Source organism: Muscardinus avellanarius (genome assembly GCF_963383645.1).
Source record: "Muscardinus avellanarius genome assembly, chromosome: 14".
In the NCBI taxonomy this organism is placed as follows: Eukaryota; Metazoa; Chordata; class Mammalia; order Rodentia; family Gliridae; genus Muscardinus; species Muscardinus avellanarius.
The window spans coordinates 22,750,256-22,822,344 of record NC_137800.1 but is presented as its reverse complement, the minus strand read 5'-3'; the positions used below and the strand labels follow the sequence as shown (position 1 = coordinate 22,822,344).

General features: G+C 42.6%; 1 protein-coding gene across 1 annotated transcript; it reads left to right on the top strand.

The window, feature by feature from the left end:
- Window positions 1-28,935: 28,935 nt before the first annotated feature.
- On the top strand, window positions 28,936-45,676 carry MFAP3L (microfibril associated protein 3 like; the record flags this gene model as incomplete). Its single annotated transcript, XM_080709691.1, has 2 exons — window positions 28,936-29,323; window positions 44,745-45,676. The coding sequence occupies exons 1-2, from the start codon at window positions 29,023-29,025 to the stop codon at window positions 45,674-45,676; spliced, it is 1,233 nt and encodes a 410-aa protein (XP_080565817.1). The 5' UTR covers window positions 28,936-29,022.
- Window positions 45,677-72,089: the final 26,413 nt, after the last annotated feature.

The window sequence follows — 72,089 nt, the reverse complement described above, 5'->3', positions numbered from 1 at the left end:
TCTGTCAGAGGAAAGATCCCAAGAAAAGAAGCCAGATACCCATATAAAGCAAGGCTGGGGAGCCTACCAGTGTCCCTCACACCCCACCAAATGAAAGCCAGCTCTCTTCATCTGGCACCAAGCCAGCCCCTTCTTCTCCCCACTCATACCTCTGTATGACCCCGAGGGCACTGAAAAAGCTCTGTGTTCCCATAATCTACCTTAACCCCTTCTCTCCCTGCCTCAGCTGCACCCCAGGGATTCTCCACAGCCTCCCCCTCACTGGGTCCACTTCAGGTAGCACACTGTCTAAACAGTAAAGTATAGAATTGTCTTTCCCTCCCTTTTAGTTTTAATAAACAACTACTCAAAAAGAGGAAGGTAAACAATTGCCAGCCAAAAACAAACAAACAAAAAAAAGCAATGCACCCTGCTTGCTTTCTTTTTGGATGTCTCATTGCTCAGCAGCTAAGTCATGGCGATTCTTACTGAGGTTGCCATGAAGCTGCCGGAGCCCGTGGTCTGGATGAGCCCCACTGTTCTGAGCCGCACTCTAACGTGGGTGGCAGGGTCTCCCTGTCACACCTGAGGACAGAGGATTCCCCAGTGGGCCACGCTCCTGGACAACCTGCTGTCTTCTTCCATTACTGGGGTCAACCAACTTCAGCCTCCACTGTCCTATCCAAGGATGCTTAGTCTTCCCTCCTTCCCCAGGAAATTACGAACTAGAAGCACAAACCTCCAGACTATGTACAAGACGTGTCTTTTCCAGAATCCAAGGGCTAAGCATGAAAAGCTAAGTTCTTTCCAAAGGGGTTACTCTAGAGCTCAGCCATCTCCCTCTTGTCAGGGTCTCCAGGGCTCTATCACTAAGAGCTGCCATATTCTAACCAGCTGTACAATATCCACCCAGCTTTCAGGAAACTCCTCCACTATACATAGAAGGTTGTCTTAAATGCATCTATTCTCCTGCCGATAATCTACGTCTCTAAATCAATAAAACTCTGGGTGAGAGGAGCAGGCGTGGCTCTGATGGCCAGTAGCGTCCCAGACTATTAAACTACCTGAGAAGGAAGGGCTTTGGTGTGGTCTTAGAGACAGTCAGGAAGGGGGTGACCTTTCTAGCTCTGTTTTCTGACCCCCGTGGGTGGCGAGCATGCCATTTGATCTCTTGACTTTTACAGCTGGAGAACTGGTTAGACCACACACTCGTACACACACCTCCAGAGGACCCACCTCTGTGCACAGTCTAAACCCATAATGAGGAACGGAATATTTTTCTAACACTGACTCAGCCTTTTCAAGTGGCCTTGCTCTCCCCAGCCAGCAAAGTCACTAACTAGATTGTAGAGAGAAGTGTTTGCTTCCTTCCATTCCTTCCCCAAATAACACCTTCCTCATTGTGCTCCTTTAAAACCCCTGGGAGAAAGTAAAAGCCCAGTGTGGGATTACATCCTTGCATCGCCCTCTTCCTGAAAGGGCAGAAGATCACAACTTCCACTCCCCTATTCATTCTCTGCAGAAGGAGGCAAGTTAGGGAGGCTGTGCTGGAGAGTGGCTCATGGCCTCTATCCATTATGTACAATCCCTGGGTGGCCCGCCAAGTACAAAAACAAGCAGCTACTTCATTAGGTAACTCTTCTCTGTACTCCACATTTTTTTTTTTTTTCTGGTACTGGGGATGGAACCCAGGGGCATTCTACTTCTGAGCTACATCCCCACCCCTATTTTTTATTTTTTATTTTGAAACAGGGTCTTACTGAATTGCAAAGGGCCTCACTAAGTAGCTGAGGCTGATGCAAACCCAGATTCTCCTGTCTCCGCCTCCCACATGCTGGGATTGCGAGCATGTGCCACCACGCCTGGCTTGTCCATATTTTCTATTACAAGCATGGCTATTTGATAAACACAAACACAGCTAACACTTTTGTGTGTGTGTAGAACTGGGGATTGAACCCAGGGGAGTTCTGACTCCTGAGCTACACCCCCAGATTTATTTTATTTTATTTTTTTTAATTTTAAAACTGGGTCTAGTTAAGTTACCACACACTGGCTTTGAACCTGTGATCCTCCTGTCTCGGTCTCCCCAAGTATGAGAATTACAGTGTGCTCCGCTGCACCCAACTGGATAATACTTTTAAAAAACAGATTGATACCCATCTATACTTATTTATCTCTCTACCAAAGAAAACCAAAATAGGGAATACTTGAGGATTTGGACCAATAATTGTTATTTTTCCTTTTATGAATATGACTTAGAACTGTTTCTCAAACACAGTGTACAGACTCATCTGGAAGTCTTAAGGTCACTGTGTCTACACTGCTCTATCCACTAGGTCTGTAATGGGAATGTCATCCCCTCAGTATCTGTGAAGCGAGTGGTTGCAGGCCTGTAGTTAATTCTAAGTGTCAGTTGACAATATGAGCAGATAAACTGTAAAATTTTGTTAATTCCTAAACTGTTAATCTGCCCTCCTGGGATGCCATGCTTTTGAAAGAAAAAAAAATCTATTCTATGGAGCAACCACATAATTTTTAGAAGGTTATAACTACACTGCAGTAGGAAGCCCAGTGATAGAGGACAATGGAATTTGCAGACTAATTAGTAGTACAATGTTGAGCTTCATGCAGCTACAGGCCAATAAAACGAGCACATCCGACTGGCTGACTGGCTTACGAAACACTTCCTGTTTTCTGAAGATGAACAAAATCCATTGGATTTAAGGAGATCTCCCTTACATTACTCAAAGGAGGGTAACCACATAGCAGCTTGCATATGGTGTGATAGGTTCTGGTACTTTTTTCTTTGCAATCTATAGTCCTCAAGAATTGTCGGGTATGGTGGCATGTGCTTGTAAACCCAGCATTCAGGAGGCTGAGACCGGAGGATTGCAGTTTGTAGCCAGCCTCAGCTACTTAGTGAGGTCCTCAACTTTATTTCAAAATAAAGGATAAAAAAATAGGGCAGGTGGTATAGCTCAGAGGTCGAATGCCCCTAGGTTCCACCCAAGACCTGCAAAAAAAAAAAGAATAATCTTAAAAATTAATAAACTTTAAACTGGGCGAGGTGGAGTACGCTTGTAATCCCCACACTTGGGAGGCTGAGACAGGAGGATTGCTCAGGTTCTAAGCAGCCTCAGCTACTTAGTGAGGCTCTCAGTAACTTAGTGAGACCCTGTTTCCAAATAAAATATAAAAAAAAAAATAGGTCTGGGAGTATAGCCCAGAGGTAGAAAGCCTCTGGGTTCCACCCCCCAGTACCACACACACACACACACACACACACACACACACACACACAAATTAACAAACTTTATTATATAGATGCATATGTCTATCATTCATTCATTAAAACAAATTTCATGAGACTGAGAACAAAGACATAAAGATGTTTGTGACATAGCCCCTTTACCATCAAGTTGTCAATAGAGTAGTGGTGACGATAATAAAGTAAATCAAGGTCATATAGTTGTCAAAATGGGAACCCGGTACGTGGTACAAGTGAAATTTTAATCAACAGCAAGTCATGCCAGAGGACAGCCAGTCTGAACTCACACTTGAAGGCAGAACATTACTCAAATGAACCGGAGGAAACAGAGACAAAAGAACTAACAGGGGCCTGGAGGCATGGGTTCCGGTGACAGGTAATTTCATTTGGCTAGGATAGGGGATTGAAGGGGACATTGGCTGGAAACTAACCTGGAGAGGAATGCAAGGGCCAGTGCATGCTTAAAACTTGAACTTTATACTGAAACTCACCTAAGGATTTTTATCAGACCTGTTTTGTAATATAATTTGCTTAAAAAGAAAAGTTGGAGGATGCATGGAGGATGGGCTGGAGGAGATGCAGAGAGAGGATTTTCTTCAGAAGTCCTTGTCCTGTGGTGGATAGAAGATGATGGAGGAGAAGAGGGCATTCGGGAGAAGGGAGACCATCAGAGATGCCTAAGGCAGGGTGGATAGTGCCAGGGGACCAACCTGATAACGGAGGAACGGCAGATGCATGAATCTAGAAATACCCAGTTTTGTGATACACGTAGCTCAGCCAATGGAGGTCCCAGCAACTAAGCAAGGAAATGCAGGCAGAGGAGCAAGTGCAGCTTATGAATTCTGTTTGGGACAGATTGGGTTCATGTTTCTAGAGAGTCATACTAATTAAGCTATGTGGTAGATTCCCTACAAAGGTCAGAACTCAGTGACACGTGGAGGGGGAAAATGATTTGGGGAAAAGATGACATACAAAATATTAGCAACAAGTATAGACAAATAGTAGACACTAAAGAACCAGAACAAGTGCCTTGATTGGCCAGCAAAGGCTCCAAGAAATAAACTGGTATGTTCATATGGGCACACACTAACTAATGCCACCCTGGCACTGACAATCATCAGAGAGATGAGAGACCACAGCGAAGCAGAAGAGAAAAGGCCAGAGAACACCACAGTGCCTTGGTGCAAAGGGAGAGAACATGGAGGAGGAGGAGGAGGATGGGAAGGGACAGTCAGAAACCTTCACGTTCTGGGAAACTCAAAGTTCTGGGAGCAGAAAGATTCTGACCCGTTGGAATGTCAACGCGGACTGCTGAGACTTCACACCCACCTTTCCCAGACCAGACTTGGTGTAGTGTGGGTGTCTGACGGAATCTATGCTAATTCAAGAGCAGTGTTTCTGCAAGAATGAAGTCGCAGAGCTCAGGAAGTGGACAACCCCAGGGGGCAAGTCCCTGCGTAAACAGGCTTCCAGCAGTGCCTCCCAAAGAAAATTCTCCACACCCTTGCAAGATTATGAGAGCATTCCTAAACTTCTCTGAGATTAAAGAATCAAAGGGCGGGGAAGGAGAGAAAACTAAGTCTGAGCAAATGCAGGAATGCCTGGGAAGAAAAAAAAAACATATAACTGGAGAAATATTTGGGGACAGGAACCCTAATTTAATTAAATGCTCTAGGGGAGTTGTAAAGAATGCATATTGGATAACTTGAAGACTGGGTTTCTTAAAGGCTGAAAAGTTCTTTGAGCTAAAAATGCTATTCCAAATGATAGAAAACTAATGTAAAGATATGACTTCTAATTACAATCCTTGAGGGAATGATCAGGTATTGATTCCTTTGGAAGTCAGAGGCCAGCAGCCGCCCGCCCACAGGCCTTGGGTATGTGACCTGTCCACCACGTGTCGCTGCTACTGCAAAACCCTGGAGCTTTGCTTTCTTGGGCCTCTCGAGCTTTTGCTGTCGTGACCAGCGGGCGCAGCCTCATCAACCTTGGGCGACCAGATGCAAGCCGCGTGCGGCAGTTTGGCACTGCCTCGAGCATGCTCAATCCGGACCCGACCCACTTCTGCAGGTCTGAGCTGGGGCGTGAGCGAGGTCAGAGGCACCACTCTTAGTTTGCCAGGGACACAGAAAGAGACTGAGAGTTTGGTTAAAGCCTCCTCTGTTCATGACAGCAGTTCCTGAGTCTGCAGCAGAACCTGCCCAGCCTGGAGGCAGCAGCCACGAGGCGCGTGAGTCTCTAAAATCCACCTCTCCTTGTTTTCCCAGCAGCCTCTAGCGATGAGGGAGGTGCTGGAGTAAAAGGACCGGAGTGGGGCGTGGCCAAGAGGGGCGGGCCGAAAGGAGCCCGGAAGGAGGAGCCTGGCCTGGGCCACAAAATTGTCATTCTGTCTTAAAAAAAAAAAAAGCCACTAACATTGCAGGATCGTACAGACGAAAACTTCTGTAGGTCATTTAAAACCTATTTTTAGAATAGTTCTTCCTATTAAAAAAAACAATTGTTCATTTGACACAACGTAGGAACTACAAAATGTTTTTAATCAAAAAATGAAAAAAATTCCCAGAACCCCACCTTTCCGAAGCCGCCAGTGGATGAGATGCTGTGTCTTTTCCCAGCCTCTTTTATACACGGGCTTTGCTTTAGACGACTGTCAAACTAACAGCGCACCGGGTCGCCCTTGGCAGCTTTTGTCTGCAAGGTGGCTGACAGGCTCGGGGACAGCGCAGGCTTGGGGTGGGTGGCTGGGCTTTCCCTTAGCGTCCGGGAGGGCACTCTTAAGCCTTTTCCGGGGTGTCCTTGGACACAAAGCGAGGCGACGCTCAGAAAAGTTGCGGTGGACGCTCAGCGAGCGCCCCGCCCCTGGCAATTAGCAGTCCCGCCGCCCCAGCTCGGCCGCCTTAGAAATAAGTGTCCTCGGCTCGGGGGAGGACCCGGCGTGCAGGTGCGGAGCCCGGGGGACCAGAGTCCCGCTCGGCGGCGGCGGGCGCGGAGTGGGGGCCGGGCGGGGTCCCCCGCGGGGGGCAGTCGCCGCTCCCCAAAGACTCGCGCCGCGCCCCGCCCCCGCCCGCGGCTGCCGCGAAAACCCGGCGGCTCCGGGCTCCGGGCGCGCCGCACTGGGCATGCTCGGCGCCGGCCGGCTCGGGCTCGGGCTCGGGCTCGGGCTCGGGCTCCGCAGTGGGCAGCTCCGCGCTCCGGCCGCCCGCTGCGCATCCCGCACCGCGGCGGGGCGGAGGCGGCTCCACGCACCGGGGCTGCGGCGCGCCCCCGGCTCGGCATGGCGAGGGGTCCGCGGCGGCCGCCGGAGTGGCGCAGCAGTGTCAGGTTGGTGGGGGCGCCCCGCGAGCCCGGGCGGCGGGGACCCCGGCGGGAGGGAGCCCCCCGCAGGCGCCCAGCGACCGCCGGAGCCGCGGAACTTTCGGGCGACCCTGCAGGGCGGGGGCTGGCCGCTGGGGGACTGTGGCTTCCCCGGCTGTGCCATTAACCTTCATGGTGTGGGAGCGTGGTGTCCACTGCGCGCTGCCCAGCAGCCTCCCAGAGTCTCCAGGGGCGAGAGGACGCCGCGCAGAGGCGGGGGGCCTGCGCTGGGCGCGGGATCGCCGTGCCTCAGTTTACCCCGGGCAGGGAGGGGGGAATGCGGGCGCTGAGCGCGGATCGAGCGTCGGGAGCCCCCGGGGCGCAGCGTTCTGATGCTGCCGGCCGAGCGCGGCAAGCTGAGGGTGCAGAGAGCCGCCGCCTCGCCACTGGAGCTCTGAGTTTGTCGCATTTGACACCACAGCAAGTTGACATGGAATTGCCTCATGGCCTGGAATGGGGAAATGTGCTTCATAGGCTAAAAGATAAAAAATGAAGGCTTAAAAAATTTCATGAAGTTAACATGCATATTAACCTGCCTCCCTCTTCTTGAGCTTGCAGGTTGCAAGGTTTATAAAGCAAAGTAGCAGGAAGGAAGAAAAAAAAAAGAATTTTTGCTAGACCATGAGATGCTCACACTGTAGAAAATAATCTGTTATGGGCATTGTTTCTAAGGACACTCCTTAAAAGTTTGGTTACTGTAGCAGTCTTTATTTGCCTTTTCTTGCCATTATACTAAAAACTTGGAAACCTAGCAATGCAGAAGCGCAATGTTTTTTGAAGTTTTCTCACTTTTGTTTCTAGATGAAAATTTTTTTTTCAGTTGCTACTATGCTGAACATAGTAAAATTGTTCAGGATGAAACGCAAGATGGGAAAATACTTCAAGAGAGACCAAGTAAAAGCAGTGTAGTTCTGACATTTTGCTAATATAGAAAATGTAATTTTGTGGGTCTTACTGTAGTTTCTACCGTTGTCTCTTTTTAAAACCACCACTGTTAGGATTATTGACTCTAAGGGGGCAAGGTAAACAATCCTTGTTCCAGGGAGAACTGGCTCTACTTCTAACTAAAGCTAAATTCTAGAGCCTGTTTCCTTAAGTACTGCTTAGTGGGTTTCCTGAGTACTGATTAGTGAGTTCGGTTGTCTTGTTTATTAAACTTAACACAAACTTCTTGCACACATTTGTTATTGACCTTAATAGACTTTAACGCATTCACATTTCACTGGGCTGTGAATAGTCCTTAAGTTTGGTTCTTGTGGGCTCCAGCTCTGATTCCAGGCCCTGGGGTGATTTCCCCAAGTTGTCTGTATGCTGTGCTTTTCATAACTTAGGCTTAGTAGTTGGAAAGACATGGAACTGTCCAGAAAACAGGAAATGCAACAGCATGATTACCATTTGCACAAAGCAGACCTTCATTTCTCGATTTTAGTCAAATATGTTGGCGACTGATGTTCGTTGCATCTAAATGTATTTCCCAATATATGGGTAGAAAATTTTTCAAGTTTGAAAACATCAACACAAACATTGAATAATTACGCTTCTTTTTCTATGAAAATTCCTTAAGGTTAAAATCTGCCATAAGGTACTGCATGCACACACATACACACACACACACACACACACACACACACACACACACACACACAACTTACCCTGTGCCCCAGGCCTCATGTTCTTAGGTTGCATTTCCAAGCGGACATAGAGTCTCCCCTTAGCCTCAGCATCTTCCTGATCTGTAGAAAGCAGTTGTGCCTCAGTTTACCTTTTATGAATGTGGGGTTTAATACAGATCCATAGGTCCCCTTCTGCATCAAAAGAATCCTAAGTATTTTCTCAGTGCTAGAAAAAATAATATTTAACCAGAAGCTTATCTACAAAGTACCTTTGGCTTCAAAAACTACACGTTCCCCTAACCTAAAACCAACAGCAGTTGGGTTGAAGAGTTTTATTATTGCTAAAGAAGAAAAAAATAACAGTGGACTTTGTGATTAGGTTACAAAATAGACAATAATCTCTTTTGTATGTAACTTTTGGGTTCTTGCTTCTCAGCTATAAGACACAATTTTCGGTTTTATTTCTGTGTGTTTGGATTTCTGTGCTATATAGTCCTATTGGTAACAGTAAACATTCACAGCAAACCATTGTCTTTAAAAAATAGATGTTCCCCCATTCTTGTGACCTTTATTTATTTAACTGCTTTTTTTGGCTTGCACTTTAAATACCTGCAGCTGTTTAAATTTTGCCTAAAGTGGATTTGCAAAAACTTTTTATGCAAGAACTTCCAGATACTGAAATATCAAATAAATACTGTAGCCAGATTGCTTTGAACCTCTGTTCAGCCCAGTTATTTATACAGTGTTTTTATTTTTTATTTTTAATTCAGAAATCATGCACATAATACCACCTCCCTAACTTGGCATTTCATTCATCCTTGGGGAGCAACTTGCCTCCTTGAGCCAACCCCAGCACACTTAAGACTTTGGAGATATTTTGTAATCCATGGCAAATCACATTAAAGTTAGAAACAGCCTTAAGATGCAAGTGGTTAATTTTAAGTTAACTTTAATACGTCCCTGGAATGGTTAAAAGATTGACGGGCTTGAGTGTTTGTATGATAATAAACAGTACAGAGCTGTCAGAAGTAGGTTATAAATAATGCTCTTAATAGAAGTTCTGTGAATTTTTTTGGTCTTGCCATCTGAGGTCTTTATGCATTAAAATATCACATTAATTTCCCCCCTCCACACACACATAAACTTATAGTTGGGCCTCTGAGGCTGCATAAATGAGTAAGATGTGGTGACTCATAACTGGTGGCAGCAAGATGCTTGAGGACAAATAAATTACAGTGCAAATTAAGTGCTTCAGCCCCTGGATGCGAGTGGGCCTAAGGAGATGGAGAGGAGTGAGCTCCTGGGGTTGGAGGAGGGGGCCTTAGGGAAGTGGTGGCATTTCCATAGGATCTCAAAAACTGCCCGAGGAATGCCATTCCCAGTAGGCAGAAAGATCTTCCCCCAAAAGATTTCCACTTTGAGACTCTGATTAAAGACCCCAAGAGCCGGGCGTGGTGGCGCACGCTTGTAATCCCAGCATTCGGGAGGCTGAGACCGGAGGATCGAGGTTTGCAGACAGCCTCAGCTACTTAGTGAGGCCCTCCGCAACTTAGTGAGACCCAGTTTCAAATTAAAGAATAAAAACTAGGGCAGGGGGTATAGCTCGGAGGTCAAATGCTACAGGGTTCCGTCCCCAGACCTGGAAAAAAAAAAAAAAGACCTCAAGACAGGGAGATTATTCTGTGTCATCCAGGTAGCCACAGCCGAATCTCAAGGGTTCTTACAGGCGAAGAAAGGAAGAGTAGGTTGGGCGTGGTGGCGCACGCTTGTAATCCCCGCGCTTGGGAGGCAGAGACAGGAGGATCGCGCAGGTTCGAAGCCAGCTGCGTGCGCTGCCTTAGGAGACCCTGTTTCCAAATAAAAATGTAAAAATAGGTCTGGGAGTGTAGCCCGGAGGTAGAATGGCTTCCAGGAACCACAGTACCACCAAAAAGAAAGAAAGAAAGAAAGAAAGAAAGAAAGAAAGAAAGAAAGAAAGAAAGAAAGAAAGGTAGTCAGTGTCAGAGTGACGCCAGGTGGGAAAGACCTGACTGGTGATTGCTGGCTTTGAAGATGAAAGGGGCCCTAAGAAAAAGAGTGCAGGCAACCCCTGGAAGGTGGCAAGGCAAGAATGTTCTTTCCTTACTACTCCTTGAGTCTAGCCCAGTAAGACCCATGCTGGCTTCCAAGATAATACATTGATGTTGATGTCTGACACTAAATTTGTGGTCATCTGTTACAGAAGCCTTAGAAAGGGAATACAACCATATACAAAGAAAGATTTGCTATGGGGTGCAACGGGCAGGAGCAAACCGAGGGGGATGCAGTGATGCTTGGGTTATGATGAACTCAACCACATGCAAAGGGGTTTGGGTCTTAACCTATTAGAGGCAAATCATGAGGAACCAGCTAAGGATTTTTAAACAGCCATATGAAACAGACTGCTGCCAAAGTGGTTCTCCTAAAAAAGCAAGGTATGGCTCAACTCCAAGTTTCACATGGCAGTTTGGTAAAGGGAGGCTAACCAGAGGGGGGTCACTGGCCAACACCAATGGAACCAGCATGTTACCATTTGGTTCACTGAGCTGATCTGCAATGACAGTATCTGTATAAGGTATGTGTGGAAGGAATAGCTTAAGAAGACGCTTATTCACAATTTGTAGTAGAAGAAAGACATAGAAATTAAAACAGAAGTACCAAGTCTCATTTCAAACACAGACGGTCCCCAATGTAGGATGGTTGGATTTAGGATTTTTTGGCTTGGCTTGTGTTATGTGGCCACAAGCCCATGGTCATGAGGATCTGTGTCCTCCTGTCCAGAGCCACCTGCCCTGCTTGTCCACACCTCAGGCAGAGTGAGCGGGGAGCCACAGAAGCTCGCGTTTTGCGTTAATCACTTTGGGAGTGATGAGATTTCTCCCGGGCTAACGCTGACCAGTTGGTAATGGCTGTGATCTGTGTTGGGCGTGGGTTGAGTGACAGCTATAAATCCTAGGTCATCTTAATTCCAGGTTTAAATATAAGAAATCCAGTCAATCTTAACAGGCGTATGCTGTTTTTTTTCCTGAACAAGGCCTCAAAGTTTGCCCTATCCAAACGTATGGTCTGGTTGAATCGATAATCTCTGTGTTTGGAAAATTCAAACTGAAGAAATCTTCTACCTTGGTGTTATGAGAGCATCTCTGAATTGATACTGTAAGAGGAAAGCAACACTTTCAGATGGACACAGTTAAGGAAGCCCTGGGCTAGCAGTATCTTATACAGGAAACAACAGTATGACTTGATTAAAGTTTATCTTAATAAAAATAAAACTGCTTATTTATTTTGCCCAAATAGTCTTATACACGGTTGTCATAGTTCTTGATTTCTATTGTGGTGTAGTAACTCAGTATAAACCTGTCCATCTTTTAAAGAAAATAACCAATTAGCCGGGCGTGGTGGCGCACGCTTGTAATCCCCGCGCTTGGGAGGCGGAGACAGGAGGATCGCGCAGGTTCGAAGCCAGCCGTGCTGGCGTAAGAGACCCTGTTTCAAAAATATACAATAGGTCTGGGAGTGTAGCCCGGAGGAAGGAGGGCTTCCAGGAACCCCAGTACCACACACAAAAAAAAATAACCAATTAAAGAGAGGTTCTACGGAGAATAATTATTGTGTGTGTGTGTGTGTGTGGGTAGCAGAGTACTGCAGTGGGAATACACACACCATGATTAGCTCTGGGCAGATTCAGAGAGGTTGGGGCAAGAGGAAGGTTTATTCTTGAATATTTTAAAGTGGATACATTATAATGATACATAATAGTGGAATTCATTGTTAACATATTTGTACATGCACATAATATGATTTGGTCAGTTTTATTCCCCAGTACTGCCAGGGGAAGTGTTCTGTTTTTGGTTCTAGGGATTGAACCCAGGGACATTCTACCTCTGAGCTACACCCCCTACCTGTTGTATTTTTTATTTTGAAACGGGGTCTCTAAATTGCGGAGGGCCTCGCTGAGTTGCTGAGGCTGACCTTGAACCTGCCATCCTCCAGTCTCAGCCTCCCAAGTTACTGGAATTACAGGCTTACTCCACCACGCCAGGCTAAGGGGACGTTCTTACAGCCCAAAATGGGGAGGATTGCATCAGTTATCCTGAAAAAATTTTTGGTCACAGTGACTGCTGGCAAGAGTGGCCTCAGTCTAAGGACAGACAGACAGTCGTTAGGCAGGTGTCCTTGTAGAAACACTGTGAATGTGGTTGTGATGGTCTCTGTGTCTGCTTGTGGTTCTTTTGTGGTAGTTACTATCAAGCCATATCAAGAAAGGGAGAGCCCTTTCTTCCTATATTCCTCGCTTTATTTATTCATTTTTGTTGGGGTTGACAAACATTACTCCATTTTGGTTCCGGCACCTTTCACATTTCTTCAAACCATACCCTCATTTTTGAATCTTCTCTGCCTTGGTCTTGGGGATACTGTGTCCTTGGCTTCCCACGTGTTTTTGTTTTTTACCTCTTGCTTTTGCTCTGAGGGTTTGTCCTCCACTTCCCCGCGGTTCTAACCTTGGCCTTCTCGTCTCCTTGTAGCCACTGTGTTCTTTCTGGGTGATTAGTTTCCCTAGGACTGCATCAGTTGACCGTGTACCAGTGTCTCCAAGTCTGATTCAAACCAGCCTCTCTCAAGTACACATTCCGTCCATCCCCTCATTCGTGAATTCATTCAACAAATGTGACAGCCTGAGATCTTATCATCTGGTGGAGGGACAGATGTGCAAAAAGACCCTGACAGCGAAAATAGGTAGTGATGGGTAAAGTCAGTGAGAAGGGAGTGTCTGGGCTGCCAGGCGAGTCCCGGAGGCTTCTAACCAAGACTTCAGAGCTAAGTAGGTCCTTACGTGGTGCTCAAGATAAGGAAGGCCACAGGGAGACGCTGAGGTGCTTATGGGAATGGGTAGCAATCAGCAAAGGGTACAAGGTGGGCTGCCAGTGGAGGGAGCAGGAGAAGCTGGGGTCAGACTATGAAGGACCATGTGTGTTCCACACGACCGACAACATCGACACATGAACCCGGGGGGTACAGGGCACACCTGTAGGCCCACTACGTGGGAGGCTGAGATCCTAGGAGGATCACAGGTTTGAAGCCAGCCTCAGCAACTTAGCAAGACCTTGTTTCCAAATAAAACTAAAATAGGGCTGAGGGCATCACCTGGAGGTAGAAGGCCCTAGGTTTTATACCCAGTACTACTAAAAAATAAAAAAGCAATGGACATATGAAATATGGTTTACATGAGATCTTGTAGAGTCTGCTCACCTAGCAACAGCATGACCTGTGGATTGGAGACAGGCAAGACCAGAGGGAGGTCAAGGAGGAAGGAGTCTTATTATTGGGTGGTGCTAGTTAGAGATGATGAGAACCAGGGGAAAGCCAGGGACATGGCCGCCAGATATTCTGATTTGTACACCTGGGCCGGGAAGGAAGTGAGGCCTGTTAAACAACTCTCCTGTGGTTAATTGGATTATCTGTGCCACGTGACGCAGACACAGGGAAGTACACCTGCTTGAAGCAGCTCTCGGGCTCCCCTACCCAGACTAGACTCCAGAGAGAGTAATTTCTCATAAATGGCCCAGAAGAGATTAAAGCAGGAAGAAGAGAAGAGATTAAAGCAGGGAGGGCTGGGAAGGCCCATCCCTGGAGCTGTGTGCAGGGAAGAAGTTGGAACCTGACCCCATTGCAGGCATAGACTTTGCAAGAGAGACATAAAAAGAAAGAATATGATTCCCTGATAGTCCTCCAGCCTTTAGACAGAAGCATTTGACACTTGCTGATGAGATTTTTTTTTTAATTTTTTTAATTGATGTGGAGTGGATTTCTATAATTCTAGATTGGAGAGCAATTTCGAGGATGGACTGGAAGTGTAATCAGTGGGAAAGAAGACGAACAGATATTTAAATGTAATCCCCGCCCCGTCCTCCTGCTGTGGACTTGAGCTTGCTGATGGTTGAGGAAGAGTGAGCATCAAGGAAGGGTTTGCTCCCTGAGGAAATAAAAGGGTTGGAGTGAAATACCCCTGAATTATCATTGGTGGGGCCCACTCAGTTCAGACAGGGCTGGCAGGCGGGGGGCTGTGGCTAGTTCACATCATCCCCATTGCCTCATTAAAGCAATCCCTCTCCTAGACATGGAAGAATGCATCTTTTCTAGCATTAGTCCCTTTCTGTACCTTTTGGAAACGAGCGAGGGCCCTGTGTTTAGGCAGTAAGGACCACGCCAAAGAGACCGACAAATGCCTTTCTTCCTCAGAAGGCCAGGTTCCCCTGCAAGGGAAAGGGTAGATACACGGAGACTTCTTTAAGGTTTAGACAACCCTCGATTATTTGGTCTCTGAGCCTTGCCCTTGTTCAGCTTCCCAAAGATTACCTAACTTTCTCCTCTCCAAAACACTTTCGACGTGCTTGAATTTTAATTTCCAGAAAACATTTTGAGTATTACCAACCCTTTCTCTTGCTGGGGAAGGGGGGTTCAGCATTTCTCCCTGCATATGTGTAGCCAGAGCCCCTAGTGGACTTTCAGTTCCCTCTTGCCTTATTAGGGCACCTCACCTCTGCCAGGCTGAAGCCACCCCCTTCTCTTTCAAAACGAGAGCGTTAGTTTTTATGGGCCATCTCTCGCCAAGTCCTCTCTATCTTTCTCCTAAGAAGCCCCAGAGGCCTTCTTATTTAACAGCATGCCTGGGGAGTCCCTAATGCCCCAGAGTTCTAGGGGTAGGCACACACAGCAGATGCAGTCCATGAACCTCACAAAAACATACTGTAACCCAGGTTTTTGTTAAGTGTCACGCTATGTTTATTTCTACCCTTATGTGTCTCAACTAAGTTATTCTCCCTTCTGGGAAAACTGTCCTGTCTCCTTTCATTCATCCTTCCATTTTGACCAACTTCAGGGACAATTCTGTGATATTTCCAGCTTGTCCCCCTATGAATTTCTATGTTGTTTAGCTAGTGCTTATTTATTGCTTTGTATATAGGTGTCACTAAGATTCTAATCACCTTTCACCTTTAGAGTAAAGAACTGGACTTTACATTGGTCCTGGTTGTACACAGCTATAATCCTAGTATTTGGGAGGCTGAGACGGGTGGATTGCAGGTTCAAGGCCAGCCTCAGCAACTTAGTGAGACCCTGTTTCAAAATAAAATAGGGCTGGGGGCGCAGGTCAGAGGTAGAATGTCCCTGGGTTCCCTCCAAAATACTGGGGGGAAAAAACGGATTTAATGGTTTCTAATCCCCATAGCAATTAGTACTAAACTCATAGTAGTGGCCTCATTAATACATCAAGTTCAGTTTAATTGAGAAGACGGGTTCCTTCTTGTTTTTATCAATTAGATAAAGCTGACTGCTCAACGGAGAAATTCAAGTCTACCCGCCACGATGCTCAGATTAGCAGGGGCTTTTCGGCCAAAACTCAAGAAAAGCAAAGTTTATCCCTTCACAAACTCTATGTGGAAACAAGTGAATCCCTCTTTTAAACTATAATCTGGTGATTTTGTTTAATTAAAATCATTGTCCCTATTGTCTCGCTGAAAAAAACATATAACTGGCAGAAAACTGGCCTTCGGATATGCACTAAAGTCAGAAGATTCCCCAGAGCCCACCAAATTCTGAAAAGTACTTCTCATATGGAAAGATTTTTAAAGTTACAGTTTCTTGGGCCATTATGATAATTTAAGGCATGATTAGGGCTTAACTTGCTCGGCCTGTGGTGTGTGCTCACTGAGAGCTGTGGACAGGTTGCAGAGCCCTGGACCCTGCAGGGGCCTCCAGGCCTGGCTGGCAGCTTGACCCCACTGTCTTTGAGGTCCTGTGGCAGAATCACAGAGGCCTGGCCCATCTCAGAGTGCGGTGAGCGGATAACCCCTGCGTGCGAGAGTGTTTCGCATGCCGTAAGCACTAGGTGATTGTAAAGGAAGCTATTGTTGTGCTCTTGATATGAGTTAAATCGTGTGGAGTTTGAATTACAGGATCTCTTTCTGATCTATTTTTTTTCTTTCTGCTGAGATCCAGTTCTTAGTGAAAGTCGTTAAAACCACTTCGCATGTGAGACTCGGAGGAATGCTGGTTATGCAATTCCCCTTTGTGATAATGAGCTGGTACATAGGCAGGGAGAAAAGGCTATTAAAATACCCTCTCCAGTTATCGAGTGAATTTTCACAAATAGATGAAATTTTATTCTGATGAAAGAAGCAGCTTTGGTCGACCCAGTTCTGATGCTGTGAGTCTACATGGCTTTAATCAGACAACCAGAGACGTGGGAAAGAGGGACACTTCGATATTTTGAAATAAATATTAGGAATGTCTATGTCAAGCATAGAAAATAGTTTACATCAAGCTGGGTGTACCAGTGCATGCCAGCAATCCCAGTATTTGGGAGGCTGAGACAAGAGGATCCCAGGTTGGAGGTCAGCCTCAGCAACGAAGGGAGACCTTGTTTCAAAATAATAATAAAAGGGCTGGGGTATAGCTCGGAGATAGAATGCCTCTGGGTTCAATCCCCAGTAACACACACACACACACACACACACACACACAAACACACACACACACCAAGTAGTGCTATGGATTATCAGGTGACATAAAAATTGGGGGATAAGAATGAAATTTTGAACCTCCCCATATCCATACTCCAAATGAGTAGAGAGTATTTGTTGTTGTTGTTGTTGTTGTTGTTTTTAAGAGAAGAGCCGGGCGTGGTGGCGCACGCTTGTAATCCCAGCATTCAGGAGGCTGAGACCCGGAGCATCGCGGTTCGCAGACAGCCTCAGCTACTTAGTGAGTCCCTCTGCAACTCAGTGAGACCGGGTTTCAAAATAAAGAATTAAAAAATAGGGCAGGGGGTGTAGCTCGGAGGTCGAATGCCCCTAGGTTCCATCCCCAGACCCGCAAAAAAAAAAAAAAAAAAAAAATTAAAGAGAAGAACCTGGGCTTGGTGGCGCACACTTGTAATCCCAGCATTTGGGAGGCAGAGACCTGAGCATCGTGAATCACGGACTTAGCGAGGTCCTTCGCAACTCAGTGAGACCCTGTTTCAAAATAAATAAATAAAAGCCGGGTGTGGTGGCGCACGCTTGTAATCCCAGCATTCAGGAGGCTGAGACCTGGAGGATCATGGTTCGCAAACAGCCTTAGCTACTTAGTGAGGCCCTCTGCAACTCAGTGAGACCCCGTTTCAAAATAAAGAATAAAAAATAGGGCAGGGGGTGGAGCTTAGAGGTCAAATGCCCCTGGGTTCCATACCCAGACCCGCCTAAATAAATAAATAAATAAATAGGACTAAAAAAATAGGACCACGAGTGTAGCTCGGAGGTAAAATGCCCCTGGGTTCCATCCCCAGTACTGAAAAAAAAGGGGGGGGGGAATACAGGAGGGGGAAAATCCCTATGTAGAAAAAGAAAGCAATTAGAGGTGCTTCTGAACGAGAAATTCTTAAAAATGCTAAAGCAGCTCTTTAACCTACCTTTTTTCCCTTTAATCTTCATTGTAATCTATTTAGGAATGAGATCGGAAGCACAAAGGCACTGTCATTTGAATTTGGTTCCTAGGTTTGGTTTATCCCCTGTGGTCAGGTATTGGTGGAAATGTCTCCCTGATAAGTTAAGAATTTACATAAATGCATTCCAAAACTATTTTATCCCATTTGTTTAATGAAAATTTTTAGAAGTTAAAGATGTGCTAAAACATCAGTAAGCTCTTCTTTTTTTTTTTTTTTTGGTGGTACTGGGGTTCCTGGAAGTCCTTCTACCTCCGGGCTACACTCCCAGACCTATTTTTATATTTTTATTTGGAAACAGGGTCTCCTAAGCCAGCGCGTGCGGCTGGCTTCGAACCTGCACGATCCTCCTGTCTCCGCCTCCCAAGCGCGGGGATTACAAGCGTGCGCCACCACGCCCGGCGTCAGTAAGCTCTTCTAAAAGATATTTGTATGACAAACCAGGCATGGTGGCACACACCTATAATCCCAGCATTTAGGAGGTTGAGGCAGGAGGATTACAGGTACAAGGCCAACCTCAGCAATTTAATGAGGTTCTGTTTCAGAAAAAAATGAGGTGGTGTCTGGGGGATGTAACTCAGAGGTGAAATGCCCCATAGGTGCATTCTCCTACTAAAAAAAAAAAAAAAAAATTTAAGATGTGTGTATGATTAGAATAGCCTTTATCGGCCAGGCTTGGTGACGCAGGCTCGTAATCCCAGCATTGGGGAGGTGGAGACTGGAGGTTCGCTGACAGCCTCAGCTACTTAACAAGGCCCTTCGCAACTCAGTGGGACCCTGTTTCAAAAATAAAAGGACTGAAAAATAGGCCTGGGAGTGTAGCTTAGCTTGGAGGTACAATGCTCCTGGGTTCCATGGCAAAAAAAAAAAAAAAAAATTACCTTCATCGTGTGTCTCAACTACTAGAACAACTTAAACATTGCCTATCTACAACACAGAGATGTTAACAGAGTCCCAGGCCCCACACAGGCATAAGCAGTCCCAGGCGTCTTATTCTGTTTCTTAGCCTCTAAATTAATTAGGTGACTGTAGGCAGCTGTTTTTCTTCTCTGGGCTTCCCTTTCTTATCTTGTATTAAGAAAAACCCTAGCCTGGTTTGGTGACAAAGGTCTGTAATCCCAGTACTTGGAAGGCTGAGACAGGAGGATTTCAGAACAAATACAAACCTTTATGAGATGACAGCCAAGGTTTTCTAGGTCTAATGTTCAAATTCTGTGAACAAATATCTGTGATTCCGCTGTTTTTATTTATTTACTTGGTACTAGAGTTTGAACCCATGGACATTCTACCTCTGAGCCATACCCCCCAGTTCTATTTTATTTTGAAATGGGATCTCGATAAATTGCTGAGGCCGGCCATGAACCCGCAATCCTCCTTTCTCAGCCTCTCAAGTACTGGGATTACAGATGTTTAAGCTCCAGGCCTGGCTCTTCCTTCTTTATAAAGTTTTGAGATTTTCCTTTGCTCTTTAAAACACTGTGGTAATAGACCCCTTGAGCACTTCCCTTGTGGCGATCAAGCTTAGCTGCCGTTTGTATTAGTTGAGTATCAACAGTATTCGCACCTGTGTATTAAAGTGACTTTTTAAATGATTTGATGACCATGGAAAATTTAAACCTCTTCTGAGCTTTACTTTGCATCATTCTGACATTTAATCAGAATAGTATAGCATGTGAGAAATATAAGATGATGAAGATCCAACTTTATGTACCACCAAAAATCAAGTCTTATGGAAAAGGTATCTCCGGACCTTTAGTTCATTTCTATATTTGAAAAACAGTCATTTAAAATAGGTCAGTTTTGTTGAGAAGCCAATGCCTTTTTTGTGTCAAAAAATTAACAAAGCATGACATTCTGTGGAGGCTGTTAACATTAGTATAGGTGGTAGAGTAACAAGACCTTATGGAGTGTCTCCTCTCGGGGTTCAGTGAGTTTCGGCTGGTCACCTGGTCGTCACGCATAGCAGCCCAGCAAAGGAAGGTACGCCTTTGTTGTACCCAGTCAGCCCCTGGAAATTATCTGAAAGTTAAGTGATTGGTGTATCCACAAGTCCACGTGGTCTCTCCTCAGTCTTTTCTTCCTATGGGCCAACTACTCAATGAGACGGGCCTTAATTCTTCTCATGATGTACTTCCTTCTGTCCCTCATTTTGTGGCAATTTGTCTACTGAGTGTCACTACTGCTGCTTGTGACTGGAACACCTTACATAGGGCAGGTGTTTGGAGAGAGGAGACCCATGAAGCAAGGAGGAGATGTGAGGGGACCGGAGCCCTGGACTCCTTGAGGCTGCCGCCAGCAGACAGACCTTCTCCCACGTGTGGTAGCGGGTAGATGGTTCCGCCCAGGAGGGTCGCTCATTGGAATTCATATTTTATGTATTCATTCCGCTGATGGTGCCAGGCATTGGTTTGTGGTACATGAGATGCTCCTGTGACAGTTGTCGGTGTAATCACAGACCCCACTGCTTGGGAGGTCCAGTCCTGCTTTAACCTGTTAGAAAGTAGTCATTAAGTCCTATACATTCTAATTTCTGTCTTTGTATCTGCCCACTACTTTCCTTCCCCTCTACTTTTAGTACAGGAATCTGCACTCTCTTTCCATCCTAGATATTTTAGCATCTCCTAGCTGCCCCTGCACTGTCAGCACACTGTGCTCTAATCAGGGTGACCTTTCTTGTTTTTGTTTTTGATGGTACTGGGGTTTGAACCCAGAGGCATCCTATCTCCAAGCTATACACCCAGCTCTATTGTTTTTTATTGTTTGTTTGTTTGTTTGTTTTAATTTGGACACAGAGCCTTTCTAAATTGCTGAGAGACTTGCTAAGTTGCTGAGACTGGTCTCAAACCTGTGATCCTCCTGTCTCAGCCTCCCAAATACTGGGATTCCAGGCTTGGGCTACCATACCCAGCTGGCCTCTGACTTTAGACTTCCATGGCCCATATTCAGAGGTCACTTAGACTACCTAAAAACTCAGTGTATGTTGATCTTGAAAAATGTTAGGTAGCCAGGTGTGGTGGTACATGCTTGTAATCCCAGTACTTGGGAGGCTGACACAGGAGGATCGCAAGTTAGTTCATGGCCAGCCTCAGTTATTTGGTGAAGCCCTCCACAACTTATGAAATCCTGTTTCAAAGTAAAGGATAAAAAAAATAGGGCTGAGGATGTAGTTCAGAGGTAGAATGCCCCTGGGTTCCATCCCCGGTACCACCAAAAGAGAGAGAGAGAGAGAGAGAGAGAGAGAGAGAGAGAGAGAGAGAGGGAGGGAGGGAGGGAGGGGGGAGGGAGGGAGGGAGGGAGGGAGGGAGGGAGAGAGAGAGAGAGAGGAAGAGAAGAGACAGACACACACAGAGAGAGAGAGAGAGAGAGAGAGAGAGAGAGAGAGAGAGAGAGGAAGAGAAGAGACAGACACACACAGAGAGAGAGAGAGAGGAAGAGAAGAGACAGACACACAGAGAGAGAGAGAGAGGAAGAGAAGAGACAGAGAGAGAGAGAGAGAGAGAAAGAAATTATGTGAGACAGAAAGAGCCAGTGATAATTTTGATGTCATTTTTCTTAAAAATTATTAAATCATTTTTAATTTGTTAAAAAAAGAACTTGTGTGGATGTTTTTAATTGTTTATGATATACAGGAAAGAATGTTGCAGAACTATATCTTTACCTACAAAGGCTTTAGTATTACAGAGTTAGCATCTGTTATTTAATGAGGATTTTGTCGCCCCTCTCCAGTTCGGGCGAAGGTGGGTTCCCCTCCTCTCTTCAGGGGTGGAAACCCATCAAGAATGTGTCTTCAGCCCGGAGGCAGCCTTCCTGCTGGAATAATATTCATGCACAGATGAAAACAGTGGTGACTCTCGGCAGATATTGCGACAAAATCCAGTTGTGTAACTGCGCAAATTGTTCATCGTGGTAGATGGGAAAATGCCAGTGTCGGCGCTGCCAAGAAAAAACAATAATATGTAGTCATTTAGTTCAAAACACTCTGAAACAAGAGGCCTTTTTTCTTCCAACTCCAGAAATGCACGAGCAGTGTCTTTTTGCCTATAGGTAGAAAAGTCAGAAGATTCAACAAGTCGCCTCACTAAACATTGTAAAATAAAATCTAATTTGGTAGAGATAGGAAAAGAGTCAAATTAAAGAACGTCTGATGTTTGCTAAATATTTTCCCTTTTGTCCTATTTATAGAAATATCCTATGAAAGTTTCCCCAAAAGCTGTGAGCAAACCCGTGAAGCTTAACAATTTGTCCATTGTGGCTCTTGTTAAACCCTGGATTTGAAATCTGCAGTCTTTGTTCTTGAATTTTGAAGGACTTCATGTTAAGCTGCTGGATTATGGCAAAGATTTACTCTTTCGTGGCTGAATCATCTTTTACAATGTTAGAGTGTTACTAAGCTTTTCATGATACTGTCTGCTGTAGGAACCTGGTCTGACAGGTTTTTTTAAAAAAGAAAGATCATTTCAAGCCGGGCGTGGTGGCGCACGCTTGTAATCCCTGTGCTTGGGAGGCGGAGACAGGAGGATCACGCAGGTTCGAAGCCAGCCGCACTGGCTTAAGAGATCCTGTTTCGAAATAAAAGTATAAAATAGGTCTGGGAGTGTAGCCCGGAAGTAAAAGGGTTTCCAGGAACCCCAGTACCACCAAAAAAAAAAAAAAAAAATTATTGGTAGAATATTCCTGCAACATCCAAAGTCACATGGTGTCTTATGTTCTTTAGGCAACGCATCGTAAAGTACTCTTAAATAATTGCTGTCATGTCCCACATAAACGTGGCTTCATATAGCAAGTATACTGATGCTCTTATGGGTACCTGTTGTTAAGGAAATCCTACAGAGCTGTAGGTGAGAGTCTACTTGCCAGGGGCCCTCCTTGTAATTGAGAAGATACTTCCTCGATATTAAATAGAAAAATGCAAGATAATTTGAGGGAGGAGTATCAGAAGTTTTGGACATGCTGCAGTAGCCACGGGATGTCAAGACCTGATGGCCTGAAGCAAGGGGAAGGTAGAAGGGGGCAGATAGCAAACATTGAACAAACATCATCTCTAGATATCTCCCCAGCTGTCCAGTACTCCTTTGACTCACCCATCCCCAAATACATAGTTTCCAGAGGACGTGTTGAAATTTTCTGTTTCTCTCTTCCCAGCTAGACTTGTAGTAGACATGACCAGTAACATTCCCCATCTTGTAGGTCCTTGCCAGTGTGCCCAGCATACAACAAATGCTAATAATATTATTATTATTGTTATTATTATTATTATTATTATTGTTATTATTATTATTTGGTGGTACTGGGGTTCCTGGAAACCCTTCTACTCCCAGACACCTATTTTTTATATTTTTATTTGGAAACAGGGTCTCTTAAGTCAGCAAGGCTGGTTTCGAACCTGTGCGATCCTCCTCCTGTCTCCGCCTCCCAAGCGTGAGGATTACAAGTGTGCACCACCACACCCGGCTCAAATGCTATTATTTTTTAAAACTGGAAATGAAAGGGCATGGTCTATGATATAGTGAATTCTTACCAAACAATTCCTTCGTCGGGCGTGGTAGTGCACGCTTGTAATCCTAGTACTTGAGAGGCTGAGACAGGAGGATCAAGACCAGCCATGGCAACTTAATAAGACCCTGTCTCAAAATTTAAAAATAAAACAAAAAGAGCTGGGAATATATAACTCAGTGCTAGAGCACCCTTGTTTTCAATTCCCCTCCAGTGTCATAAAAACAAAACAAGCAAACAAAAAAATCCAACCAGTCATTCATTAGTGTTAATCAATTCAGTGATTTTCAAGAATAAATTTTCAGAGTTTTAGGGTAAAACCTCTGCAAGCAGCCTACAAATTATGCATTAGGCCTTCTACCCCTTAGTAACTTAAAATTGGGACTGGATAGGAGCAAGAATGGGGAGGATGGAGGAAAGCAGTTTGCTAACTAAAATTCACACATTGAAATGTGCATCTCTGTCTGTACAACTTGAGAACACCAAGGAACTAGTTACCACCGTTTCAGAACAGTTGCTATATTTCAAAAGTGCCTACTGACACTATTAAAATATCATAACACAGCAGTACCCCCATCTTTTAATTCTTGCTAGCACAAACAATGTGTTTGAAAATGGAACACCAACAAGGCTAGCCTTGGTTTGAAAATATCTCTTGGGTTGAAAATAGCATTTTAAAATTTGATTTGTTTTTCTTGACTATGAAAAAAAAAAGCATTATATTTATTCCATGTATCTCTTAGGACCTATCTCCCACTTTGTCTTGTCTCTGATTCTCCCCCAAGGTACTGAGTTGAGCATCTTCTGTGGCCTAGGTATCAGGTGTCAAAGATAAGTGAACCTGGCTCTGACCCTCATGTATTCTGACTTGAGTCTGCAAAAGACCCAGTGCTGGAATGACATCTGGTGGTAGGATGGCAGTCAGGAAGGTATCAAATCCGAAACCAGGGTGTCTTTTAAATGACATAACTTAAAAGTAGACTCTAGAAACCCAATTTCAAAAAAGGAGACTTTGTACAGGGTGCCAGTGATTCTTATTTATCAAGCCAAGCAGCATTTAAGTGTTTGATATACATTTAATTGTGAATCCTTATAATTGTCCTGTGCTTGGTAACTATTTATCCAAGACCACTGGCCATAGGGTGGCGCATACTTGTAATCCTGATACCTAGAAGACTGCAGTAGGAAGATTGCAGGTTGATGGCCAACCGCAACAGTTTAGCAAGGCCCTCTGCAACTTAGCAAGACCCTGTTTCAAAATAAAAAATAAGATAGGATTGGGGGTGTAACTCTGAGGTAGAATGACCCTGAATTCTATCTCCACAAACACACACACACACACACACACACACACACACACACACACACACACTACACAGCCAATAAAAGTGGTTAGAACCAGGATCCTGGCCCAGTTTGTCTAAAACCTGATTCCATGCCAGGAATGGTAGCACATGCTTGTTATCCTAGTACTTAGGAGGCTGAGACAGGAGAACTGCAAGTTTGAGTCCAGCCTCAGCAATTTTGCAAGATCCTCTTTCAGTGTTAAAAATAAAATTGAGCTGGGGTCCTAGCTCAGAGGTAGAATGCCTCTTAGTTCAGTCTCCAGCAATGCCCACGCATGTGCATGCACACACACACACACACCAGAGGCTATGCTTCCTGACTGCTCTTCTCTGTTGAATATGTCAGCTCACAACCACCCTGATAAGAGGAAACCACAAGTTGAGCCAAGTAAAGAAAGGCATTTCCAAAGTCACAGCAGTGCCTATCGGGCCGCTGCAGCTTGCGCTGTCTCCCCAGCCATGGGTCCATTGGTGGGAACCTGCTGGCTCCCCTGAGGCAGGAATGCAGAGTGGGGAGGAGAATGGGAAATCTACACGCTAGGAAAACTGTCTTCTTCCCCACTGAAGAAACTCACATGTTCTGAAGCTAACTTATCACCACAAATACCTCTTCGGTTTGATTGTATGTGCAATGAAATAATAATAGCTTCCCATGGTTAGATGATCTCCCTTCATTGAGCAGAGAAATCCATTGAGCATCATGTGCATCGACCACACCAGACACCCCAGATACAAAGACAAGTGGGGCAGAGAGTATGGTCAGTACTCTATGGGTAGACCAGTACTCTATGGGTAGACCAGTACTCTGTGGGTAGACCAGTACTCTATGGGTAGACCAGTACTCTATGGGTAGACCTATGGATCAGAGGAACAAAATAAAGAGCTTAGGGATAGACCCGTCATATGTGATTAATTGCCTTTAAGGAGAAGGCAATATAATCCTTTGGAGAAAGGATAGCCTTTTCTACAGATGGTGCTGAAACAACTGGATAGCCATATGGAGAACAAAGGAAACTTAACCCTTTGGAGTTATACACAGAAATAACTGGGCCAGATCACTGTGAACACTGAAATTGGAGAAAGACTCAAGGGAACTCTTGGAGATGCTAAAAATGTTCTTTATGCTGTTTACTACGGTAGTTACATGAATTTAACATTTGTTAAAGCTCATTAAAATGTATACCAAAAATGGACACGCTTTTTTTACATGTAAATTATACCACAGTAAAGTTATTAAAAAGAAACTATGTCCCATAACTCCCTTGCTTAAAACCCAGTGATCATGAAATAAGATCCAGACTCCTTACTATGGCCTGCAAAGCCCTTGCTGATCTGGGCCAATTTTTCTGCCTCATCTTTCAGCTCCCCCTTGCTTTCTTACCCCGAGGTTCTTGCTTTTGTTGTTTCTTCTTCCAGGAATACTCTTCTCCCAGGTCTTGACATCACGGGCCCTGGCTCAGGGGCCACCCCCTCAGTGAAGCCCTCCTTGACTGCACAACTCAATACTGAGAAATCATGATGTGTCTTTGAGTGGGTGCAGCACTAATTAAAATCCTCATTTATATGTGTACTTATTTATCTATTGGTTTTAGGGGTTGACCCAGAGGCATTCTACCTGCAAGCTATACCCCTAGCCTTTTTAAATTATTTTCTTTTAAAAGAGTTTCATAAAGTTGCTGAGGCTGGCCTTAAGCCTGTGATCTTCCTGTCTCAGCCTCCCAAGTACTGGGATTGCAGTCATGTACCACTGCACCAAACACCTTTGTACTTATTGATTGGGACTCAAGAAATTCGGCATGTCTCAACAATAAGCTGATGAGTTTGGGCTTAGAATGTTAGAAATATGAGTTGTCTGCAGAAGATCCAACTAGGTAAAGATTTCCAATTGAAACTCGAGTCTGAAACTCGGGAATGAGTCAGAACTGAAAATATGGCTTCGGGAGCTGTTAGACTGTGGATTAGAACTAAAGCATGGGATGGAAACTTAGAGCTGTAGGTATAAAGAAAAGGGCCAGTGGTGAAACTTTAGGGGTTCACTAACATTGAAGAAGTAGGAAGAAGAGGAGGAACTAATAAAAAATATCTGAGAGCAGTCAGGAGCGGAATGTAGAAGCTATGGGAAGAATCTCAAGAAAGAATAGTTAGTAGTATCAATGGCCACAGAGATTTGCTTAAAATGAAGACGAAAACCTGGCAACTAGGAGTGACTAGTGCTCTGAGCAAGAGCTGTTTCAGGAAAGAACACAATGAAATACAGAGAGTGGTGGTTTAGGGAGTAAATGGCACTCAATCAAGGTAAATTCCTGAATCAAAGTGAAGAATTCAGCATAAGCTACAGGATGCTTTCTAGAGGTGAGAAGATAGACAGCGAGACTCGTGTCTGCAAGCCTTAGTAGGAGAAAGGGTATCTCTGATGTTTAAAGAAAGTAGGACTATCCCTGGGCTAAGGTATACAGTTTCCAAGCTGAAGATGCCCATAGTCATTTAGGAAAGAGGATACTGAACCAACCGAGCACTGGGAAACAGACTGCCAGGTGTCATGGAGGCCTGGCGGGGGGTGGGGGGGTCATGTCTTCATTTTGGCAATAATTGCATAGTTGGACAGTTCTCTCCAGTTGTACTCCAGCCTCCTGGGTGTAGGAGCCAAAGGACTGGTTTATCAAGGTCATGTTACTGGCAGAGTCAGTGTGTCATGAGGACAAAGGCTGAGATTTAGGGGGTTGTTGGCTACATCTGTAGACAAAAATGAAGCATGTGAGTCAAGGGTGAAGAAGGAGACAGAAAGACCCAAGAGAAATAGAGCTGGAAGACAGCCGGGCACAGGGGCACACACCTATGATCCCTGGTGCTCTGGAGGATGAGTCAAGAGGATCACAACAGCTGGTCATGGTGGCCCGCGCTTATAATTCCAGTACTTGGGAGGCTGAGACAGGAGGATCCCTGGTTTGTGCCCAGCTTCAGCTACTTAATGATGCTCTCTGCAACTTAATGAGACCCTGTTTCAAAATAAAGAATAAAAAATAGGGTTGCAGGTGCAGCTCAGAAGTAGAATGCCTCTGGGTTCAATCCCCAGTAAAACACACACACACACACACACACACACACACCACAATTACACAATTAGAGGTCTGCCTGGGAAATTTAGTGAGACCCTGTCTCAAAATAAAAAGGGCTAGAGATGTAGCTCAGAGGTAGAGCACCCCTTGCTTTGATCCCCAGTACCAAAAAACAAAAAACAAGTGAGAAAGTTTAGTGAAGGGAGCAAGAGATTCAAACGAATGGTCAATTGCAGTTAAAGGTGGTTTATTCATTTATCTTTTGTGGTCCTGGAGATGGAACCCAGGGGCCTTCTACCTCTGAGTTACACCCCCAGTCCTATTTCATTCTTTTATTTTGAAATGGGGTCTCACTAAATGGCAGATAGCCTCACTAGGTCACTGAGGCTGGCTGTGAACCTGAGATCCTCCTATCTCAGCCTCTCAAGGCTTGAGACTACAAGCGTGTGCCCCCATGCTCGGCAAGATGCTTTATTTAGAACACCAGAATTACTTGGAACTTCAGAATTTAGAATTTGGAGATTGGGTGTGGCTGCAGATAGTAGACAAAATGGAGGAGAAAGAAATGGGTGAAGGGTAGTGCTTTGGGCACAGAAGGGCAGCCACCATCATACCACACAAGTCCTGATGGTGTTTTCCAGTCTCTGGGAGACAGGTGATGATCAAAACCAGGAAATTCAGTAGGTGATTAAGAGTCAGTAGATACTAGGAACACAGAGTATACGTAGCGAGAGAGAGACCCTGCAGCTCATAGGCGATCAAGCAGTTGTATGCGGCAGGGGAAGGCATATCCTGGACGCCATAATAGGGACTATGAGAATATCAGACTGACTGTGGAGGAGGTCTTCCAAATGTTGGCACAGCCTGAGTGTTGAAAGACAGTGGAAGTCGTGTTTACTGGAAGAGATTGTGGAACACCTCTGGTGAATATTCAAGTCATCCACAGTGGAGACAGGCAATGGGGTGGAAGGAAACCTTATAATGCTAAATAAAAGCCCAGACCTTCAGTCATTATTTTAACTCCATGAAATAAAGTGACATCAATTGAACATAAAAATATATATTTTCCTACTAAGAGCTACATGTTCTTAATAGAAAAATAACAGGAATACTGTTGGGATTTCTGTGAAAACTCTGAATTCACAAAGGAGCACTTTTTGAAATTTGTACTTTGTTTTAGAGTGATGTGGGTTTATATTTTAGCCAAACTGCTAACCTTTTACAGATAACATTTTAAAGTATAAATTCTAATATTTCTGTGTGTGTGGTTTTTCTTTTTCAGCAGATTCTCAATCAAGTACCAACTCCATGGATCCCCAGCAGGTTCACTCCAGGGCCTGTTCTGAACACTGTGTTGTCTGATAGAAGATTCCTTTGGCAAACCATCCATTGCCTTACAGAGCAAGCAAAGAAGATGGATCTGTTGAAGAGCCATCTGACTGTGTGCTTTCTACCTTCTGTGCCCTTTTTAATCCTAGCATCCACTCTAGCAACTGCTAAGGGTGTGACTAACAGCACTTTAAATGGCACTGACGTGGTCTTGGGCTCAGTGCCCGTAATCATTGCCAGAACTGACCATATTATAGTCAAGGAAGGGAACAGTGCCTTGATTAACTGTAGTGTTTATGGCATCCCGGACCCACAGTTTAAATGGTACAATTCCGTTGGCAAGCTTCTGAAAGAAGAGGATGAAAAGGAGAGAGGAGGAGGAGAAGGTAGGCTTCAACGTCGTCTCAGTGTCATAAAATATAAACATGGGCTGGAGAGCCAGTACCCTTAGTGTTAGCTGTGATAAGTCTTTTAAAAATCCTCTTTTGACTTATTTTCCAAAGGCAAGAGAATATCCTTAAGGATTCAAAGCAGTAGATAATTCATTTTTTCACTCATTGATTCAGAAGACAAAGGGCAAACATTGAGGGCTTTTAAAAGGCTTCTTGGAGTTTTATAATGCATTCAAAACATTATAGGAACAAATATAAAATGGATTTTCCCTAAGTATATGCTCCATTTACAAGGGAGGGTTTTTTTTTCACACAAATGGCTCAAATAAACAACATAGCAGTTGTTTATCATTAAATGTCAGTTTAATCCATTGACTGTGAATTTAAAGATCATGCTTCTTAGAAGTCTGTGAAAATACTTTATCACCAGCCAGGATCACCCTGAGCTCCTGGAGACCTGACTGATGTTTCTAGACTGAGACCAAGAGGGAGGGAGCATACAATAGAAAGGACGGGACAGCAGGAGAATGCTTGTTTTGTTTTGTTGTTTGGTTGGTTGGTTGTTTTTGTTTTTGCAGGTCTGGGGATGGAATCCAGGGGCATTTGACCTCTGAACTACACCCCCTGCCCTATTTTTTATTCTTTATTTTGAAAGAGGGTCTCCCTAAGTTTCAGAGGGCCTCGCTAAGTAGCATAGGTTGTCCACGAACCACCATCCTCTGGTCTCAGCCTCCCGAATGCTGGGATTACCGGCGTGGTGGTATCTTGAATGCTTGGTTTTTAATGAATGAACTCACCAAACAGTGTGAGTCACCTTAGTAAGCACTGGGCTTTCTTCAGGACAGACTCCAGCCAGAGAGAGAACTGAGTCTTGGGGAATCAGTATGCTTCTTGTATTAGATGTGAGAAGTAATTGTCTGAGACCCAGGCCTGATCTGATTGACCTGAAGGAGTTAATCTGCTTTCCTGTGCATTTTACTGCCTAATGAACTAGGGCATGGGAGTGGGGAGTAAAAAGACCATTGTTCTAAAGTAGCAGCGTATTCCTCTCTTCCATTCCTGTGGCCCTCCCCCTCCCTTAACCGTCTTAACCAATGAACAATCCCCCAAAGACTTTCTGCTCCAGGAAAACCTACATTTTTAATCTCGTTCTCTCATTTTATTTTAATTGCTCTGAAAAAGAATAGAAGCTAAATGCCTTCTACCTCCATAGGAGTTAAGCAAATGGAATTTTCTTGCAATTACATACGGCTGTCAAAGTTGTATTCCCAGTGGTTAAGGCTGCCAGAAGCCTAACTGCCTGGGATATGGACTCTCCTAATACTGTCACTGACCTTGCTTTTGATTAGTCACCCAAGGTTGTACGGTGTGATAAAGTTTCTCCCCTTAAGCCAAGATATTATATATTTTGAATCATGTATGCTTAGCCTAAGAGAACAGAAAATCTTTCCCTAGCAAGTAAAAGTACAGGACCATAGAATTTTGAATCTATTTTGTTGTCCCATAGACCCACATGTAGAACACTTATAAAAACTTAAATATATGTATAAGTATATGGCAAATAATTATAATGTAACAATTATAATAATATGTATAAGCTCTGGATTATTATTTCCAACCTATTTTTCCAAATAATTTATTTTATTATTTCATTTTTTTATTGATGGGTTCTAATTATATGCAATAGTGGGTATTTCTAACCTATTTTCATGCAGTTCTGTCAATTTCATTGAACTATTTGCAGAATTAAAAACTTGGGACTTAATGGGCTGTCTTAGAAGGAACTTTACGGACATTATCATTTAAATCAAGTGGTTGTGGCAAGAACCTTCACTACTGATAGCTGAATGATGAGGAAACACCACTCCTTGCCCACACAGGTTTTCATTGCTACAGCCCCTTCCTCCAGGACTACCAGTCAAAAGGATGTGACATTACACTTAGGGAGAGGGAACGGTAGCCATGGCAACAAGCACACTCAGGCCCCTGGACCATATCAGATCCTTCTGCAGTGTTAAGCTGCTGCTAAGACATCAGGGTGGCTTAATTGAGGACAACAAAGATTCCAAACCTGAATCTTACCTTTCACATGGACCCTGAAACAATCCCTAGGTATTAAAGACTTAGGCCCCAGGCACTGAGCTGCTGTGTCCCAAGGAAGAAGAAAGCCTTAGAAACAAATTAGTTCAAGTCACAACATTTCGAGCATTGTCCCAAAGTTGTAATATTCTGCTTGTACTATTTTTCTAAGAACGTGCAAAGTCTTCACTGAAAAGTTCCTTTTAAATTTAGAGTTACTAAGCCGGGCGTGGTAGCACATGCTTGTAATCCCCGCGCTTGGGAGGCTGAGACAGGAGGATTGCACAGATTCGAAGCCAGCCTCAGCTACTGAGTGAGGCTGTCAGCAACTAGTGAGACCCTGTTTCCAAATAAAATATAAAAAATAGGTCTGGGAGTATAGCCCGGAGGTAGAAAGCCCTTGGGTTCCACCCCCAGTACCACCAAAAATAATAATAATAATAATAATAATAATAATAATAATAATAAATTTAGAGTTACTATTGTCAAGAAGACTGTGTGTGTGTGTGTGTGTGTGTGTGTGTGTGTGTGTGTGTGTGTGTGTGTGTGTTACTGGGGGTTGAACCATAGAGGGGCATCCTACCTATGAGCTATACGCCAGCCCTTTTTATTTTTTTTTATTTTGAAACAGGGTCTCACTACTATGCTGAGTGCCGTCTTCCTTTCATTGAGGGGGTTGAACTAGATGGTGGTCACATTTGGTTCATCTTAGTTTATCCGTGGATGCTCAGATTGTCTGTAGTAGTACCTGTCAGCTGACACCAAGCTCCCGGTAGCTATTTGAAAGTCTTGGCACAGAAATCCATCAGAACTCAGCACGCTTGTTGTCCCTAGCAGCCTGGCTGATAAATCTGTTCACTGTTTTACATCTTACAAGGAAAACATACTTTTAATTTTTAAAAAGAACTCATGATATGAGTACTTGATGTTCCAGGTCAGCTTTTGTAATTACAATACATAATAGTAGTAATTTCAGAGGATAAATAACATGGGATAATACACAGCACATTATACCTAACAACCACGCGGTACCTAGAAGACAGCAGGAATGAAAGATTTCTCTTCAAAATACATGTATTTAGTGCTAGAATGGCCTATTAGAGAACTCATCATCTTTTACTTTTCATTTCTGATAGAGAAGATATTCATTTTATAACACAGACATAAATCTTGGTTTTCCAACTAATAGACTAGAAGTTTAAATGAAGCAGTATTCCGTTTTTAACTCAACAAAAATGTGAATATAAAATGAAAAATGATGCTAATATAATATACTAATATGCATAATATGTTTATATACTAATATACTAATATTATACTAATATATTAGTATACTAATATGGTAATATACGAATAATATAATATGCTAATAACATAATATTAATATACTACTTACATGGTATGCTAATATACATAATATACTAGGACTACCTTTAAAACCAAACTAAAATAATATAATTTTCGTTAAGCCGGGGATGGTATGTCTATAACAGTCCTTGGAAGGCTGGGACAGGAGGATTGCAGGTTTGAGGCTAGCCTCAGTAACTTAGCTAGAGCCTGTTTCAAAGTAAAAAGAACTGGGTGTGTATCTTGGAGGTCGAATGCCCCAGTACCAAAAAATTATATATAATTCAACAATTACTGTCACTAACCCAAGTTACATGTATTATTTCTTTTTCTTTCTTGCTTATTTTTATTTTAACTTGGAATTGATGAACCCGGAGGCATTTTACCTTTGAGCTATATCCCCACCCCTTTGTATTCCTTTGTTTTTGAAACAGGGTCTTGCTAAGTTGCTGACATTGGTCTTAAACCTCCGATTCTCCTGTCTCAGCCTCCCAAGTACTGGGATTACAGACACACACCATCACACCTGGCTCTCCGGGTGAATGGGAAGCATCTTATACAACCAGAGCGTGGCCAGCTGGTGTTGAGTTTTCCCCTGTGCCCGACCAGCATCTGCCTATCCTTAAGGTCTCAGTAGTGAGAAGTGTTGAAAAGGCCCTGAACAAGTGTGGGAGGAATTCCTGGATGGAGCAGCATCATCGACATGACCACCACCATGAAAGTTAGAGTTGGGATTTTTTTTGTTTGTGTGTGTGGTACTGGGGATGGAACCCAGAGACATTCTACCTTTGAGCCACACCCCCAGCCCTATTTTTTTATTCTTTATTTTTGAGGCAAAATAAAGAATAAGTTGCAGAGCGCCTTACAAAGTAGCTGAGGCTGCCCATGAACCCAAGATCCTTCTGTCCCAGCCTCCCAAGTACTGGGATTACAAGCGTGTGCCACCATGCTCAACCAGAGTTAGGATTTGTGCAGCCTTGTGTTGTGTGTGTATTTGGCAGGCACACACATGGGGATGCATCCAGAATCTTCTGGTGAGATGCTCGTGGAGCACAGTACTGATCAGCCCAGACAGAAACAACTTTATTTCTTTTTTGTGCAGAAAAAGTGAGATGGCTGTTACCCTTGCCAGCCCCATGGCTCCTGGAGAGAATGGGCAATATCCTGATGTTGGCAGGAACAGCAGCTGGTCCGCTGGGCTTCCCTCCTGCTTCTCATTTAGTTCCATGGGACAAGGAGAGGCTGATGTGTAATCTGTAACTGGAGGAAGATTCTTTTCAGTGGTTCACCAAAGAAACAGTTTAGGGTGGTCCACCACCCATATTACAGCAATAGCTCAGAACTCAAATATAAATAATGACACATGGCCACAGGAGGTGCTGTTTTCAGTTGGCCTTTTGCTAGAGGTGAGAAACGTTCAGTTGCTGAGAAGTTAAGAAAAAGTCCAAATTGCATCAGATGCTAATTACCCAGTGTGTTTTTGCCATGGCTTCTTACTATGACTTTAACCATTTAAGTCCACCTTACTCTGTCTGTGTGCGCGCGCGCGCGCGTATGTGTGTGTGTGTGTGTGTGTGCGTGTGTGTGTGTGTGTGCGCGCGTGTGTGCGTGTGCATGTGTGTGTGTGTGTGTGTGTGTGTGTGTGTGTGTTATAGGGGATTGAACCCAGGGGTGTTTTACTTTAAGCTACACCCCCAGCCCTGTTTTCTTTTTTATTTTGAAACAGGGTCTCAGTAAGTTGCAAAGGTTTCCCTAAGTTGCTGAAGTTAGTCAAGAACCTGCAATCTTCCTGTCTCAGCCTCCCAAGTACTAGGATTACAGGTATGCCCCACCACACTCAGCTTACCTTTCTATCTTTATCAGATGATAAACAACTTTCCAAGAAAATCTCCTGATACAGGCCCTGTATACACATTTGGCATGTTGGAGTTTGACATTCTTCCTTTAAGTTAGGTTTTGACTTTTCTGTGAATTTGCTTTTCATACTCTGTAGCATCCTGCCCTCAGAACAATTGGAAATTCAGAAAAGTCACACTAGAGTTTTAGTATGAGCAAGCGCTTCAATTTTTCTAAGTCACAGTTTTATCATCTATAAAATAGTGATAATTATTTTTTTTTACTACAAGGTGGTAAAATACAGTAAATACTCAAACCAAGTGAAAGTTTGAGTCTTGAATAAATGATTGCCAGTAAATATTCAGCATAGTTCCTAGAACATATCAAACTCTCAGTAAATCTCAGCTGTTATTGTTGTTAATATTGTACTATGTCCTCACAGTAATAGAATTCAAATGCCAAAATCCCTATTTCTCAATATTGCATGTTTTTAAAAAATTGGTGTTCTGGATAATCTTCAATTCTCTATCTCAATTTCTCTATCTTTTAAGAATCTTTTACTGTACATAGTAGTACTATAATCCCTATAATCCCAGTACCTGGGAGGCTGAGACAGGAGGATGGTAGGTTCAAGGACAGCCTTAGCCATGTAGGAAGACTCTCAGTAACCCAGGGAGTCTGTGTTTCAAGACTAAATAAATAAAATAAGGCTGTGATTGCAGCTCACAAGTAGCATGCACCTGGGTTCGATCCTTAGTACCACAAAAAAAATAAAAAAACCTTTCAGTAAATACAAAAACATATTATCTTTTAAATGTTATTTGCAATTTGAAAATAATGTGGCTGCCATGATAGCAAATTTGGAAATTTCTCCTTCAGAGCCTCTCCCTGTGTATCACTTTTATATACAAAGGACCTTTTGATATCCAGTATGCTTCTACCCCTGCAAAGCAGGTAATGGAAATTACAAAGCATGGCACGCACAGGGCAATCTTTACATTGGTCTACTCCAGTGGTTCTCAACTGGAACCTAGCTTGTGGCCAACTCTGGGGACACTTTGGGTTGTCATGATGGATCTAGATACAGAGGAGGCTTGTGCTATTAGTAGAAGATAGGGATGCTGCTCAGAAGCCTACAATGCACAGGACCGATCACTCCAGCAAAGAATCACCCGGCCCAAAGTGTGCCAGGGCCCCAATTGAGAAGCCCTGGTCCAACTTCAAGGAACACCCCTGACTAACTAAAAAGAAAACTTCCAAAGCAGATCTTCATGCCAGATATTTGAGCCCATAATGTGTTTTCCCATAAAAAGGGTTAATTTATGGTACTCAGGTTTGTTTCCAAAATTGAACCATATAACTGGCTAACCTGGTTCTCACTGTTAGTTTGTTTCTTTAGTGAGTTGTGCTCCATTTAGGATATGAATCCATATAGCTTCAGTCTTGTGAATGAAAAAACCTTTCCAGATAAGAAGAGCTGAGATCCCCCAAGTGGAAGTTATTTGTGTGGACCAAATGTAGGGTGCTCTTTTTCAGAAGACCATTTGTAACTATCAGAAAGGACTATTGCTAGCCCACATGGAATTACATGTTTGGCACCTTTGAAAATTAAGATTGCCAGATCAAGTTAGCTAGGGAATCAGATGTTTCCTTTTCCATGATGTAAAAAGGCAGTCCATTTTTCCAGATATTAATAACTTTAAGCACAGCAGAACTGTGCATTCTGCATAGCAAAATTTTCCCACCTCTACCTTGCTGAGATGAAGCCTGTTATCCCAGGCCATCTCTGCTCCATGTGATGTAGGGAAAACCTTGTTAGAGCTGCCCTCGTCCTCTCCGAAGAGGTCTCTTAGGAGAATTGATGGGTGCTGGTGGAGGAACAAGAACCCTTGCAGCTTGTGTGTTTATAACGTAACAGCAGTGGCTTTAAAGAGCTGTCATCTACAGCTGTAGAATCCTGTAGCAGGTGTTGCCAAGCAGTGTTAGATTTGTTTTCAATTATATCTTGCAAGAAGGCATGGATTCTTTCTCTTAGTAGCCTGTATTTCAGAGTGGAAAAATGTGTGCCACATTTATAGGCACAAACATCACATTTTGTGCTGATTCGAAGAGTGTCAATTCAATGTGACACTCCAATGGATGTTTTATTTATGTCTGCATAAGCACGGATTGGAATTCTCACTACCTGAATATTTGTATTTAAGTGGATTTCAAGAAAATAAGATACTTGCTTTGGCAGATTGAACTCTCCTCCTTGGAAAGCAGGAGTGTGTGAAGCTTAAGAATCCAAGTATCTAAAAGAGACTGTGAACAGAGTTTTAATCTGTGTACATCATTCATTGGGAATATAAATGAACCATGCATTTGTTTGGTTTGTTTACATAAATACATGCACAGAATTTTATCACTGATTAAAAAAAAAAACTTTCTTCAAATAAGTAAGGGGAGTTTCTAAGAGCTTAGAGTTTGGATGTAGTGTTTAATTTTTAATGCTTAATGATCCTTGGGAAAAGCTGGGAAGATAGAGGATTTCAGTAGACATGACGATTGGAGGCTGTAATCGTAGGGTTTCTTTGGTTTCTACTCTCATCTTCCCTGTGGTCTTTTTTTTTGTGTGTGTGGTACTGGGGTTTCTGAAAGCCCTTCTACCTCTGGGCTACACTCCCAGACCTATTTTATACTTTTTATTTGGAAACAGAGTCTCTTAAGCCAGCACAGCTGGCTTCGAACCTGCGCCATCCTCCTGTCTCCGCCTCCCAAGCGCGGGGATTACAAGTGTGCGCCACCACGCCCGGCTTCCCTGTAGTCTTGCGGTCCCTAAATGTGTAGATACTGCAGTTATCGTTTCTATATAGCAGTCATTTGGTCAGAAGTTGTTTCCATGAGCAGTAGATAATTTGGATGGTGCTGCATATTGGCTCCATCTTGAATCACAGTACTCTTACACCATATAATTTCTTGCTACTTATAGGTTTAAGTATAGCCATGTGGTACTGTTAATCTCATTGCTAGGGTTTAACTAGCACAGTCTTGTTGGTAAGACACTGTTTTGTAACATGCACAGGTCATTTGCTGAGCACAATCATCCCAAATTAGTTACCTTTCTTGTAGGGGACTAAGCTGTGGCTTCTCCCAGAGAGAGTTGGCAGGAGAGGAAAGCTCTAGAATGGTATCATTAGCCAAACATTACCTTGTTTTTATTTATTTTTTTTATTTATTTATTTTTTTTTTTTTTTGCGGGTCTGGGGATGGAACCCAGAGTCATTATACTTCCGAGCTACACCTCCAGCCCTATATTTTATTCTTTATTTTGAAACAGGGTCTCACTAAGTTGCAAAGGGCCTCACTAAGTAGCTGAGGCTGTCCACGAACCGCGATCCTCCTGTCTCTACCTCCCAAATGCTGGAATTACAAGCGGGCGCCATCATGCCTGGCTCAAACATTATTTTTAAAAGAAGATTTTTTTGCCGGGCATGGTGGCGCACACTTGTAATCCCAGCATTCGGGAGGCTGAGACAGGAGGATCGCGGTTCGCGGACAGCCTCAGCTACTTAGTGAGGCCCTTTGCAACTCAGTGAGACCCTGTTTCCAAAAAAAAAAAAAAAAATTGGGCAGGGGTTGTAGCTCGGAGGTCAAATGCCTATGGGTTCCAGCCCCAGACCCGCAAAAAAAGAAAAGAAAAGAAGATTTTTTTTCCATTACCTTGATTTTCTTGCATGTATTAATGTTTTCTCAGTCTAGGATTGCCTGGTTATATGCATTTCAAGAAATCTAAGTGTGCGTTATATTCATTTTAAATTTAAAATTTTGATGGACGCCAGCCTTCCAAAGGTTAACCAGCCTTGACTCCTATCTGCAGTGTATAGGAGTATCTTTTTCCCCACATCCTCAACAACTTGAGTTGTAATCAGTGACATCATCCTTTTATTTTGGCAATCTGAGAGGTAAAAGTTATATTTTAAAACATTATCTTGATCCCTTTAAGTTTAATCACAATTTAATCAATAATGCTTTCGTGCACTTTGACACTATTTGCCATTCATGAATTACCTTTTCATATTCTTTTTTCATTTTTTTCTTTGGGGTTTTTATCTTGACTTACTTGATTCATAGGACTTTTTTATATTTTATAGTCATTAGCAGTTATCTGTTTTTCCCCAGTCATTTGCTTATAACTTCTATAATATATTTTACAGTGCAGAAAATTTTAATTTAGGGGGAAATTTGATCCATCACCAGTCTCTTTACAGCTTCTGAGTGTCTTAAAATGCTTAAGAAGTCTTTTCTTTTCTGAGGTTATAAAACATTTTATATCCTTTATAAATTTTAGCCTTTTCACATTTATACCTTCAGAGTACTCAGAATTTGCCATATGTTGCATAAAACAGGGATTTGCCTTTATTTTTTTCAAGTCACCAAATTTTTCTTTTCAAGTGATCAAACCATTATACCCAGTAGTCCTTGCCTACTGATTTGAAATGCTGCGGTCCTCACGTTCAGCATTCCCACACTTAGCTCCTTTGCTTCTGGACTTTCAGGCTTCCTTCACTGATTGGGTCAGGGGGCACAGATGGCTTTCTCAGGAAATGGGGTGGGATGTGACAGTGGGGTCTGGTCTAGGCTAAGAATGAATCAAGTGAGATTCTGGGAGAAAGTGGGCAGTAAGGTCTCATGCTCTAGTATATAAGGCAGGTTCATCTGCAAAAGTCATGTAAAATGAGGTGCCGACATAGAAGGGACACCCATTCTCCTGCAGGATAAACACAGAGCTCTTCTTGCACACGCGAGGCCCTCCTCCTGTAGCCTGACCCTGTTTTCTCCTTTCTCAATGTATCTCCATCCAGGCCCTGCCTGGTTCATGCATGGCCTGTCAGCTCCAGCAGCCAGCAGCTCTCCTGAGTTCCGGTTTTGCATGGGCTTAAGAATCCTTCCTCTGTCCTCCTGTTCCTCTTCCTACCTGCATCCCCACCTTAGCACTTCCTCCTCTAGAAAGCCCTCCCCATCTCTCCTACCTGCCATTCCTCTTGTCACAGTGTCTGGACCTGTGTTTTGGAGTCTGTTTTCTGGTTAAGAGGATGATTTTTGCAGTCAGGACTTATCCCTTACTCGTCTTTGTATTCTCATCATCTAGCCTGGAGAACGGTACACAGACAGTTTGTTCAGTGATATCCGTTGACTGAATGAGTGAACAAGATAAAAAGATCCCTGCCCTTCTACAAATGTCAGCTATGTTGTACAGCATAGCACACACGCTGCGCCACAGCTCAGAGACCACATCTGCAATCTTATCTGTTTGCCAAGGAGAGATTGTCACCACCACACTTGTTTTCACATGTGGAAGGTTTTCACATGCAACTCACGTACCTAGAGTTTGTGGGGAAGGATCGTGACAGATTCCTGGGCCATCACTAGTCATACAATAATGATAATGCATGTGTCAGTATCTTAACCTAAAGCCTCAGGTATATATCACCTTATAAGATACAAGAGGGAAGAAAAGGGATGAAGGAAGGAAATTCCAAGGTGGGTAGGCTACCATGGAGCAAGGGACAGGAAGTTAATAAGAGAATTAGTATAAAGAGTGCAAGGGAAATACTTTGCACATGATCTTTTCATATTCAAAAAGTGTTGATTAAACATCTGCCTCTTTTATTGACTCCAAGACCACCACATGTAGAACTGACTTGGCATCAGCTGTTGGTACTCCAGCTTTTTATTTGTACTAAAGTGATGCAGCTTCATGAAAACTAAATATTGAGCTTTGACATTTGCACTGTTACACTTTAAAGTACTCAGGGACAGCACTGTGAACACCTGCTTCACGTGCATAGCTAGCACCAGAGATCCTGTGACAGTCATCGTAGGTCTTTGTTGGTTTGTTTGTTTGTTTATCTTTCACTTTCTGGTAGCCAAAGTTGGGACCCTTCCAGAATGAGTCTCAGGGCAAAGTACTTACAGACTGAGATCAGTGTGAAGATGTCCCAGTTGGGCAGGACATCTTCAGCCTGGCCCAACCTGATGGGAAAAGACCCCAAGACAGAATTTGTGCCATTTTTTTTCTAGTTTTCAGAGCTCAGTATGGTAGTAGAATATGCATAAATATATTTTTCATGAATCAAAAAAGAAGCTGAGGCTGAGAAGGAAGTGTTTGGAGGCTTAGTCCCTAGAAAGGCATGAACATATTAGCCTGGAGAAAGAGAAACAGACGTATAATCTTTGAAGTCAGAAGTTCAGAACCCTAGTTTATAATCCTTAGAAGAGTGTAGGTAGCCAGATATGGTGGTGCACACTTAAAATCCCAGTACTTGGGAGGCTGAGACAGAAGAATCACAAGTCTGTGGCCAGCCTCAGCAACTTAGTGAGACCCTGATTTAAAATTTAAAATAGGGCTGAAGGTGTAGCTCAGAGGTAGAATTTCCCTGGTTCAATCCCCAGTACCTCATATACATACACATACACCAAAAAAAGTGTGTGTGTGTGTGTGTGTGTGTGTGTGTGTGTGTGTGTTGCCTTCCAAAGATTTGGGCTTGTTTTGTGGTCTCCTAAGAGAATGTTTAATCGAGGCCATGTATTCACTTTATTTGAGCAGAATCCTATGTGGCATTCATATTACCTTAATCCGTATGGCAAATGTGTTTGTTTTTTTCTAAGAGGAATCCAGTAAAGACTGAAAAATAAAGAGATCTTTTGATGCCCTTTATATTGGAAGAAGAAAACTACTGGCAAAGAGCTGTGATTTTAGTCATTTAACTAGGGCGTTAGTAATAACCCAACTGTTTTAGGTTCATGATAAATGTACTCATATTTGTCATGGTTTATGGTTAAGTTAAAATACTAACTTCACAGATACCTGGCTGGTCTTCAGACTTTAAGAACAATGGAAACTACATGTTGGGCAAAGTTATCTAAGAGATTTAGTCTAAGGACCCACAGTCCTGATCTAAGAATCAAAATATGCTATGATAATTTAACTGCTAAACATCTCAAAGTTTTCCCCAGAATAAACTATAGGTATCATTAGGTTTTGTGTGGTTCTAAATCATGCCTTTGTAAACAATGTAACAAGAAACTTTTGAATATGTAGGCCAATAGACAAAAGTATGCTTGAAAACTGGGCATGGTGATACATACCTATAATCCCAGTATTTGGGAGGCTGAGACAGGAGGATCACAGGTTCAAAGCCAGCCACAGCAAATTAGCAAGACTCCATTTCAAAATAAAAAAATAAAAAGGGCTGGAAGTGTAGCTCAGAGGTAGAATGCCTCTGAGTTCAATCTCTAGTACAAAAAAAAAAAAAGTTTGAAAGGAACTATAAAAATCAATTTCAAGCTGGGTATGGTGGCTCATGCTTGTAATCCCAGTATTTGGGAGGCTGAGATAAAAAGATCACAGTTTGCGGTCAGCCTCAGCTGACCGCCTCTGCAACTTAGTGAGACCCTGTTTCAAAATAATAAAGGATAAAAAATAGGGCTGAGGGTGGAGCTCAGGAGTAGAATGCCCCCTGGGTTCAATCCTCAGAAAAAAAAAATTCAGAAATATTTTTAAATATTCAGCAAAGGAGAGAATCAATACCTTGTAATGACTATTACATGTTTTTTGCATTCTCTTTTTATCTAACAATTAAATAAAATTACCATTAAACTCATTGTGCCTGTAATCCCAATACTTGGGAAGTCGAGAGAGGAGGATTCAAAACCAGCCTCTGCAACTTACAAAGACCCTCAGCAACTTAGTGAGAAAACTGTTTATATTTTATCATTTGCCTATCTCCGTAGTTAAGTGTTCTTGTTTTCTTCTGTGTGCAAGTGCAGAGTTCTACCCTTGTGTTAACAGGATTTCAGAAGGGGTCTGGGTGGGAAGGAGGTAAACAAATTGATATAATCAATCTCCACACAAGTCCTCTCTCCTCACCAACCTCCACCCTATTTCCTGCTATATATTCCAACAAAAGAAGGAAGGTAAATATGAGAAACTCCAGCAAATCTAGCCTATAAATCTCTGGAATCCGCTGCCTCCCATAAGGTATTGGAAGTGTTCCATCAACTAGGGCAACCGCCCCCCCATGGCTGCCATAGTCTTTGAAACATGCAGATTTTAAGAAAAATTAATAGCACGGTTTCACTGGCCCTGGGTCAATGCACATTCAGATAAATCTGCAGAATTCATGTAGTAGGTGTGGAAGGCTTGTCCAAGCCCCATCTGAATGAGAGAGACTTCTAGACCTGGTGCTGGCGTTGTCTGTTTATACACATTTAAAAGTCAGTCGACTTCTCAGACCCATGTTCTCTACTCATGGGGGAAGTACACTGGCTGACTTGTGAGAAAAGGGTTACTCAGGGACACCAGGAACCACTCTTCACAGATGTTCTTTCAGTAGCAAAATAATGTCACAGCATCTACAGAGACGCCTCCTGCCAGACTCACCGCAGCTGGGGAGAGAGGAACTGCGGGCCCTGGGAAGTTACCTCACCACCCCGTCTACCCTCTAAAATGTTCCTTGGTGAAGAGAACAGTGGAATAAAGTAGGCCTGCTTGCCCTTTCCACAGTCCATCAAGAGCCTGGTCACTTATGTGCTTGCAAGTTTTGTTTTGTTTTGTTTATTTTGTTTTAAGCATGCAACTCAGGGAAGCATGAGGCTGTTGATTAGAAGTAAAATTCACTGCCATAAGGGGGAAAAGCAAGTAAAGTATGATGCAATAATACTTTACAGAAAACTGTTAAATTGCCCCAGCTCTCAGGAGAGGTTTCTCTGGCTGGCTCAGGGAACTAGAGTACCTTTATTAAGAAGTATCTGCCTGCTCCTTAGAACTCACGAGAGAGCTGGCCTGGAGCCTCCTTGCTATAGAGAAGGGTCAAGAAAAGTGGTAGGATTTCACTTATGGCTCAGAGCCAAGCCTGGAAGCAAACCTGGTATCATGTTTCCCAGAGTCTTCTGAACTGCAAGCAAACAGGCCAAGAATTAGCCTAGAGTTTCACTGAATCCAGAATCTCATTCCTAGGACAACACAAGATTCTTTCCAGGGAGAGGGGGATAGAAGAACTGCCATTTTCAAAGTGCCTTCTCCTTCATGTCGGGCTTATTTTCTTCTCGGTGGGCCTAATTTGCTTTCAAGACTAAAAGCAAACTGAGATTAATTTAGCTAATATTAATCCCGTCTCTGAGTCTTCACATTATCAGTTTGTAACTTGAAGCAGTATAGACAGTTCATTGTAGATCTCAACATGAATGACCAATTCTGTTTTAATTAACTGAGATCACAGGAGGATAATGTCAGTATCAAATAGGAGAAACCCAGATAAACAATTATCATGTAATTGATCTTCTTTATATCATATGTTAACTTTAAAACACTTTCTATTCCAAGGGACAGCAAACTCCCAGTGAAAATCTATTCTGTAAGCACACACAGTCTAGAAAACCAGTCAGTGTGTTCTTTCATAAGAACAGTGGTTTCCAGATTATTGCTCTCATTTTCCACTACAATGTGAAGTCGCACAACACCGTGTGGTGGTTAGAACACCCTTGTAACCAGGGATATAGTTCAGTGGTAGAGCCATGGCCTAGCATGAGTAAGGAGCTGAATTCAATCCTTAGCAATACAAAAAGTAATGAAACAGAGCCAGGCGTGGTGGTGCACACCTATAATCCCAGTACTTGGGAGGCTGAGACAGGAGGATCCCAGGTTCAAAGTCAGCCTTAGCAACTTAGTGAGGCTCTCAGCTACAAAGCAAAACCCTGTTTCCAAATTAAATAAATAAAATAAAAATAGGGCTGGGAAGGTACCTTGGAGGTAGAAGGCCTCTAGGTTCTTCTACCTTGGAGGTAGAAGACCACCAGCACCACATATCCACAAAAAAAAAAGAATAAAACCTCTTGAGCACAATTTCATCTTTCAGTTTTACAACTTCCAAATTGGTGACCTTGGGAAGAATATGTAACCATGCCTCAGTTTCCCCATACTATTAAACAGGGCCAGAATCAACATCACCTCTCAGAGCTGTTGCAGAAATTAAGTTTATAAATTCACATAATTGCCACCCAGTTAGAAGCTCACTGTTCTTGTCAGCAGAACTAGATGCTCTTAGAAACACATGAGTTTGTAGTAGTGTGGACCATATGCCCTTGGTTGAATTCTCTTCTCTCCTGACAGGAAAATGGCAGATGCTTACCGGTGGCCTCCTGAACATCACCAAGGTGTCTTTCTCAGACCGAGGTAAATACACGTGTGCGGCCTCTAACGCCTTCGGCACCGTGAACAACACGGTGACCCTGCGTGTTGTCTTCACCTCGGGAGACATGGGCGTCTACTACATGGTGGTCTGCCTCGTGGCCTTCACCATTGTCATGATCCTCAACATCACCCGCCTGTGTATGATGAGCAGCCACCTGAAGAAGACCGAGAAAGCCATCAACGAGTTCTTCAGGACAGAAGGCGCAGAGAAGCTGCAGAAGGCTTTTGAGATCGCCAAGCGGATCCCCATTATCACCTCAGCCAAAACCCTGGAGCTTGCCAAAGTCACCCAGTTCAAGACCATGGAATTTGCCCGTTACATTGAAGAGCTGGCCAGGAGTGTGCCTCTGCCCCCTCTCATTATGAACTGCAGGACGATTATGGAAGAAATCATGGAAGTGGTTGGGCTGGAGGAGCAGGGGCATAATTTCGTCAGGCATACCCCTGAAGGCCAGGAGGCCGCAGACAGTGACGAGGTGTACACCATCCCAAACTCTCTGAAGCGCAGCGACTCTCCCACCGCGGGCTCCGATGCTTCCTCGCTGCACGAACAGCCTCAGCAGATCGCCATCAAGGTGTCTGTTCACCCCCAGTCCAAGAAAGATCACGCGGACGATCAAGAGGGCGGACACCTGGAGGCCAAAGATGAAGAGGAGACAGAACCATCAGCCGAACCTTCCCCAGAAACTGCAGAACCTTCCACGGATGTCACATCCACAGAGCTGACATCTGAAGAGCCAACGCCTGTGGAAATAGCTGATCGAGAACTGCCTCCAGCTCACCCGGAGACAGCCCAGCCAGCAGAGACACATGACACAAACACCTGCATTATTTATGAAAGCCATGTCTAATATCAACTCTGAAAAGCTATGCATATCAAGAAAATCAGGGGCTGCTCCTTGTAATATAGATGTAGTACGCACTTGCCGCTAAGCCTTACCAGGAGACTCTCATCCCTTAGGTAGTAGTGACACCATTGGAAAAGGGGAAACACCTGCATGCAGTTTACGTGACTGGATTCTCCTCCCCCGTAGAAAGGAAGTGAGAAACATCAGGGTGCAGACACGACTGTGGCGGACAGAAGGTATCTGTCCATGCGGTATGGATTGTAGAGGTCGTTCTCTGCCAAACCCTTGAGTTGGTGATGCTGCTCTTTTGGCAAAGATTACACAACTTGTAAGATACTCTCAGTTCAGGAGCCCTGTCCAATGCCTACTGCATTGCTTTTCCTTTTGAAAATTATAGGTCTGCTAACCATAGCGAATGCACGTACATGGGTTCATTGCACTTTCTTCTCAGTTTTCATTACTTTCACTCTTCCTTTATGATGGAGTAGTTGCTATTATATTAATACTAATTGCTCTTTCTGGTTTTTCCCTCTTTACCACTTTTGTCCTTGTTCCCCGCCCCACCCCCACCCCAGAACATTTACCTCAGAGGCTTTGACGTCAGTCACCAGTTCCAGGATCGATACCTGCCAGTCATTTGTTCATTCCCCACATCTGTTTCTATATATTGCGCGTTCTCGCTCTCTCTCGCTCTTTCCCCCTCTTCTCCTTTCTCCCTTTCTCTCTTTCTCCCTTCCTTCCTTCCCTCCCTCCCTTCCCAGTGAAGCTGCTGTTGTGAAACTGAGAAAAACTTTGCCCCCAGAATAGCACTTTAATAGTCAAATAAAAATATGTTTCTCTCTCCAACTCTGAGAGCCTTTTGGTGAGCTCCACCAAGGTGTGGATGGAGATTTAAAAGGTTAAATAGACACACTACTCATGAAAACTGCCGTTTACATTTAAGTAACATACTCCCAAAAAAGACTTTTTTTTTTTTAACCTGGAGAATTTATTGCTTCCAAAGACAGAGGCATTTGACAAGTTTCTTCTGTTGGTTGTGGAATCTTGGCTTCCCAGAGGGCCTGCAGGGACCACCTGCAGTCAGTCAACGGACATCACCTGATGTAAGCCAACAAATAGAAGGATCTGTGGAGTGCAACCAGGTCTGCTTTTGCAAACCTCTTTGCTGACTTGTTAGATCTTGAAAGGGAGAGGGAAGGCCAGGCATGGTGGTGCATGCTCGTAATCCCAGCATATGGGAGGCTGAGACAGGAGGAACGCTGTTCGCAGACAGCCTCAGCTACTTAGGCCCTTTGCAACTCAGTGAGACCCTGTTTCAAAAAATAAAGAATAAAAAATAGAGCTAGGGGTGTAGCTTGGAGGTAGAATATCCCTGGGTTTCATCCCTAGTACCGCGCCAAAAAAAAAAAGGGAGAGGGAAAGGTTATCATGATAGCAAAGGGAACCATGCCATCGAGTTTTATGCCAAAATTATTGAACTATTAGTCCCTCAAGAAAGCATTATGTGCAAGGTAGCATGATATAGAAAAAAAGACAAAACTAGTCATCCAGAGGTTTTGTAGGTACCTGATTGCTTATAGCCAGCTGGCTGGATTTGGGCACGTCTGGGACCCATTTTCCCTATCTATGAGAGGAGAAAAACTAGATGAGCTCTCAGTGCTGTTTAAAATGGTCTCAGTCACAGAACTGGACCAGCATTGATTTGTTCTTTTTCACACAATTAACTTTAAAGATTTGGCTTTCATCTCTGGGTTCCCTGAACATTTTTATGCTACACTGCTCAGATAAAGAGGGTCAGTTTCGAAAAATCATAGCATTTTTTTTTAAATGTGGAATTTCTACCATCACCACCACCACGAAAACAAAATCAGTAGGACCACTTCTCCAGTCAATTCTTGGTGAGATTGAATGGTGTTATTTCATTTTTCCTTACAAACAAGAGAGTCAGTAACCTTAAAGTAGTCACAAGGGTCATAGCTACATCAAGGGTCCCAAGCACAGTGTGGTTATGTCATCAGAAGTTACAGGGGCCATGTTGGTAAGGAGGGAGCAGACTCAGCTCTTTTCTCTGTGTCACCATCCAGGGAAATGATCTTGAAAGTTCTCTTCCTCCTGGGGTGTTTCATTTTCATCTGTAGACAGGTAGCAAGCAGTAGTCCATAAGATCCCTCCAAGATCAAATATGTAAAGATTTATGGAAAGTTTGGAATCCATGATGACCATTACACAAGACAAAATCAACTGGGAGCAAAAGTTTTGTGATCCAAACTTTACCTCAAATGTTTCTGGTTCTGTAATCGAGAACCATGGCCTTGGCTTTAGAAGGGGTGCTGATGGGTTTATTTGTTGTTAACTAATATGGAAATAATCGGTTTATTTATTGTTTACTGATATGGAAGAATTTGACAGGATATGGAGTTTGATCAAATATCCCTAAAAAGGAATTAACTGTTGGCATCTAATTCAAAGTGTCTTGGAAGTTCACCTAAAAAAAGTCATTAGTGTAACTGGGCATGATGACACATGCCTGTAATCCCAGTACCTGGGAGGCTGAGACAGAAGGATCACAGGTTCAAGGACAGCAACTCAGTGAGACCATAATAATTCAAATAAAATAATAAAAGGGCTGGAGTGTGTTTTGGAGGTAGAATGCCCCTGAATTCAATCCCCAGTACCAAAAAGAAAAAAAAAATGAAGAAAGAGAAGAAAAGAAAAGAAAGAGAGAAAGAGGAAGGGCCAAAAGAAATTAGTACTGACTAATCAAAAGAAACAATGACTCCTGTCTTGGCTTTGGGGATTTGGGCTTTATATATGTAAGTTGCAAAAAAGTTTTATCTCCAGCTCTTAGAATATAAAAATCTTCAATTGTTGTGGAGGTTAACAAATTTCCTTCAATGTGTATTCCCAAAGCAACCACAGGGACTAAGGATGCTCATTTTGTGATAATGTATAAACTTTTCCTCCATTCTGTTTCGTTCTCATTCCACCCAATATGTATGTGGGTTTCCACAAACAAATACAGAAAAAGGCATCCATTCCAAGTAGGTATTGATTAGGGATTTTAAAAAAAAACGAAAATTGGGTAGCTTTTTTATGAAGCTAGAGCTGAAACATGTGACCAAAGAATGTTTCTAGATTAGTTGCTGTTGAGGCAAAGAGCATATATATTTTTCAAAACTCTCCCTCTTTATGGCATCAAAATGCTCCTGATGTGATAGCCAACCTAAAAGGAGCTTAGTTTATAATGGGAATTTCTCTCTCCCGAAATTCTGTACTTTTCCACTCCGTCCTATAGCTTGTTTGTGAAATGACAGGGACCCTCATGCTAGAATGTGAAATGTAGACCTCATGACTTTCAACTGATTTTTAAAAAATAAAGAGAACTGTTTGGTTTAGAAATCCATCGAAGTGTAGCTGAATATACTCTCACACTTGCACACATTGGACTCATTGGGGCAGTTTTAAAAGTTTAACACTAAATCCCAAGCCAGGCCCTTTGGGTCTTATGTAGCTATTCTTAAAATCCAACAATGTCTGGTTTCTGAGTCATCCTGCTCATATCTCTAGCAATGTTTTTCTTGAAATTCTGAAAATGATTCACATCTGTGTGCATACTTCATTCACTTAGATAATCTATAAACTTGGGTGGTATTTATTCTAAATGAATAAAAATACAGTTTTATATGGAAAAATCTATGTAATTTATAATGGTTTTGTTTTATATATTATATTTTCATATCGCTAGGGCACATCTACTGCTATTCTCATCTTTTTGTACATCGTACTTGGCAAAAAGAAATACTAATACTTGACTAAAATCCCTAGGAACCAAATGTGATATATGTGATATGTAATATATTGGAATCGCTCTTGGAACAGCTGAATGTTCTCAGCCATCCCACGCGTCATTGTGCCATGTCATGACGGCCAGAATGTCTTGGAAGCTTATGAGTATTCTTTTTCACATCTAAGGTTATAAAGCTCAATATCCCACACAATGGATTCTGGGATCTCCTTCCCTTCTTTCTCTTTTAAATTCTTTCATTTTTAATTGCACAAGTCTATGTTCTTTAAACTTCCTCTTGAAGGGTGAGTGTGTGGTTAACAAATGGATTTGATGGGGAAATGGAAAGAATTTAACTATGGCTATGTAAGTTGTTTTACTAGACTGATGGTAACATGTTATCTAATAACTGGGTTGTTATTCACTGGTGATCTGGTGATCTAAGATTTGCTCTGTTCTGTAACACATGAAGAAAATGTAAGGCACAAAAAATATCTGCATGATTTGAACAGGTACACACTACGTGTAATGCAGCCAACACAAACCTGCTTGACTATAGAAATACCAGTCCCAGCCACTGGAAGAAATGTTTTAGAAAGACAAGTCACTTACCTGTGTTACGCTGTTTGAAATACAGTGTCCTATCAGCACTACAACTCTTAAATGGCAGTCCTTAAGGTTTCGGTTAACCAGGGATTTCCTTCCAGTGTTTTCATTTGGTAAGCAATGGAGCATTAACTTATATTTCAGATATTCTATTTTTCTCTGCACAATTCAACTACTCTTATTTTCCTTCAACTACTATCCTTTTTCTGTCTTCACATATCATGTTGGCAGTCCCTTAAGTAATTCCTCTTTCTGTTGCTTTTTAAGCTAACTTACTGGTACTCTTTAAATATCTACAAAACCTCATTGTATATTCACACACATATGTTGAGAACCTGATATCTTCAAGATGTTGGTCAGTCTTGCATTCAGGTATTCATTTAAAGAACCCTGCAAGTAGATAATAAAGTTCATTTTCCTAATGATGTTTTATGGTTTCTTCAGTGATTAACAGGTTTGGATTAAACAAATCAATTGTGGGAAAAATATATAGAACAGAATTGCTTATTATATTTCCCAAAGAACTGAATGCTTATCTATTATATAAGAAAATATCATGTAAGAATGATGACGTTACTTAAATGAGTATTTCTTAGAGATGGCTTTTATGAGCTAAAACTAAGAATACTGCAATCACAACTAAAGCTATTAAGGAGAATATAAAAATAAAACTAGCTCTAAGAACATTCTGGCATAAATAAATTTTACTTAGACAGTAATTTAAGCCTCCAAATGTATCTTTCTGACACCTTAGAACCACTAGCAATGAGTTAGGATCATAGAAGATGATTGCACCTATATTCAGTTTGCTGTAATTCAGTATTTCTAGATGTCCTTTGTTAAATTGGAAAATAAGATGAAAAATGTATCTGGGCAGAAATGTCAATCTGCTGATTTTGAAAACTAAAAAATGTTCACTTTTTAAAATAATTATGTAAACAAATGACTAATATATGCTAATACTATCATAGCAAAAAAAACCCCCCACGTGATCCATCTTGTATTTTGATTGTTGCTTTAATAAAGGGTTTGTGCAGGTGTGTGGAATGTGTGTCATGTTCCCCCTGAAGAGCATGTAATTGTGACCTGATTTACTCTCTCCAGTGACAGGGAATCGGTAGTCAATTCCCATCCCTTTTTGCATCTGCAACAGTTCTTGGGAAAAGAGAGAAATGAAATAATTTTTATATAACACTACAAAATTTTATCCTAATTCCATGACAACTTTATACTGACAAACTTAGAGGAAATTAGTTTTATCTTATCAAAAAATATTTCTTTTTGCGGTACTGGCAATGGGAACCCAGTGGCATTTTACCTCTGTGCTACACCCCCAAGTCCTGCTTTTTAGTATTTTTATTTTTTGAAACAGGATCTCACTGAGTTGCAAAGGGCCTCGCTAAGTAGCTGAGGCTGTCCACGAACTGCAATCCCCCAGTCTTCATTTCCCAAATGCTGGGATTACAAGCCTGTGCCACCATGCCCGGCCCCCCAAAAATATTTTTAACATGTAGCATTAACTTGCTGTATTATATCCAAAAATACCAGGAAACTCCCTTACCTAGAATGTTCCTCATGGAGAAGGTGTCAGTAGCATAATTGCCACAAAACACACAGAGGAGACCCAACCCAAGAATATACTAATTGGGTTCTATGAAGTAAGGTACAAAAGCTTGATTCCTTTGAGATGAGATGAGATAGTGGGGTGGGCGGGGGGGGGTTGAGAAAGAAGACTAAAAAATGGGAAAGTGACAAGCAAAAGAACAAGAAGTGTGTTACTGTAGTGTAGACCAAACCAAATAACGTGATTTAACTAATAGACCATGCATATAGGATCCTTTTATAGCTCCTACTTGAACGTCTTCCAGTCTTAAAATAGTTTAAGCAAATTGTGCTGGCATTCATTCACAGACACATGTACAGTTGTGTCATCACAAAAGACAAAATAAAATTAAGTTTTGTCCTAACTGGTAAATTTGGGCTGATCCATATTTTCACAACCTAAAGCAAACAGCTGTTAAATTTTTTGTTTTTGCATTCTATCTTCTGCATGGGCCTTAATCAGAAGGAGAAGAGTATTCCTAAGCAGTTTTTCAAAGATGTGTATAATAGTAGAGTTGGAAAGTAAGCATCAATTTTAGTGATGGCATTCCTAACAAGTAATAGCCTATCTCTGTTTAAAAAATTGTAAATGGGACCTGATTTTAAGGATTCTTGTGATTAGAGCAGAGCCACCAGGATTACCCAGGCTCATCTATTTATGTTACAATCCCCAACTTTAATTATATCTGAAAATACATTTTGTCCTATGATTCAGTAATGGGGGAAGCTACACCTCATGTAGTAAAATTTTCTGTGGATAGATTTTTTTTTTTCAGGCCTGTGAATGGAACCCAGGGACATTCGACCTCTGAGATACACCCCCTGCCCTATTTTTATTCTTTATTTTGAAACAGGCTCTCACTAAGTTGCAGACGGCCTCACTAAGTAGCTGAGGCTGTCCGCGAACCGCAATCCTCCTGTCTCAGCCTCCCGAATTCTGGGATTACAAGCGTGCACCACCACACCTGGCTTGTGGATAGATTTTTAATAGTCAAAACATCTTAAACATTAGTCCTCGTTGAGATAGAAGCATGAGTCAATCTTGCCACATTAAAATTGTCTTCTGTATAGTCAACAAATCATTAATATGCTCATATAAACGAAAGTAATGGCCAGGCATGGTAGCGGACGCTTATAACCCCAATATTTGGGAGGCTGAGACAGGAGGTTCGCAGGTTCACAGCCAACTTCAGTTACTTGGGCCCTCCGCAACTTAGTGAGATCCTGTTTCAAAATAAAGAAAACAATAGAGCTGGGGGCGTGGCTCAGAGGTAGAATGCCCCTGAGTTCAACCCCCAGTTCTGAAAAGAATAGTGCAAGAAAATATTGAGTACTCCTGACACTAACTCTGTGCCATGTGACAGACCTGAGGGAATCTGGTTTCTGCCAGCAGGAAAGCTATAGTAGTCTGTTTTTCATGACTTTGACGGGATACTTGTGTTAGGCTAACTTTATAAGGAAAAGAGGTGTATTTAGCTCACAGTTCTTTGGGACTTTGTTGTTGCTATTTTGGGATTGCGAGGGGGGGTGGTTGTACTGGAGATTGAACCTAGGGGCATTCTACCTCTGAGCTATACCCCCCAGCCCTATTTTATTTTTATTTTGAAGTAGTCTTGCTAGGTTGATGAGAGTCTCACTATTTTCTCCCAAATTATGGGATTGCAAGCGTGGGTCACCATGCCTGGCTTTCTCACAATTTAAGACACTGAATTCAAACAGCGTGGCAAGGGCTCTGGCCAGGGCCCTCTTTGGCCGGGTCACCTCATAGTGAATGGAGCGCAGAGGGAGGGAAAGATCACATCTCAAAACAAAAAGCCAGGATAACTAAGGCCCCACAGTTCTTAGGTCTGGTGACCTAAGAATCTCCCACTGGCCCCACCTCTTAAAGGTAACACCACAATACTGGGGACCAAACACTGAGCACAAGAAACTTTGGGGGATAAACCATAGCAAGTGTTAAAGAATCAGAGTTGCCTCCCACCCTCCTGACAGGCCCTCTGCCTACAACTTGTCAAATAAAAGATGGAGGGAAAAGTGAACCCACAGATTCATTGCCTCTGTAGACAAATATGTTTTTGAAGGACCACTAAAATTGACCTGAAAGTATTAAGTGGCATATTAAGGTCTTTTTAAATAGCAATCGAGTTAGGGCCAACACCAATTGCATTTATACTTTTAGATGTCACCAAGGGTAAAATAATTTTTCTGATATATTAGCAGATATTAAATAAGCTTTAAAAATAAATGGTTAACATAGAAATATGATTTTTTTGTGTGGTGCTGAAGATTGAACCCAGGGACATTCTATCTCCAAACTACACCACCAACCTGATTTTTTGTTCTTTATTTTGAAACAGGGTTTCACTGAGTTGCAGAGGGCCTCACTAAGTAGCAGAGGCTGGCCACGAACCTGGATCCTTCTGTCTCAGCCTCCCAAGTACTGGGATTACAAGTATGCGATACCACACCCAAGTAGAAATAGGAATATTTTGAAAACCTAAATTCCTCATTACTTACATATTTTCTACCTCTGGCACAAAGTTTATTGAATAGGTGAGTAATCTTAGTGAATACTTGCAGCTAACTAAAGGAATTTTCTTAGTATTTTTTCATGTCTTTATTATGTTCATTATGAAATAAGAATCCCAGTGAACCATACAAAAAATGATCTGAGGATGGAACTATAACAAAATTAGGAGACTTTCTATTGTTCATTTTAAGTGCTGAGAAGCACCTGACTCCTAAAACTTTTTTTTTCCCCCCTTTGGTGGTACTGGGGGTGGAACCCAGAAGCTTTCTACCTCTGGACTATACTTCCAGACCTGTTTTATATTTTATTTGGAAACAGGGTCTCACTAAGTTGCTGAGAGCCTCACTAAGTAGCTGAGGCTGGCTTCGAACCCGTGCCATCCTCCTGTCTCAGCCTCCCAAGCGCGGGGATTACAAGCGTGCGCCAACCACGCCCGGCTCCTAGAACTTTTTGTGGTTGAGACGAAGCTGATGTGATGGGCTAAAGTAATCAATGCCTCTGTTTTAAATCTGTTTGGTTACCTTGTCTGCCGGTGCTGCAGACCCCATTCATGTAGTCATTTGGTGAAGCAATTAACTCAACGTCCCAAGCTTTGAGAGGATTCCAGAATGCTAGCCAGTAAAATTTCTTACATGAAATGGAAAACAAAAAAGGTTTTCTGAAGAAGATGAAATTTTACTCTCATTGTTAACTGGTACTTTCTCGTTCCTGCCTGCACTACCCCAGCTGTTCAGCCAGCAGACCAAGTTATTATACATGCTGTAAAATGCGTGACATAGAATAGGCTCCATGAGAAAATTTACCTGTCATGTAATAGACACCTTATTTCTTTAACATAAAATTTAATATTGTTTATATCCAAAATTATTTAAAACAAACATTATAAGGATTATGACCTGGGCCAGGAATGGCAGTGCATGCCTATAATCCCAGGATTTGGAAAGCTGAGACAGGAGGATCGCAGGTTCATAGCCAACCTCAACAACTTAGCAAGGCCCTTTGTGACTTAATGAGACCCTGTTTCAAAATAAAAAATAAAATAGGGCTGTGGGTGTGGCTCAGAGGCAGAATGTCCCTGGGTTCAATCCCCAGTAACACACACACACACACACACACACACACACACACACACACAAATTATTATAACATGGTATTCTGTTTGTGTAGGTATTTTCACTTAATGACGTATCCAGACTTCAGAAATTTTAATTGTTTGTAGGGAAAAAAAAAAGGAGGGAATGGCAGCTGATTTTAAAGGACCTGAAGAATGTGATCCTTAGATCTTGTAACATGCAAAATATAATTTTCCAGCCATGCATGGTGGCGCACACTTGTAATCCCTGCGTTTGGGAGGCAGAGACAGGAAGATCGCGCAGGTGCGAAGCCAGCCTCGCTGGCTTAAGAGACCCTGTTTCCAAATAAAAAAATAAAAAATAGGTGTCTGGGAGTGTAACCCGGAGGTAGAAGGGTTTCCAGGAACCCCAGTACCACCAAATATATATACAAACACACGTGTGTGTGTGTGTGTGTGTGTGTGTGTGTATAATCTTTCCATATAATCAACCCATCCTAAATTATTTTCTTCACAGTAATAATTGAGATATAATAATGAACCCCTTCGGATCCTGAACAACTTCACAAATTATTACAAAGATGCATGTATGCGTATATCATGTTGACTTGTTTGTGTTACCTACTCATTCCCTACTGAATTTGAGGTGATTGAATTGAGTATATTTTCTGTCTTTGAATTCTTTGAAATTGAAAATTGCCATTTTGCATTCAAACACACAAATTCTCAATAACCACACTATATTAATTAAACATTCCACACCCAATCATTCTGAATCACTGAGAGATTTGAAATGTGATTATACCAGCAGAATAGCTGGATGATCAGGAAATGTTTATCAAAAGCTAAAAAGAGGAAGGCTTTCTACTACAACACAAGAATAACACATCTTTACTAAAAAGAGTGTTATTGTGGGAAACAGAATTAGAAAACACATAAAATATTCAATGTGTTTCCTTCAAGTCCTTGCATATTAGATTTGCCTTCTTAAACTCTTTCTTTGAGACTTGTTAAGCACTTCAATAGAAAACCCAGTATATACACAGGAATATATACCTTCAGAGTCTTTTTCTTTGTCAAACAGTACATTTACCAGCATGCTTTTTCTGTTTTTGTGAAATCTAAATAGCGTGGCTATGCTTTATGACCCCTGATCTAGATTCAGTCATTACCCAATTATAAAATTGTCTTGCTCCAATTGGTAGCAAAAATGTGCACATTCTTTGCAGTAGTCTGAACCCTGGCTTCTGTTTTTGAACATGTGTGTTTATTTCTATGTTGCATGGATGAATTTTATCTTTCTGAATACTCAAACCCTGGAACATTGAACACATACTTTTAATTAGATTTTTTATTTTTGAGATAATTATAGATTCACCTGTGACTTTAAGAAATAATACAGACCAAGGCATGGTGGTGCCTGCCTGTAATCCCAGTATTTGGGAGGCTGTGGTAGGATGATCACAGGTTCAAAGACAGCCTCAACAACATAAAGAGATTCTGTTTCAAATTTTAAAAAAGGTGACTGGGGTTTAGCTCGGAACTTGACTCAGTTTTCCCCAATGATAATATTTGCAAAATCATACTGCAATATCACTCACTATCAGGATATTGACTTTGGTACAATTCCATAATCTTACTTAGATTTCCAGTACTCTGTGTGTGTGTGTGTGTGTGTGTGTGTGTGTGTGTGTGTGTGTGTGTTCTCTATACTATTTTATCATGTATAGATTTGTGTATCCTTCATAATCAAGGTATACAACAGTACCATCACAAGGGTTCCTCATGTTGTTCTGTATAACACACCTACCTCTCAGCCCCAGAACATGCTTTTTAAGTCAGTAAATAGCTTAGACAACTGGAGTTTATCTGAAACCAATTGTAATAAGTGATTTTTCTCTCATAAAATATGTACCAATATATTTGTTTCTTGGTGTCTGATTCCCATCGCTATAGAATGACTTGTAACATGAATACAGATGGTTTGTGAAAGAAAAACACTGGAAACCCTAGAAGAAGCTGAGCCGTGGTGGCACATGCCTGTAATCCTAGTATTTGGGAGGCTGAGACAAGAGGATCACAGATTCAAGGACAGCCTCAGCAAAGTAGTGAGACTGTCAGCCTAGCAAGACCCTGTTTCAAAACAAACAAACAAACAAAACAAAAATGGTAAAGGGCTGAGGGTGCAGCATGGAGGTATAATGCCCTGTGTTCAATTCCCAGTACCACGAAAATAAGTAAGTAAATAAATAAAATCCTGGTAAACTCTTGAGAAATATGGATTCTGAGGAAGCATTAGGCCCCAGCAGAGAAACTACTAAATAGCTAGTTCATATCCTAAACTGTCCTCACAGCCAAGAGATATAGACCATGGAAGGAAGGCATGGTTCTATTTGTTTTTCAAGTCCCAAGGAAAGTGTTTCCTCTAGGCTCCAAAGTTCTGGTGCTCACCGCTGCCCCAGCATCTCCAGACTAAGGGCAAAGATTAGAAGGCAAGAACGTCACAGGTACAGGCTCAGACAACCTCTAATTCCAGGGTCCCTCTTTCTTCACCTCAAATAAAGCATAAGATTAAGTGTCCAGCACCCTGGCTATCACCAGGTATCCATGAGTTCTGCTGTTAAGAAAACACTGAGGGCCTTGTAAGGACCTAATGCCAATTCCATGCCGCCATCTCAAGTCTTGAAATGAAGACAATGGGTCATGATATTGAGAGAAAGAGGCTCAGCCCAAACTCAAGTGAAGGTCCAGGAGGTCAGTTCATGAAGAGGATCACTTGATGAGTCTAGAAAGGTCCTTATTCATTTTAATTTTATTAATTTTTGGTTTTGTGCACTGAGAATTGAACCCAGGGACATTTTATCTCTGAACTACTACAGCCCAGCCCTAAGATTACACACACACACACACACACACACACACACACACACACACACACACGTATCTTTTTTGCGGTGCTGGGGATGGGACCCAGGAACATTCTACCTCTGAACTATACCCCAGCCCTATTTTTTATTCTTTATTTTGAAACAAGGTCTCACTAAGTTGCAGAGGGCCCCTAAGCAGCTGAGGCTGGCTGTGCACCTGTGATCCTCCTCTCTCAGTCTCCCAAGTACTGGGATTACAGGCATGCATTACCATGCCCTGCTCCTATTTTATTTTTTTACTTTGAATCAAATCTCACTAAATTGCTGATCAGCTTGCTAACCTGTAATACTTGTGTCTCAGACTCCCAAGTACTGGGATTATAGGCATGGGCCACCACACCCATTTTAAGAGGCCATAACATTCTTGAAAGCTGTGTGAGAAAAAGTGACCTTTTACCTAGCTCTCCCAGTTCTCATGTCACTTCAGGTAGGCTTGTTATCTACTGCTGGTTGTTGCTTTTTAAGAGGAATCTACAGACTTTACAGGACAAAGGACGATCATGCAGACCTGTGAGAGCCTGCACATGGCTGTTGAGAATCGCTGACCCATCCCAGAATAAGACTTTTGAAGACAATTCCTGTGCTGCCTGGGGAAGCCCCTGTATGACTCCTGCCTGCCACCTGAATACTCTTTGCCCCCAGAGACCAGCTCATGCAGGAAGAGGCTGGTGAGAGCCCTAAGCAAGAAGTGTTGATCAGTAGGGGTGTAGACCAGCTCTTATACACACAGATAATGTTTCAGGCATGCTCAAGGTAGCAAATTCTTTGGGTAAAGAAATTTTGTTGGGGACTTCTGGGAAGATGGCGACCGAGAAAAGCGGGGCTTAAGAGCCCCGCTAACAACCAATCTCCATTACCACAAAATCAGCGCCTTTCATAGCCAGAAAACACCATCACCAGAGAAACAAAAAAATCCCCAGGCTCCAGAGAGAAAGCAGACTGAGAACAGAGCTCAGAACCACAGAGGAGATACACCGGCCTCACGCCCGAGGATGTGGCAGCAGCGCCATACTGCTGGCAGCAGCAGCGAATTCACCGGACGGCTACAGCAAGCCGAGGTGAGCAGCTGTGGAACAGCCAGACAGGATCTTTCGGCGCAAGGAGCACCTAAAGCTCCCAGTGGCTGAGCTCAGCACACGCTGCAAGGACTCAGAGTGGAACTCAAAACCAAGAAGAAATACACCAGCCTCACGGCCGAGGGCGTAGCAGCGGCGCCATATTGCCACTGGCGGCAGCAGCAGCGAATTCACCAAGTCCAGTACAGCTACATCTGCAAACTCAAGAACAGTGAGTCAAATTGTGAGTCAAAACCAGCGCTAGAGAAAATACTCAAAGAGATTAACTACAAAGAAGAAATAGGTAACACACACCAGAACCAGAGAAACAAGATTTTCCATCCAACAGACAACTAAGATTGGTTATCTGTGGAGATTTATTATTTATGTTAGTCTTTTACCAATCTCTAAATTGTATTGTTTGCTTTTATTGTTGCTAATTTTTAGGATTTCTAGTTGGAATATTAATATACCTTCAGATATAGCATTTGGAAATATTTTATCCCATTCTATCAGTAACTTTTAACTCTGTTTACATTGTCTTTGGATATACAATATTTTTTTTATTTTTTAGGGAGTTTATTTACCCTTTTGTTGCCTGTGCCATTGAAATCATATCCAAGAAAACACTGCCAATTTCAATGTTGTGAGGTTTTATGACCCAGATTTTCTTCTAAAAGTTTATAGTCTTAAGATTTATATTTAGGTCTTTTATCTATTTTGAGTTAATATTTGTATATGGGATTAGGTAAGGGTCCAATTTTATTCTTTTCCATGTAATTATTATTTTTCAACAATATTTAGATAAAAGATTATTATTTCCACCACCAAATGTTCGTGGAATCCTTGTCAAAAATAACTTGACAATATAGGGAAGAATTTAGCTCTAGGCTTTTATTTAACTCCAATGGTTTATATATCTGCCTTTAGAATAGTACTACACTGTTTCAATTATTGTAGCTTTATATGGTTTGAAATCAGAAAATATATATCTTCTAGCTTTGTTCTTTTTCAAGATCGTTTTGGGTATCTAGAGACCATATTCCATATTAGGATAGATTTTTTTCTGAAAAATAAATATATAAATATATGATAGTTTCACCTAAAAAAATAGAAAAAAAATATTCTCTGGTAAAAAAGAAAGCAAAAAGAAATATTGAAATGTTATCTTTAAGTCATCAAAAGCTTGGTATCAGACAAATGAAACTGTTATGTGAGATTATCATTTTTTTAATTTTGGATAAATTGCTATAATACTAGATGTCAACCACTAAGCCAAGCATGGGAAGGAGGGATGGGGAGAGAATGGGGTGGGGATCGGGTGGGGGCTGACTGGGCGATGTGTGCATGTATGTCTACAAAAGTTTGTATCCCAATATGATGTATGAATACAGTGCACCCATAAAAAAAAAAAAAAAGAAATTTTGTTGGAAAAGTCCTCATTCAAAGCCACTGAAATGCCACCATGAAAGTTTCATTCCTTCAAAACTGGTCTTAGTAGCGCACACTTGTAATCCCAGTACAAGGAAGGCTGAGACAGGAAGATGGGAAGTCTGAGGCCAGCCTCAGCAATTTAGCAAGACCTTCAGCAACTTAGAGAGACCGTGTTTCAAAATAAAAAATCAAGCCAAGTACTTGGGAATCCTAGTACTTGGGAAGCTGAGACAGGAGAATCACAGGTTCAAGACCAGCCTTAGCAACTTAGCAGATTGTTCCACAATTTAGTGAGATCCTGTTTCAAAATAAAAAATAAAATAAAATAGAGCTGGGGTGCAGAGGCAGAATGCCCCTGGGTTTACTCTCCAGTACTGAAAAATGAATAAATGTAAATAAATAGGCAGGCCTGGGGGTGTACCTGGGAGGTAGAATGCCCCTAGATTCAATCCTCCATATATTTATGTATGCATATATGTATATGTGTATATATATATATATATATATGTATACATGTATATATGTGTATATATGTAACTTTTATTCCTTAAAATAATATTTTTATGGAAATGTCCTTAGGCCTATAATCAGCAGTAGCCATGGTCAAGAATCATTAGATCACCATATGAACTACTCTTTTTTTTTTTTCTTCACGGTACTGGGGATGGAAACCAGGGAATTCTACCTCTGAGCTACACCCCCAGCCCTATTTTTTTATTTTGAAACAGGGTCTCACTGAGTTGCAAAGGGGCTCACTAAGTGTAACAGTGGGGAAACTGTTGGGCTCCCGAAACTGTTACAGTGAGATGTAGAGGCGGGTTCTTGTTCTGAGCTATGTATAGAAAACACTAGCCCAAACTCTTGGTGGAAGCTTAAATGAGTTTATTATTACAAACATGGAAAGTAGGATAGAGTTAATAAAGCCCTATACCAGAGGGCAAGACAACAGAGGTAGTCCCAGGGCCTTTTTCATTGTAAAGATAAGGTTTCCCAAGGAAGTGGAAGGACGCCCTAAACTTTCAGGAGATCCCAGACTTCGATAATCATGGGAGGATGCCATAAGCCTTCAAGAGACACCAGAATCCGATGATCAAATAACACATTTTGGGGTATAACAAGAGGCTTGGGTTCTGTACCAGAAACAGGACAGACCAACAGGAAGGAATCCCCCACTTCAAAAGGGCTGGCCCCAGATGGGGAGGATCTGGTTGGGTCCGAAGACTGGTTATAAGAATACTCTGTGTCCAGGAATCTTCAGTGACTTCATTTCAGGTCACCCCCCTTTATTATTCTGTAATCATATAGGCCTGTAACTGTCTTCTTTATTTCTATCTTTGTAATAAACTCATTTAAATCTTCAGCAAGATCCCAGACTAGTGCATATCTATCCTAAGTCCAGGACAAGGTCCCACAGGAATGGTTTCCGGGAGCCTAACAGAGGTCCCCGGGAACAGTTCCCCCCCAAATAATAACAGTTGAAACTGTAACACAGATGTATTTATAAAAATGAAATATTATATATGCATCCAAATATGTAAATTAATTCGAAATTATTACTTAATTTCTAGTCAAGAAATTTCTTTTGGCCTTACTTGTGGTTGTCTCCTCCACTAACAGAACCTGGCTGCTTAAAACATTTTGCTCTAAGTTAATTGGTGTCCTATTTTAAAAACCGGATTGTTGAATCATTTTCAAGAGAGGATTTCCCCTGAGAGTGAAGGCAGGCAGACTTTCATGGAGCAGCAACATTAAAGCATCTTTCAAATGTCCATTTAGTTTAAGTTTGTTGAATTAATAAGGATATTGTCTTTTCATCAGGCTCAGAAGTGTTCTTTATAACTGCTGCATCTATAACATTGCTATTCTATATTTTTCACCCAAATCTCAGGATTAGGTACAAAAATCCATACACTGTTCTTCAACCATAAGGTTTAATTTTATTCTGTTCTTATTCTAAGTTTTACCCTGTTTTCTTTGCACGTAATGTATTTCACAGCCTCACAAAATTGTTTATACAAATTTATCAATAGCAGGATGTAACATTTCCTGTCCTTTTTTGTATGGAAGACTATTTAGATAAAGTTGGGTAAGCCCTTAAGTCTTTTCTATGCTTTATCTCCATAACAATACTCACCCTTCTCCTTTCCTGTCTTATAGACAGTCAGCTAAAAAACAAAACTAGATGTAATTTCCCTAAGACCATAACCCATTAGTACTGATTCTCTAGCTGCTAGACTGTGAACTCTGTAAAGGCCAGAATCACATCCACAGCTCCATAATGAGTCCCAGGAAATCCTAAAGACGACTGGCCTTTACTAAATGTTAATGACATGAGAACAACATGCCTTCCAGATGAAATACGTGGGCCCAATAAAGGATTAAAAAGTGCTTTGTTTTTTGTTTTGCAGTGCTGGGAGTAGAATCCGGGCCCTCATGTATGCATGCTACCCCTAAGCTATATGTCCAGACCCAAAAGTGCATTTGAAGAATCTCTTTAAACCTAAAACCACACTTGTACAGACCCCACCCAACTCCCAAGATGTTGACAATACTCTGGATATTTCTATTTCCCTAAAATGCACATGTTGAAGCCTGATCCCCAGTGCAGTGGGATTTGGAGATAGGACTTCCAGGAGATGATTTGGTTATGAAGACAGAGCCTTCTCGAATGGGATTACTTACTGCCTTTATGAAAGAGACACCAGCAGTGCTCATTTGTTCCTTGGGAACAAAGCAAGAAGGTGCCATCTATGGAAAACTTAGCAAGACTCTTTAAAAAAAAAATAACAACAGAAAAGGAGTCAGGTCTGGTGGCACACACCTCTAACTATAACACTTGGGAGACTGAGACAGGAGGATCAACAGATTTGAGGCCAGCCTCAGTAACTTAGTAAGGCCCTCAGCAACTTAGTGAGACTGTTTCAAAATATAAAATAAAGTAGGGCTGGGGGTGTAGCTTGGAGGTAGAATGCCCCTGGATTCAATCCTCAGTCTCAAAGAAGAAAGAAAAAAGAATAAAACTATATATCTCTCTATATATATTTTTTTCTAATCTTCTTTTTCTGTCGTTTTAACCCAGTGTTTGAAAAGGCCGTTGGAAAGGCTTTTGTCTATTCTAGTTCTATCATGGTGAGATGATTTTCTACAATAAGAAATCTGTGGTGAATTCAAGAGCAATAAATTGTGACGCTGAAATTACTTCTGTGTCATTGTGTGTCATGTTCTCTGCAAGCGATTTACAGTCCCCGGAGGTCTGAGCAGAGCAAATCCACCTACTTTCCATAGTGCAGATACCAGCAGGGACAGTAAGTGCATCCGGAGACAGGTTAACACACTCGCTGCGCTGAGTACCCTGTCTTAATTCCAGGTTTATTGTCCTTCAAAAAGAGCAAAACGAAATGCTAGTGAGAGTGGAGAATCCAATCCCTGAGCTTTCTCTCGTTTCCTTCTCTAAAGCCCTCGCCAAAGTGGGCTTATTATTCCAGTGAAAAACTAAACCGAGCTGGGCATGGTAGTGCACACCTGTAATCCCAGTACTTGGGCGACTGAGACAGGAGGACCACAAGCTGGAGGACAGCCTCAGCAAGTAGTGAGACTCTCGTCAATCTAGTATGACCCTGTTTCAAAATAAAAAGTGTATATAATAAAATAGGGCTTTGGGCATAGCTCAGAGGTAGAGCGCCCCTGGATTTAATCCCCAGTACCACCACCCCCAACACACACACAGTCAAAAGCAGTGAGGTGCTTAAGTGTCCCTTGCCTAAATGAGAAGGTGTGTTTGTCTTCCCTGCTTTGCTTTTAGTCCACAAACAGGCCAGTGCTGCAGAAGCAGGAAAGTGACTCATGGAGTGAGCGGGTTGTTTCAAGACTGAGACGGGAGAGAATGTGAATGTAGCCGGCATGCAATACGAGTTCAAATACGCAGCGGCCCCAAAGCACGTTCCCGTGTTGTACACGTACACTTGCCTTTACCCTGCCCATGCCTGGGCTTTGGAAGAGTGGCCTCCCACACCAGTCGTGGAGAGGGGAAGGACTCTGCAGCTCACTGCCTCTTCGTTTTTTCCAGTAAGTCACCATTTTCCCTCCTTCCCCAGAGAAGCTCAGTTTCCCCTTGTCTTTCTGTGCCCCTCCATCTTGGTCTGGTTTGGGGACAGGCTGGACCAGTTATCAGGCTTCTGGGTAATGAATGCCTTCTTTTCCTTCTGTTTAAAAGTTGGTCAGTTGCCAGCCAGGCGTGGTGGCGCACGCTTGTAATCCCAGCATTTGGGAGGCTGAGACAGGAGGGTCGGGGATCAGGGACAGCCTCAGCCACTTAGTGTGGCCCCTTTGTAACTCAGTGAGACCCTACTTCAAAATAAAGAATAAAAAAATAGAACTGGGCCGGGCGTGGTGGCGTACGCTTGTAATCCCCGCGCTTGGGAGGCAGAGACAGGAGGATCGCGCAGGTTCGAAGCCAGCCGTGCGCGCTGGCTTAGGAGAACCTGTTTCCAAATAAAAATGTAAAAATGGGTCTGGGAGTGTAGCCCGGAGGTAGAAGGGCTTCCAGGAACCCCAGTACCACCAAAAAAAAAAAAAAAAAAAAAAAAAAAATAGAACTGGGCGTGCCGCTCGGAGGTAGAATGCAAGGTAAAGCAAGTCACCAAATGTGGTGGCATGTGCCTGTAATTCCAATACTGGTTGCACTAATTTGCAATCCCACCAACAGTGTTTTACAGTTCCCACTTCTCCACATCCTCGCCAGCATCTGTTGTTGTTTGTGTTTTGAATGATTGCCATTCTAGTTGGAGTTAGGTGAAATATCAGTGTAGTTTTGATTGCATCTCTCTGGTTGCCAATGATGTTGAGCATTTCTTCATGCATTTATTGGCCATTTGAATTTCTTCCTTTGTGGAGTGTCTATTTAGTTCGCTTGCTCATTTTGTTTTTGGATGATTTTTTTTTTTTAGTGTTGAGTTTCTTGAGTTCTCTGTATATTCTAGATATTAGTCCTTTATCGGAGATGTAGGTGGCAAAAATCTTCTCCCATTCTGTTGGCTCTCGGTTGAGGTTCTTGACAGTTTCCTTTGCTGAACAGAAGCTCTTCAGCTTCATGCAATCCCATGTATTGATTTGCCTTTTAATTTGTTGTGCCTTCGGGGTCTTGTTGAGAAAGTGTTTATCTGTGCCCCAGACCTATTTTATATTTTATTTGGAAACAGGGTCTCACTAAGTTGCTGAGGCTGTCTTCGAACCTGTGCAATCCTCCTGTCTCAGCCTCCCAAGTGCAGGGATTACAAGTGTGCGCCACCATGCCTGGCCCTGTATATCTTCTTAATTTCACTTCTTTTCAAATTTCAAAATGGTCAGGTCTAATTTGTTTTCTCTAACCTGACTCCTTCTTGCTCTCCGAATTCCTGAACTCTACAAACTCATTTCCATTTCCTCTGCCTAAGGCCACCCCCCACTCATCCTGTAACCCTGTCCCTGGCAAGACCATCAATTCCTTGCTTTTCATTTTGCAGGACTGGAGATTAAACCCAGAGGCATTCTACCCCTGAGCTACACCCCCAGCCCTTTTAAATTTTTTATTTTTATTTTTATTATGGTATTGGGGATGGAACCCAGGGGAATTCTACCTCCAAGAGACACCTCCAGCCCTATTTTTTATTCTTTATTTTGAAACAGGGTCTCATTGAGTCGCAAAGGGCCTCAGTAAGTAGCTGAGGCTGTCCACGAACTGTGATCCTCTTGTCTCAGTGTCTCACAAAGTTGCCAAAGCAGGCTTCAAACCTGCTTAATCTTCCTGTCTCAGTCTTCCAAGTACTGGAGTTACTTAGTACTACTGCCTGGCTAAGTGTTGATCTTGTAATGACCGATGCCCACCCCCACGTGACACCCTGGACCTTGCTATGGCAAAAATGATTCCTGCAGCCATGGAATTCCATGGGTCTCCTCTCACATCCTTCTCAATACCATGCAGACAGTGAAAGGGGGCAGATGGGCTTTGCTTTTTGTCTTGTACTAACACTACCCTTCATCCTCAAGTTAATAACATTCTATAGGCAGCAGCAAAGATGGAATTCAGAGCCAAATTTCGAGCTTATTTCTGCTGGAGTTCATTGCCTCTGCCACACTCCTCTGAACGAGGGAGCTCTGCAAGCCTGGGAAAGGTCCTGGATCCCAGAGGGGGGAAAAGATTTTATTTGCACGGTAGTTTTATAAAATTTAACAAACAACCAAGCAACAGGGCCACATACTGCCTATATCTAAATCTAATAGATGATAAATCTTGTGGTGATAAACAGGCTGAGAGTTGTCCAGAAAAACACAGCAAATAAGTAAGGAGGCTCAAAGGGATTTCTGCTATGTAGTTAAACAGTACCTGGGGCCCAGCGTCTCAGGATTCTGCAAATACTGGAAAAGAGGATTGTGGTGAGGTCAGGCAGGGCCGGCATTACATAACAAGGCAGTGGCTGAGCCACCTGCCAGGTTCCGGGTCAGTGCCGAGCTCTGGGAATCTAGGACCCCTGGTTGTATCTCAGTGACAGAGTGCCCCAGGGATCAATTCTCAGTACCGCGTACGCATGTGCACGCGTGTGCGCACGCACACACACACACACACACACACACACACACACAGAAATGGTAAATGGTGTTATTCAGTAAAGCAAAACAATCACTTTTTGTAAATTCAAATAATAATAATCTTATGATGAAAGTCCAGAAAGCCCTTAAAGTACTTATAAATTTAGAGAATAAGCCTGAAGCATTTGTTGGTTTTCAAACTCTTTTCCATATTAGAAGTATTTCTGGAGTAGAAAACTAAGGAATCTATTCTAGTTTGCTGTTGATATGATTCTGAAATCATCACACCTTAAATCATTCTCCCTCACATGGTCTCTGGATGATCTAATGAAACAAATGATGTCCTTTTTTTTCTAAAATTTTATTACACTTCATTTAATGAGATGATGGTAAGGCTTGAACATACAGAAGAAGATTTAACGGAAGCCAGTATGTCTTCGGTAATTCAACTCTACGTGTGGGCATTTGCAATGGTCAATAAAATAATAAGCTCCAAGGAGAAAACTGGTGGCTGTCTTCAAGGACACCACTGTACCGTGCACAGGATTATAATCGCATAACTGATAACTGTCATCGATAGCAAAAAGCAGGAAATGCCTTCATGGATAGAGAGAGAAAATCCTAGCGACATCAACAGAGAAATAGAATACTTTTTTCTTTCTTTTGTGGCACTAGGGATTGAACCCAGGAGTATTCTATCTCCAAGTCACACCCCAGCCTTTTATTATTATCATTATTATTATTATTGTGTGTGTGTGTGTGTGTGTGTGTGTGTGTGTGTGTGTGTGTGTTACTGGGAATGGAACCCAGGAGCCTTCTACCTCCAGGATATACTCCCAGACCTATTTGATATTTTTATTTGGAAACAAGGTCTCACTAAGGTGCTGAGAGTCTAAGTAGCTAAGGCTGGCTTCAAGCCCACACAATCCTTTTGTCTCAGCCTTCCAAGTACTTATTACAAGCATGTGCCACCAGGCTGGGCTTATTTTGTTTTGAAACAGGCTCTTTCTGGGTTGCTGAGAGTCATGAGCCAGGGCAGAGACTGTCCTCAAACCTATAATCCTCCTTCCTCAGTCTCTCAAATATTGGGATTACAAGCATGTTCCACCAAGCCAGAAACAGCATAGTTCTGGCTGAGAGGAACTCAGAGAACTGTGAGAAGGAAAAACTCATTTTAGATCGTCTGTGAAGAGTCATTAAAATATGAACAGCTCAGAGGAAGGAGAAAGACTTTCTGAGAATGTGACTCCTTGTAAGATAAGGATTCAGGCCAGAAAGGGTAAAGGCCATGTCTGGGCTAGACCATGGAATGAGACAGGTGGTGCAGGCCTGGGGCAGGAATGGCGGTGGAGACCAGCCGTGGGACCTCGAGTGCCCCTGCGCTGAGCTCTGCCTGGATGCCCGGGAGCAAGGCCTCACCAGGAGAGAATGGACAGTCCCAGTCCCCTTGGACTGAGAGAGCGCAGGCGCAGAGAGCAGGGCGGGGCACTATTCATTTATTTACTTTTTCCTTGTCTTGACTAAAAGAGTGAGCGTTATTGGTGAGGGCCTGAATTTGGTTGGTGGCAGTTAGGCAGAGCAAGAGGAAGAGACGTTACAGATATTTCTAAGATGCCATCATCATAGGCTTGGCAACAGATGGTTTCCGGAGCAAACGAGGGGAAGGAGCCAAAAATAAATTGGAGACTTTAAGCATGGATGACTAAGAGAATGATAGTGTCATCGGCAGGAACAGAGAGGAGAATATAGAGGAAAGAGAACAGGTGAAAAAACTCTAAGTTACTAATAGAATTGTGTGTGTGTGTGTGTGTGTGTGTGTGTGTGTGTGTGTGTGTGTGTGGTACTGAGGTTCCTGGAAACCCTTCTACCTCCGGGCTACACTCCCAGACATTATATCTATATCTATATCTATCTATATCTATATCTATCTACATATATATATATATGTATATATATATATATATATATATATATATATGTATATATATATATATATATATATATTTTTTTTTTTTTTTTTAAACAGGGTCTCTTAAACCAGCGCGGCTGGCTTCGAACCTGCGCGATCCTCCTGTCTCCGCCTCCCAAGCGCGGGGATGACAAGCGTGCGCCACCACGCCGGGCGACTAATATAATTTTGACAACCCAGGCAGGCGTGGTGGTGCATGCCTGTAATCCCAGTATTTGGGAGGATGAGACAGGAGGTTCCCAGGTTGGAGGACAGCCTCAAAGATGTAGTGATATCCTCAGCAACTTACTGAAAACTTGTTTCAAAATAATACGTCGATTCGCCGGGCGTGGTGGCGCACGCTTGTCATCCCCGCGCTCGGGAGGCGGAGACAGGAGGATCGCGCAGGTTCGAAGCCAGCCGCGGGCGCTGGCTTAGGAGACCCTGTTTCCAAATAAAAATGTAAAAATAGGTCTGGGAGTGTAGCCCGGAGGTAGAAGGGCTTCCAGGAACCCCAGTACCACAAAATAATAATAATAATAATAATAATAATAATAATAATAATAATAATAATGTCGATTGTGGCGGAGCACGCTTGTAATCCCCACGCTTGGGAGGCGGAGACAGGAGGATCGCACAGGTTCAAAGCCAGCCACACTGGTTTAAAAGACCCTGTTTCCAAATAAAAACGTATAAAAATAGGTCTGAGAGTATATCCCGGAGGTAGAAGGGTTTCCAGGAACCCAGTACCACCCCCCCAAAAAATTAATAAATAAATAATAAATAAAAGGGCTGGGAGTGTAGCTGGGAGGCGGAATGCTCCTGCATCCAATATATAAAATATATGTATATGTGTGTGTGTGCATATGAAATTTGTAGAAATTAATTTTAGCTATATAAGCTTAACCTACATGTCATATATGTATATATAAACATGTTATTTGGCAGAAATGTTTTCTCTTTCTCAATAAATTAGGGATTGTGAGATACCTTCTCCCTGGATTCCCTCACATGGTAGGATTTTGACAGCCCGCTGAAGCCAGGTGTGATGGCACATGCCTAAAATCCCAGTGCTTGCGAAGATAAAACAGGAGAATCACAGGTTTGAGGTCAGCCTCAGCACTTGGGGAGACTGTGAGCAACTTAGTGAGAATCTGTTTCAAAATTTTTAAAAATAATAAAAGGGGTGAGAGATGTAGCTTTGAGGTAAAATGCTCTGGGGTTCAATCCCAAATACAGGGGGGGGGGGGAGAGTCTGCTGAAAGAGATAATGAAGATCCAAAATAGAATTTTTATGTTGAAAATAAAGCCCCAAAACACTGAATTTTCTGGCACCTAAGAATAGAATCCACAAGCCAGGCATGGTGCTGCATGCTTGTAATTCCAGCATTTGGGAGGCTGAGACAGAAGGATGGCAGTTTGAGGACAGCCTTAGCTACTTAGTGAGGCTCTTTGCAACTCTGTGAGACCCAGTTTCAAAATAAAGAATGAAAAATTGGGCTAGGGGTGTAGCTTGGAGGTAGAATGTCCCTGGGTTCCATCCCCAGTAGTGCAAAAAAAAAAAAAAAAAAAGTAGAATTAAAAAATGAGTTTTCTGTTAGAGACTTGGCATCTCTGATATCATGACACTGCCACTTCTAGGTAATCTCATTGGTGTTCAGAAGTCCTCAAACCAAGAGAGGGGAATGACAAAGACTTGTTGAACAAACAAACAGAAAGGAAATGGCCAAGTTAAGATGCTCTCAGCTGTTGTAGGAGAAAACCCAACGCAGTGACTTAAACACATCTGAATTGATTTTAATCTTGCATAAGAACTCTGGAGGTGGAGATATTCCAAGACTGGCCAAATCATCAGCGTAATTAAGTACCAGGGAGGGTTTCTCCCATCTTCAACCTTCTAGTCTGCTCCCCGGTCCTTTTACCAGCTTGTTCAGAATCTCAGATGTCAAAAGGCATCCCAAGCCATTTGTTTCCCAAGCCATTTGGAAACATAACATCTGAAAGGGCTCATTCTTATTCTTGTTTATCTTCTTGGGGTTCTGATTGTGGATTAAGTCCAGGAGTTTTCTACCACTGTGCTACACACCAGTCGTATTTTATTTTTCTTATTTTGAAAGAGGGTCTTACTAAGTTGTAAAAAGCCTAAGTAGCTAGCCGGGCGTGGTGGCGCACGCTTGTAATCCCCGCGCTTGGGAGGCGGAGACAGGAGGATCGCGCTGGTTCGGAGCCAGCCTCGCTGGTTTAAGAGACCCTGTTTCCAAATAAAAATATAAAAACAGGTCTGGGAGTGTAGCCCGGAGGTAGAAGGGCTTCCAGGAACCCCAGTGCCACCAAAAAAAAAAAAAAAAGCCTAAGTAGCTGAGGCTGGCTATGAACCTGCGATCTTCCTGTCACAGCCTCCCAAGTACTGGGATTACAAATGTGCACCACCATGCAGAGCTTTCTATAACCTTAATAGTAGGAGAGAGGAAAAGAGGGAGGAATAGGGGGAAGGAAGAGGAGGAGGAGGAGGAGGGAAAGCCACAATAGAAAAAATTTAAAAGGTAGATATTTTTAGACATATTATATCGATGAATTCCCAAATTAAGAATAATCTTCCTTGGCTTGGTGGCACTCTCTTGTAATCCCAGAACTTGGAAGGCTGAGACAGGAGGATCTTAGCTCTCAGCCAGCCTCAGCTATTTAGTGAGGCCCTTCACAACTTGGTGAGACGCTGTTTCCAAATAAAGAACAAAAAATAGGGCTGGAGGTGTAGCTCAAAGGTAGAATGCCCCTGGGTTCCATCCCCGGTACCACACACACACAAAAGGATAATCTTTCCTTATTTTCTGTCACTGTTTCAAGGGACTTTCATAGCCATAAAAACCAGGATTGTCTGGCATAAAGTTCTTGGC